The sequence below is a fragment of the Mauremys mutica genome, chromosome 21 (genome assembly GCF_020497125.1).
Source record: "Mauremys mutica isolate MM-2020 ecotype Southern chromosome 21, ASM2049712v1, whole genome shotgun sequence".
NCBI classification, from domain to species: domain Eukaryota; kingdom Metazoa; phylum Chordata; order Testudines; family Geoemydidae; genus Mauremys; species Mauremys mutica.
The window spans coordinates 19,982,395-20,054,048 of record NC_059092.1 but is presented as its reverse complement, the minus strand read 5'-3'; the positions used below and the strand labels follow the sequence as shown (position 1 = coordinate 20,054,048).

Sequence of the window (71,654 nt, the reverse complement as noted above, 5' to 3'; positions counted from 1 at the left end):
GGCAATGAGCTGCTGCTGTGTAGCAATGGACTACCATGTCTGGCAGCATCCAGGAGACATACGGTGACGGTGAGCTGAGCGGGCTCCATGCTTGCTGTGGTATGTCGTCTACATGGGTAATCCAGGAAAAAAAACAAGAAACGATTTTTTACTGTTGCTTTCACGGAGGGAGGGAGGAGGGCCTGACAACATTTACCCAGAACCACCCGCAACAATGTTTTTGCCCCATCAGGCATTGGGAGCTCAACCCAGTGTTCCAATGGGTCACAGAGACAGCGGGAACTGTGGGATAGCTACCCACAGTGCAATGCTCTGGAAGTTGACGCTAGCCTTGGTACTGTGGACGCACTCCACCAACTTAAGGGTCTTAAAGGTCTTAAGTGAGGACACTCACAATCGACTGTATCAAATCGATTTCTAAAAAAATTGACCTATAAATTCGACCTAATTTCGTAGTGTAGACATAGCCTAATGTCCTTGAGTCTCTCCTTATAAGGCATATATTCAAATACTTTAATTATTCCTGTGGCTCTGAACCCAGTCCAACATCCTTCTTGAAATGTGGATACCAGAACTGGACAGAGGATTCCAGCAGTGGTCACATCAGTGCCAAATACAGAGGTAACATAACCCCTCTACTTCGTATTCCTCCATTTATGCAATGCATTAGACCTTTTGGCCAAAGCATCACACTGTGAGCTCATGTTCAGCTGATTATCCACCATGTCCCCAAAATCTTTTTCAGAGTCGCTGCTTCCCAGGGGAGAGTCCCTCATCCTGCAAGTATGGAGGACATTCCCTGTTCTCGATGTAGATATTTACATTTAACCATATCAAAATGCCTGTTTTCTTGGGCTCAGTTTACCAAGCAATCCAGATTTACCACTTTTCATTATTTACCACTCCCCCAATCTTTGTGTTATCTGCAAACTTCATCAGTGATGATTTGATATTTTATTCCAGGACACTGGCAAAAATATTAAACAGCAGAGGGCCAAGAAACACACCCACGTGATGATTTCCCTTTTACAGTTACATTTTGAGAAGACCAGTTAGCAAGTTTTGAATCCATTTAATGTGTACCATGTTGATTTTGAATCTTTCTACTTATTTAATCAAAACATCATACACTACCAAGTCACTCACCTTATAGAAGTCTAAGTCTATTACATAAACACTATTACCTTTAGCGTCCAAACCTTGTACTCTCAACAACAAAAGACATCAAGTTAGTCTGACAGGAATTATTTTTCATATTTTCTCACACAGTGCCTCATTATCTGGGCATGTTGTTACATTCATGAAACTCATGGGGTACACTATGCGTGTACGCATGCAAACTTTATTTGAAGCAAGAAACTCAGGATGGGCCCTAACAGAAACCATCAATGGACTGACTGCACAATCTGCAAATTCTCACAGCCCTCTAGCGCTATAAACAAGGGAGCAACTTCCTCTAAACACAACACTTACCTCTCCATTCTGGATGGGTCTGTTGAAGGTCAGACTAGGGCTGGGATTTTTAAAGCCACCTGGGGCTTGGATCCATACATCGCTTTCAGTAGGACGTGGGCATCCAAATCCCTTAGGCACATTTGGAAACCTAAAGCCAGGAGTATGAGCCTTAAAGTCTTTAAAATGTGCTAATGGGCCCTGACTGTTCATGCCTCTCATCAGCTGTGGTGTGACCAGGAGTTCACCCTTCCTGGTAGGAAATGGTAACGATTCTGCTAACAGGCAATATTTGCAGATGTCCAAGCTTCTGAAGTCAGTTTGGGTGCTACTTTTGCAATTACTCGCTTCATGAATCATGAGCAAGGTTTGAACCTGGAGCATTCAGTACTACCCCACAGACACCTTGAGCTAGCTGTGTTTCTTTGTCATTTCTAGGGGTGACATTACTTAGTCATGGATTCTGGACCAGACACCAAATCCTATTGGTTTCTCTTCCTAGGTAAAGTGGGCCTTCTGGTAAGGGGACAAGAGGCTGAAGGCATTAGGCCTGACCCCAGAAGGGAAAGGGTTTAGGCCATAATACCACATATGGTACAGCATCATGTCCTGTGACCTCATGTATGGTGACATCACTTCCAGTGATGGCATCAGCCTTATTTTATTTCATGACCAATCTTTTATCTCATCCATCAATCTCATTTCAATACAAGCTATGGGCCACCACTGCATTCTAAGCCTCAATTTGTGGTCACTAACTTTCTTAGTCACTCTTCGGAGTGAGTATGTCTCATGCTTGTTCTCAGGCAAACTGACTTGTTCCAGGAAACTTTGAAGAAAAATCTCTTCAGCCTTTTGAGTTATGTGAGCATAAAAAAAAAATCCATCTCTAAAAGAAATGTTCAGTCTTTGCGCTCGGATATCTCAAAAACAAGTTAGTTTTAACATCCACGTCTTGGCCTGGCATAGCTGTTGGGTGGGATGCCAGCTTTGCTGTGTTTGAAAACATTTTGTCAAGAAATAATGAAGTTAGAATCAATTCAAAATTGCATACCATGACATCAGCAGCACCTCGTATTCCTTAAAGGAAAAGCCCAGGGACAGTGCGAAATGCCAGACCCAGACAATTTTGCATCAACAGCAGGGGAATCAGACATTTGAATGAACATTGTTTAATCAATCCTAAAAAGAATGTGAAACATACTCATCCTATGGACCGTCATCCATCCTGTCTGTCAGGACTAGCTATCTATCTTGACTAGTCTAAAGCACCTGAAGTAAGAGAGTACTACATGTTCATATGGAGAGGATGGGCAGAGATGGAAGACATTTCTCTTTCATTGAGTTCAGTGGGAGGAGCAGCTAGCTCTGAGTGCTGTCTTAAGCTCTTTAACGCTTTTTGAAGGCGGAAATTTATTTTTGTTTACTCTTTAGAGACACCAGGTGGTCGGAAATCTGCACAAGATGAACCCCACGCGATCCAGCAGCCTTCAACTACCTGGAGGGGAGTTCCAAAGAGGCTGGAGCTCGGCTGTTCTCAGTGATGGCAGATGACAGTACAAGGAGCAATGGTCTCAAGTTGCAGTGGGGAAGGTCTAGGTTGGATATTAGGAAACACTATCCTATGTTCCGGCGAGGAAGCTACCTGGATCTAGGAGCGTGTGAACCCATCTTCCCTCCCCTTTCCTTTCTGTGTGGGCTACTGACAGTCTGATCATCTCACTGGACGCAATCAGAGTAAGCGGCGCCGTCTCCCAGAGACTAGCCGACGCTCTTTGCTGAAGGGAGGTGTAGAAGAGTCGTGGTCATCCTCATTAGTCTCTCCTGTGTGAGTACCCTGTAGGGAGAGATCCTTAGTTTATGAGCCGTTAGCGTGGACAGGGCACCCTCTGTGTGTGTAAATGGAAAATGGGTAAGGGACAGTCTAAACATTCTACCTCACCCCCTAAAAATTTTGTCAGTTTAGTGAGCAATTAAGAATGGGGGAGCCCTGCAGAATTTGCACCATCTATCTGTTTTACCCTTGTTATTTTATGTTTGCTTTGTTTGGTACTGTTGGTGTTATATGTTAAGAATTGCATGATTAAAGGTGAACCCTAATAGAATAAGGAAACACTATCTGGTTTTGGTGCACTATCTGGTTCTGGTTCTGTTCTGTTTAACCGGTTACTGTTGTTTTTCTGCTCTGTTCATTTGGGCGTTAGGTGTATGGGCGGAACTGAACTTCTCGTTCGTAATTCCTCAGGGTGGAAGCCATGTGTGCGATGAAGCTCTGAGGTTGTATTGAGATCCTTCTGTACCGTCCCCTGTAATGGACAATGTAATAGAAGTAGGAAAATCGGGCTTAGACTGTAATTCCCTCTGCTCTCTGTGTAATTTTCTTTTCTGTTTAAGTGTCAGCAGACAAATGGGTGGGTCTTTGGGTAAACCCCCTAAAGGGGTTTGGATTATATGTTAAGTAAATGGCCTTTACCCAATGGCCATGTATTTCTGCCCAGGTGGCAAGCCTCACAAGGGAGGACTCGGGTAGTCTTGTGAGTAAAAATGTTTTAGTGAAAAGACCAGAAGGGGGGGGGGCTAGTTAAGAAGCCCACCCTCCTAGCTAAACTGGTAGTGGAACAAGTTGGTGTCCATGGAAGGGACGGTTCAGCAAGAAAAGCAGGATCGGGCCCAGGCGGGCAGGCAACAGACAGAGAGATTGGAAAACAGGTTGGAAACTTTTGAGGAAGGAAGTGGAAGGAAGGAGTAAGTAAGTATAAGCATGAGGATTTCAAATACCCAGGAGGATATTTGGAATGGTGATTTGAATTGGTAAGGGGCTGTTGGAAGACAAGCAAGTGATTTAAGGGAGAGTGAAAAGTTAACTCTGTAGTTGCTGGAGGGAACAGGAGTTGAACTTTGTAAAAATGTTAAAGAGAAAAGTTCTTGGTGTCTTTAAAATGTTTGTAAATAAATTCAGGCAAAGAAATTATTAGATTGCAATCATTTGGCTATGAACAATTTTGTTGAATTAGCTGAAGAATGTATACAGTGCTATGTAATTGAAATTTTATTAGGCTCTAAGGGCACTATTAGTTGTGATGTTTTCTTTCAATGTTTAAAAGCAGGCCAGAAAGCATCTGCATTAATGCAAATTATCTAACTGATAAGGTAGAAGCCACTAAAACCTGGGCTGCCTATGAAACACATACAAGAAAATATGGGGTAATTCCCCTGTTTTGCCTGAAATCAACAAGGGTATTTGTATATTTTAAGCAATGATTGACTGCCCAGAAGGGGTAGACCTCTGTTTTTGTCTTTCAGATAATCAAAGAAAATTAATGCCAGCTGAACAGCATTCAACGTACCATGATTTACTGGCACAGTAAAAATTATGTCTTGTGTTATATGTTCTGTCTTGTGGTGTTTGTCTCGTGGCCAGAATTGTTGTGTTTAATATTTTTATGGGATGGTCTGGTTTAAAATCAAGCGGAAGGGTTGGATTGGAATGCAGATACTTGTTTTGTTCCACCTAGAATACAAAGTGTTTGGATACATCAAAAAAATGTGATATACTAAAGTCTAATACATTTTCTTAAGTAAGAGAAAGAAACTACATTGGCCAAATCTTTTAATTAACAATTGTTATTAAGATTTGCATACCAACAGTCTTTAAAAGCAAGGACATGAAAAGTTAACCCACTCCCCATATTGTACATGGGATCCTTCTGGCTACTTCAGACTTCTAGCCAGAGGGCTGAGGATGGTGGGAAGCTATTGGACTACAGGTTGTATTGAATGAACTCATCAAAGTGGGTGTGCTTGTCCTGGTTTGTTGTTCTAAAGCTCTGTAATAAGGTTATTTTAGTGAAAGGGTATATGTGGCATACATTAGATAAGACTAATGTATTGTATAACAGCAATGTGTATTATGTGTTCATTGTTAACAAAAGGTGTATAAGTAAAAAGTAAAAGTTTCCTTTGTAGGTTAAAAAAAAAAGCCAAAAAGGGGAAAAGGAAAAAGAACGCGTTAACTGAGAAAAAACTTTAACTAGCAAGCTCAGTCCAAAAATGAGACACTGACTCCATTCAAGGACACTGCTCACAGCTAAGACTTGGCTAACAACCAAGAAAAGGGGGGCTTAAATGTGCCCAAGCAGCTGTAAAGTCTGCAAAGACAGGCACTAATAAAATGTGTTAGGTTTCTTTTTTTACAGGTAAAGAAGTGCTACCCAAAGACCCTAGCAGCCCTGCCACTCCTTGGAACCAGGAGACGGGATCAATGTAAAAGTCCACCAACGAAAGACTGCTTTGGCTCCATGCTGGAAAGGCCCTTATTAAGTCCTGCTGACTACCGACACCGCTGTGAAGTGCCAAAGACTGACTGCCTGGACCCATGATTCTCACTGCAAAAAGACCCCTCCACATCAGGAGAATTCTCCTACTGATGATTAGCCTATTTCTCCTTCTAGCTCCACTGTGCCTTCTGGACAGCAGAGAAAAAGGACAAGGTGACGTGCTAGTAACCTCTCCCTTGTCCACTGACAAATCTACTGTGCCTTTAAACTTTTCTAGAAAAAGCAAAACCATTACAGGGTGATGTGCTGGTAATCTCCCCTGTAGGATGCTGAACCACGACTGTTTCGGGAAAGAAGAAGAAACACTCACTCCACTGACATTTCCAAAGTCCAGGAATTCCTGACTAAAAAGGCCATTGAGAACTGACCCTGGTGAAGAAACAAAGAATTATACACTGGCAGGAGAAAATTTTTTTTGTGGGACCCATGCTTGGGAATGTGGTATTAATTGGATTTTGGGGTTTATTCTACAGGCTGCTCCCTGTGTTTTGGATAAATCCTTCAGTATGTATTGCCCTCCCTAATTGGATTTTAAATGACATTGCCCTTATCCAGTTTTCAGATCACTTCTACATACCCAAATTGCTCACAAGGGGCACAACAAGATTAGATTAGCACAACAAAAAGCCTCTGGAAAGAAGGGAAAATTGACCAGATCCCTCTGGGCTAGGGCCAATAGTGCAGCAGCCATTTGAAATATTCTTAAAAGCCAAGAACATGATAAGAAATTGGGCCAACTAGAAAAGGCCCCTAGCCTTATTTTTGAAGCTCAGCTATCTTAAGTACAGGCTGGAGTTGGTGAGTTACATGTCATTTCCACCCTTAGTTCTATGACCCAGAAGTTACTGACAGAGATGGTATTGAATATCACTGAGGCTGGGAAGGCATTGCAGTGGGATCTAGTATGTTTAGAAATCCAGGATTTCCTGAATGACCAGCTGATGGCCATTCCGAGTGATCTTGAGCACCAGACTTGGCCCACTGCCCTTACAGACACATCAGGAGTACCATCTGATCTGTGGTCATGGAAACATACTTGGACACTTTCTGGATGAAAGTGTGGACATTCACAGTGCTCCTTCCAAGCATATGGACTGGTTAGGGTGGGTGTGGGCTCCCACATACCGAATCCTGCCGAATCCATGGGGAGGATGCATATGGGACTAAATTATTCACCAAGACAGCTGGGAAATTAAACCACTTGGTATACTAAGCCTGATTTATAGTCAGTGCCCCGATCCTTTAGTTGTTAAATGAACAAGGTTCCACTCTTTTGTCCATGCATTCATTCCTGGGTTGGGGGTGACTAAGCTCAAAAGAGCAGTTGTACATATTTCTGCAGAGCTTCATTGCTTTTTGTCTTCAAAGTTTGAGAAAACTCAGCCAAAAATTTGTTGAGTATTCTCAAAGCGGGGAATTGTTGGTGTCTCTAGGCCTAAGTAAACCAAAGTTGTGACTTTGGGCCTGAGTGAACCAAAGTTCTTCCATGCTGTAAACTTTAACCAGCCTAAGATGCTAATAAACAGCAAGCAAAATGTGTAACTGTCAGCTGTCTTAGCTTGCAGCTGCAGGACAGCTCGAAACAGCAAAAAATGGCAGTAAGTAAGGGGGAGAAGGGGGAGGAAAATCTGCATGCGTCTGTGCTCTGAAGGCCATAGATAAATGTGCGAATGAGAACAGTTCTAACAAGCTACATTATAGAGTTAAGTGTAACTGTTGCAAGGGGGAGGGAGGAAGGGGGAAAACCAAGGGGGGTATAAATGCTGGGACCCCGCCTGCGTGCGGGGGTGCAGGATTTGAGATGCTTTTTCTCCCTGGCACCCAATTTGAGCTCAAATAAACTTGGTTTGCTTCTCCACCCTGGTGTGTTAATTAGTGCGACGCACTCCGGGCAACGAACCCCCACTGTTGCTCCTCCTCGGGCCCTTTGGGCCGGCAACAGGATCAAACAAAAGAATGTTCAGTGTAAGGTTCAGTAGAAAAAAATGTGCACAGTTACGAGTGGTTCAGTCTTGTTAAAACACTGAACAGGGCTCAGGACACCAGGGTTCCATTCCTGGCTGTGCCACACAGTCTTTGTGTGACCGTGGGCAAGTCACTTAGGATCCATACCATCACACCCCCGCCACATAGTTATCACACTCAGGTTACCATTTAAGGACTCCGGGAGGGGACGTAAAAAGTCAAAAGAAAGCCTGGGGCATGAAGTCTGGGAAGCAGTTCATCTGAGAAAGATCCTGAGGTTGTAGGATGCTAAATATGAGCTTGCTGTGAGATGCTGTTTTTATTGGAGGTGGAGTATGTGTGTGAAATCACACACTCGGAGATGTATCACCATGGTTTGTTAAGAATGGAGGCAAAACTACTGAAAAATTTTGGCCACAGAAATAATTCCAAGTTTGGAGGATAACCATCAGGAAAGGTGCAGGGAACTAAAGGAAAAGCTTCAGAGGAGACATGAGTCAGTGTATGTGGATCGCAGTCTATAAACCATTTGGGAAATAGCATGTATAAAGCCCTCTGGGAGATGAGAAGCAAGAAGAGGAAGAAGGAAAGTTCAAATGTGTTGAACAGTAAGAGCAGCTGAGCCACTGACTAGATTCCAGGGATGGCCAGTGAGGCATCATCACTGCACAGGTTCTACATGTGGCTGGATAAGGATGGAGTTAGGTGAGAGTCCTGCATCTCCTTTAGCCTGGCCGTCTATGGTGTCTGACGTTCCCAGTGATCACATGTGCACAGCGTTCTGCGGCAAACATAAAGGAAGTGACCAGAACTGGAGTCCAGACAGTGAATTCTCAGAATTTTCCGCCCTCTGCCTATCCCAAAGGAGAAAAACCATGTGAGCCACCCTGCTATCTTCCTAATGCAACACAGCCCAGAGCTGTGTAGGTACCACTCCTTTCAGGTGAATTGGACCAGCTCAGTCCAGATCAACAATGGGCACTGTCCTTTTGAGGCTGCACTGTGATGCTCCAGAGCCTCAGCTTTCGTTTTAAAGAGGAGGCCTTCAGCCCTGGTGGTCATAGAGAAACCATTCAAATGTGTTCCCCCAGCCCTGCCCAGTGCACAAGCTACGCCCTGCCACTGGCCCACCTCCTTCAGTTGCAGCTCAGGGGCCAGCAGCTCCCCCGCGCCCCCGTTCAGAACCTCTAGCCTCACCCAATGCAGCAGATGACCCAGCTCTCATCCTTGCTCCCCACACAGAAGGAGCCTAAACTGCCTAACACCCAGGCTACCCAATAAAACAAAAAAGCAGCATTAACCCTCGCAGTCCAGAGAAGGTGCGCACGCGCTCTACAGGCCCTTCCAGTGAACTCCTACGAGATGAGCGGAAATCCTGGCCCTGCTCTCTGGCAGCATTTCTGCAAGAAACACAAAGACCTCTGGAAGCTACCAACGGATTAATGGGAGTAATTGGATGCCTGCTAGACACTGACATTCATTTTTATATTCTCTGGGTCTCTTAAAGTCCAGTTGACTGTATTTTACCCAACCTGCAGGTGACAGGTTGCCCAGATTCTCCCTCTATTATCCTGGGACCATCATGGCTACAAAAAGACTGCAAACAACAACCGAAGGGTAAGTCAGTTCTGTACCTCTGAGAACCCTGTGGGGCTGCTCATCGCAGGTCTTGATCTGAATCCCCCTGGTGATAATTCCAGACTCACTTTGCTCGAGTAGCAAGCAGAAGAGCTCATTGCTATAATGTGATCAGCAATGGGAGTCCTCTCTCTCCAAGAGCACCACACCCTAGCATCCATTACAGTGTGTAATAACTCATTGTAACTGGAAACAAACTCCATGCAAATCTTGTTAATTCAGCAGGCTTCCTTATGATTGAGCTGGCTTGATTTAGGTTTGACTATGAACACTAGAAAGTACTTAACACATGTTTAACTCCCAACTTTAACACAAGTTTAACTCCTTGCTGAGGTGAAGCTGCTGTACATTTTAACCCAACCCCACCAATGTCATTTAAAGCCATGCAAAGACTTAGATATATGGCAAGATTGCCTGAGAGTAACTGACAAAACAGAGGTAAGGGAAGAGGATGGGAGTGCTAATCCAGACTTGTCCCACTGACAGTAATGCTCCCCCTTAGCAGTCAAGAGGAATTTAAGAGGTTACCTTTACTGTGCACAAGTCAGACTCATCCTTGTTGTTTCCTGGAGGAGGGATGGAGGAAATCTCTCAGAAGCCACAGACTAGGGTAAGAAATTTTGTTTCAGAAAGTTGTAAAGGTAAAATGAATTTGATCCAGATGGATCAGTTGGGGGCCTGGAATCACCTGACTGAGTCTGGAGAAAGCAGCGCCCCCCCGGGACTGGCAGCACTCAAAGCCAACACCCGGGTTAGACCATTTTAAGTTTTTCCAAGTCATGTCAGATGTGCTTTGCATTCTAAGATGTGATGTGCAGCCTTGTAATTAAAATGGTAATGGGTCAGAAATCAAGTGCAATGTCCATGTGCCGGTGTCCGCAGGAGCCCGGCTGGTGGTTGTGGGGAGACATCACGCTTGCTAGGTTGGGTAATCTCAGCCCTGTGTTAAAATCAGGGAGTTCTTCGTTTCACCATCATTGCCCTTTATTATTTTTAAGTGCCCCAAAGCGTACTAGATATCGAGATCCAGTGCAAGAGGAAGAAAGACAAGGACACTGGCTTCCAGTCCAGTGTCAGAGATAAGTCAACGTGATATCGGCGGGGTACAGGGGGAGGAAGGCTGAAGATTATAACCATACGAGTTAATGGGGTCTCAGCTGCAGAGTCATAGATTTTAAGACCAGATGGCACCAGCCTGACCTCCTGCGTTGCCCAGCCCAGCCCATGTGGTTGAGGCATGTTCCCATCTTGGGGATTCCATACAGATACTATGTTTATTGTTGTTGTTGTCATCTTGTATCTGAGCATCAGACAAAGACGCAAGCGGGAGGGAGGGTCTGAATTGGGAGAGGTGAGTATCATGCTCTGGATCAGCTACTCTTTCTCCAAATTGTTAGGTGCCAATTGCACAAGTCAACAAGCGTGTGACTCAAAGGGGCACTGTCAGCTCACCTTAGTATTCAAAACCAAAATCTGCATTTTCAAGCCCAATACTGTGCTTCCCTCTCTGTGCTATTTGTGTGGGTCCCCTAATGCCAGGATCTGAGTGCCTGGTCATCGTCCTTATATTTCCCCTCCCAGCGCCCTGCGAAGTAGAGAAGTGCTGTTACCTCATTTACCTATGAGGGACTGAGCAGCTAAGCCTGCCACAGGACAGAGCAGGGAATCAAAGGCTGGGCTCTCTCAAGTCCCAGGCTCATACCCAGCATTTCCCCCAGTTCAGTCATGTTTCCAGGTGTTCTCTTTTGTGGGGAGTGAGGCCAAGAAATGATGTCACACCCCATCTTTGATAGCCTCCCCATATGGCGGGAACCCCTTTGTTCTAAGATAAGTTCCCAGCCCAGTTTGTGGAAAAATACAGGTACCAAAAGGGAGTTCAATACCATGTGGTCTGGTCACCTGCCCTTGCTGAGTCATAGCAGTCACTATCCATAGTCTGTTTGAAGCGTCCCCAGATGTGGACAAACCTTTTCCATGGCCACTGTCTTTGTTGATGGGTTATTAGCACTGTCTAGCTTCTTTATTGTTGGCTGCTGCGGGTGTTACCCAGAGCAAGCACATCTGAAATGAAGATGCACAGTCAATATTCATAACTTCCATAGACACCTCACATGACAGATCTTGTATAAGGTGCATCATAATTATGTCATAATCATACCACTACAATTACTATGGTGTGCAGTGTCACACAGTGTTCCTACTGGTGCCAGTCCCTGAGACCTTCCTGACACGGTTTTGGAAGGCAGCAAGCCGGTCCCTGGTATCTAAACGGCTGAGAAACACTGGAGTAGGTGACTGTAGACAGGCAGACTCACCCCTGCGGCACCTCATGCTGGTGACTCCTGGGAATTAGCTCATTCCAGCTCTGGAGCACCCTCTGCAGACCAGTGATCCATCTGTTCTCTGACCCCTGTGTCCCTCCCAGGACCCCAGGGCCCTGTTTACTTGGGGTGCTGCCCCTGGCAGTAACCCCTTTCTCTCAGGGTCTCTCCTCCCTGGGGACCCCACACCCACTATCCCCACCTCGCCTCAGTATATGGCTACTGCCAGTCATTGTCTAGCCCCACGCCCTGGGGCAGACTGCAGTCTCAGCCTACTCATCACTGGCAAGGAGGGTTTGGACCTAATGCCTTGGCCTACCCCCTGGTCTGCCCTCTGCACCCCCCAGTACCTGTTAGCCCAATGCTAGGCCGCAGCCTGGGGCTTTCCAGGCTGGAGCTCCCCAGCTCCTCTGCCTTTCCCCAGCCCTGCTTCACTCAGGTACCTTGTCTCAGTTCCCTGCAGCCAGACCCTTCTCCCTTTACAGCTAGAGAGAGACTGTTTGCTCCAGGCTTCCATGGCCTTCTCATAAGGCCCTGTTGCTCAGTTTGGGACGTGGCCCCAGCTACAGCCGCTTCCCTCAATCAGCCAAGGTTTTACCTTGCCCAGCCCCAGCCCTCTGCAGGGCTTTTCTAACCCCTTCCAGGCTGGAGCGGGTGGTCACCCTGCTACAGAGACCCTTGCAGTCCCTTCTAGCCCTTTGGTTCTACGAAATAGGTGAGTATGTTGGTATATCAGCCCCATGTGGGTAATGATGTTAAGCTCTCATTAATAAGGGTTGTGGTGAATAATACAAGATTATAATAATGTTGCCCCTTCGCCTGAGCCAATATTTGGGCTTTGCTGGGTTCTGTAAGGAGGAAAAGGAGAAAAAGAGCCAGATATTTCTTTGGTGCAATCTTGTTTATTTACAAAGACTTGAACACAGGAGGACCAAACAACAGAAGGCAGTTTCCTCCCTCACAATTTCTAACCCTGCCTTAAATTCTTTGACTCAGATTCAGTGCCTCCCACTATTCTGCTCCGTGGACTAAATATTCCAGGCTATTCCAAAGGCCAGATAGTGCAATCTTCCCAGCCATGAGGTTTTGACACAGAAGCACCTCTAGTTTTCCAATTACTATTATTATTATTGACCATTTATACGAAGGGCCTCAAAAGGATAGAGAGTCAGCTCTGCATGGTGCTGTACATATTAAGGTAGACACAGCCCTTGCCCTGAACAGCTGACAGTCTAAGGGTTTGTCTACATGTAAAATGAGGTACCTATGTTAATGGGCGAGGTCCTCCTGTCAGCCTACTACTCTACCTCCTCAAGAGGTGGTAGCTATTTTCTAAGGCCTGATCTACACTGGGGGTTAGATTGGTTTAACTGCATCACTTGGGGCAGGTCTACACTATGGGGGAAAATCGATGTAAGATACGCAACTTCAGCTACGTGAATAACGTAGCTGAAGTCGAAGTATCTGATATCGAATTACTTACCATCCTCACTGCGCGGCATCGACGTCCGTGGCTCCCCATGTCGACTCCGCTACCGCCGTTCGTGTTGGTGGAGTTACGGAGTCGACATGAGCGTGTTTGGGGATCAATATATCGCGTCTAGATGAGATGCGATATATCGATCCCCGAGAAATCGATTGCTACCCGCCGACACGGCGGGTAGTGAAGACGTACAGTGTTGATTTTTCATACCCCTGAGTGATGTATTTATAAAATAGTGGCACTTATAAACTAGTGGCAATTTCTTAAATATGTTTTAATTCCTGCACTTGAAAGCTGCCTCATGCACAAGCCAGAGGCAAAATCAACCTGTTTCAGTGTCTGTATGGTGATATGATTTCTCAGGCTAGCAGATGAATACTAGGCAAGTTGACATACTTGACAATTTTTTTTCAAAAGGAGCCATCTCCCAGTCATTAATTTCCACAAATCCTTACTTTGCTTATTCAAAAATTGTCAAGGTGTCACTGAAGAGATTAACCTGAAAAGCAGAAGGCAGCAGGATTTCAATTTTTGGAGGTACAAAGAGGAATGAAATGAGGTCCCCGTGATAAGCAACATGTCTGTAGATGGGGTCCTAAAACCCAGCTCCTCCTTAATACAGAGAAGGGGGTTAAACAGCAGCTCCCTACCATTGCACTGGTGAGTCCAGGATTGGCTACTTACAGAAAAAGCCCACAGTAGCAAGTACATTTTGGACGTACATTTAGCTAAAGTGCACTCTTCATGCACAGTAAGCATGTCCACTCGGGGACCACGGACCAGCTAATGCACCTTAAATTCACACCCTAGCTTCGTGTACATTAACGTTCCCCGTAGACAAGTCCTCATTCTCACTCTCACTCTAGTTAGTTATTTCATACTCAGTGGAACAGATTTCACAGGAGAGATTGCAACCTACACTGGAATATCACAGTGCAGTGATTTGGGTAATCACCTGAGAAGCAGGAAACCTGGATTCAAATCCCTTCTCCATATCAGGCAGAGTGGGGAGTTAAACTGGGCTCTCCTACAGCCTGGGTAAGTGTCCTAACCCTGAGCTAAAGATTATTATTGCAGCGGGGAGGAGTCCTCCTCCTGGCCATTTTGTGTGGCATTAGACAAGCTCTGCAGCTTCTCTTACAAGAAATGGCTTGTGAGGCGAGGGCTCTCAGCTGTGAATCCCAAGTAGAGCAAGGCGCCTCCTTCCAGCCTGGCCTTAGACACCCAACTCCCTGTGAGGGAGGGTGCTCGGGATTCGTCTTTCTCTAGGGCATCTGCTACTGCCTGGCTTAGGCAGCTCCCCACCTAGTATGCTCACTTTTGTGGAGCTCATTCTTTGGCACCTCTCGCTCCCCATCCATTGCATAGGAAGCCTAGTGACTAATTCACAGTTTGTGGAGTCTACTGGCTAGATAGGCACCTAAAAGGGACTCAGTGAATAGAGAATTCCGGGAAGATAATGTAATTAATGCCAATCAACATGGGTTTATGGAAAACAGATCCTGTCAAACTAACCTGATATCTCTTTTTGATGATTACAAACTTGACTGACAAAGGTAATAGCATTGATGAAATATACTCAGGCCTTGTTTACACTACACAGTTTTGTTGACAAAAGTCAGCTTTCATTGACAAATCAGTGGAGGAGTACACACTGCAATGCTCTTTCCGCCAACAAAACTCTCCTGCTTTGCCAACAAAATAAAACCACCTCGACGAGAGACGTAGATATTTTTGCAGCAAAGTTATATCGACAAAGCAACAGTTTTATCTGTGCTTGGTTTTATCACTGTAAATGGCCTCCAGGAGGTGTCCCACAATGCCCATCCTGGCCACTCTGGTCAGCAGTTCGAACTCTGATGCCCTAGGTACACAGGCATCCACCCCTCTCTTTTTAAAGGCCCAGGAATTTTTGAAAATTCACTTCCTGTTTACTCGGCGTGGAGAGCTTATATCACACCTTCCCAGCTGACCATGGTGGCTCCATGCAGCAAACACTCTCCTGCTTGGAGCACACCCGAGTTGTTGGATCTGCTGGCACTGTGGAGAGAGGAGGCTGTGCAGTCCCAGCTCTGCTTCTGCAGTAGGAACTTCGATACCTACAGTCAGATTTCTCGTGGCTTGTTGGAAAAGGACAACGAACAGGACACAGTGCAGGGCCATGCAAAGAGAAAGGAGCTGAGGCAGGTCTACCAGAAGGCAAGGGAGGCAAACGGTCACTGGATGCCATCCACTGCCAAGAGCAGACAGTAGACTCAATCCCAAGGATAAAGTCATGGATAAGGAGGTTGGCGGATGATGTGGAGCAGATGGCAGGGTTATCCAGTGGTGTGGCAAGTCAAGACCTCTTTTCCACTCTGGAAGGGTCTAGCTAGTCCCAACAGTCCATCTCTGGTGTGCATGACACGAAGGATAAGAGCGCCCTGGTAAGTGATGCTGCTCGGTTATATGAGGTAGATCTGGCCTTTGCTCTGTATATTCTAGAAGTGGGTGAAGGGACAGAAATGTACAAGACTAGCTGTATTTGAGTGTGCTCCACATTCCCCTGTGCAGCTACGCAGTGCAGTGGAACAATGTTGATGCACACTGAGATTTCATGGAATCATCAAGAGAGATCTTCTGGATGTACTCACCAGTCCTCTGCTGAAGCTTGCTTGGCAGAACTGCTTTGTTCCTCCCCCCATTGTAGGAAACTTTCCCATGCCAATCAGCAATTGCGTGTGCAGGGACAAAAGTGGTACACAGGCGAGCAGCATAGGGCTGGGGTCTGAAGCCGCACGCATGCAGGAGATGCACCCAGGGCCGGCTCTAGGTTTTTTGCCGCCCCAAACAAAAAAAAAATTGGCTGTCCCCCTTCCCAGTCCTGGGCTCCCCCCCGTACTCCCCTGCTGCCCCAGCCCTGGGCTCTCCCCCCCACCCCGCCGCCCCAGCGCTGGGCTTCCCCCTTTCCCCGTCACCAGTGCCCTCCCCCAACCCCACTGCCATCCCAGCCCTGGGCTCCCCCTTTCCCCCCACCAGTGGCCCCCCCCACACCTCCTGCCACCCCAGCCCTGGGCTCTCCCCCCGCCACCTGCACCCTCCTTCCACCGCAGCCCTGGGTCACTGGTAACTCGCTCCCAGGGCAGGTCATTCAGCAGGAATTTTGGATGTGCACAAAACACAGACAGGATTGGTTCCCATATGGTTACAGAGCTGCAGTAAAGTGGAACAATTTTCAGCTTGTGTGATTGGAAGATATCTGGATGCATATTATAAGACTATCCTCCATAAATGAGGAAAAGTTGAGGTGCCTTTATTATTCTTTTGTTCCACTCTTTCTTTCTATGGGGAATTTGCCAATGCAATATCACTGTCTTCCTTTGGGGGGGTCTCAGGAGGGGGTAGTTGGGGACAAGGAGAAGGAAGACTTAGATAGGGGGTGGGGTCCTGGGGGGCAGTTAGGGGCAGGGGTCCCGGGAGGGGGTGATCAGGAGACAGGGAGCGGGGCGGGATTGGATGGGTTGGGGTTTCTGTGGGGGGCAGTCGGAGGGAGTGGATGATGGCAGGGTGGGGCTTCCCTCCCCATGGAGTGCCCTGTTTTTTTAATGTTAAAATATGGTCTCCCTACCATTCACAGCACTCACAGCACACTGCCGCATGAGGTCCCCCTCCTTCCTTTCCAGTTGGTAGTGGCCAAGGGAATGCTGGGAAATGTAGTTCCCAGGGCTGGCTCTATAGGCAGGGAGCTAACAAAGGAACTACAGCTCCCAGAGCCCCCTGTCGGTTCTCAGCTCCCATGCCGCCCCTGCAAATGGGCTGCCCCAAGCAGGTGCTTGCTTTGCTGGCGCCTAGAGCCGCCCCTGTGCATGATGCACCCTTGCAACCTTGCTTACCCTCAGGAGTGAGATATCGGATTCAAAGACTCCCACCTGTGGAAAATGGGGGCAGAATTTGCAATATTGTCCCTTGTCACCTGCAGTGATCCCCTTAAAAAGCCACATAGACCCTTTGCTACATCTGGAATGCCCAATTCCCCCCACCACAACCACCACCAGTCTGAACTTACCATGTTTAGAGTGCTGGCCGAGATCTGTGCTTGCCAAGGGACAGAGAGAAAGTGATTTGTATGTTAAGAGATATATTTTACTATGATGATTCAAAGCTGTGCGTGAACTAACAATCATGGGAGGGATAGCTCAGTGGTTTGAGCATTGGCCTACTAAAGCCAGGGTTGTGAGTTCAATCCTTGAGGGGGCAATTTGGGGATTGGGTCTGCTTTGAGCAGGGGGTTGGACTAGATGATCTCCTGAGGTCCCTTCCAACCCTAATAATCTATGTTTCTGTGTATTGTTTCTTGTGCTTCTGGAGATGTGGCCTGCAGGGGAACCCCCTACACACTGGTGGAGCGCCTCTGCCAAATAAGGAAGTGACCAAGGAGGACATGTTCTGAGAGGTGCTCCAATATTCATTGGCTGAAAAAAGAGAAACTCAGAGAGTGAAGAGAGACCCCTGAAAGAAGAATTTAAAATAGAAAGGCAGGACAGAAAGGAACATGAGAAGTTCATTTTAAAGGTACAGGAATGGATTATACAAGTGATGGAGGAGCAAACAGATATGTGGAAGTCCCTAATCATACTCGAGGCAGAGGACATGTGTGCCCCCCCTTCTTCCCCCAGCCAATACAGAACTGCAGTCCATGCCCTTTCAAAATTCCTTCCTCTCACACATTCCTTGCAACTTCCTGGAACATCTTGGTACCCCATTCACTTCACCCCTTTGGACAGCTTCCAAAATGATAGCTGGATTTACACACAGGTATGAGAGCCTAAACTGCCTTTCACCCTTATCTCCCTTCCCATCAAGCCTTTTGTGTGTGTTGTTAATTGGCATTTAATAAAAACAAACTCTCTGAAACATAACCTATCTTTATTTTTCTCCTACACATGATGGCTGCTGCTGGTAGTAAAACATAGTATCAGTTCAACCATTTGCTGGCTACCAATCCTGGTCAGGAATCATCACAATTTTCATGCAAGGTGGGAAGTTAACAAAGCATGGAAGAGTGCTATATAGAAAAACACATTACTGGTGCTTATTGTCAAAATGTTGCCTCAAAGCCTCCCTGATTCAAATAGTCCCCCATTGTGCTCCTCTAATTGCCCTGGTATCTGTCTGCTCAAATTCAACAGCAAGGCAGTCTGCATCCGCACTTCACCATGGGGAATTTGCCAATGCAATATCACTGTCTTCCTTTGGGGGGGTCTCAGGTGGGGGCAGTTGGGGACAAGGAGAAGGGAGACTTAGATAGGGGGTAGGGTCCTGGGGGGCAGTTAGGGGCAGGGGTCCCGGGAGGGGGTGATCAGGGGATAGGGAGCGGGGGGGGGGTTGGATGGGTGGGGTTTCTGTGGGGGGCTGTCAGAAAGAGTGGATGGTGGCAGGGTGGGGCTTCCCTCCCCATGGAGTGTCCTGTTTTTTTAATGTTAAAATATGCCATCTATCGCCCCTCTGAAGTTAGGGAATCCCATTGCCGCAAAGCCATCCTCTATTTCACGTACATTGCCAAGAGTCACAATCTTTCATAGCAGAATGTGATAAATGGTCCTGCACACTTGCATTAACACAGCCCCAACAGTCAACTCCCAACTCCAAACTGATTTGCAATGGAGTGTTAGCAGGCTGGAGTCTCCAGATTCCACACAGTGATCTCCACGTGCTTCTCCACTTAAAAGGCAGCTCTCATTTTGGTGTCCTTGCCCCACAGTGCTGGGGTGAACTCCGCATACAGTTCTTGGAAGGTGGCTTTCTGCATCCGAAAGTTTTGCAGCCACTGCTCACCATCCCAGACTTGCATAACAATGTGACCCCGTCACTCAGTGCTTGTTTCACATGCCCAAAAGTGATGGTCCACTGTGTTCAGCTGCTCTGTGAATACCAAAAGTAAACTGGTGTTGTTTCTTTCCATGGCACACGGCAGGTCAGGTTCAGATTGTGCTCATGATATACTGCCTGACCATCTGCGATGTGTTCATAACAGTGACTACAACAGTAGGGAGCAGTGCGTGATCCATCCTTCCAGACAGAGATGGTGGGCAGCCCTCTCTTTCTCTGTGTACCTGAGAAGACAAAAGGAAACAGCTGTTGGCTTTTCAGGGAAGGGGTCCTGACCTGAAGAGTTTGGTCAGTAACCTTGCTGGAAGTATGTGGTGAGAAAACAGCTTCTTTATTTTTCTTGTAACCATTTCTGACTTTTATGCCACATTGCTTGTACTCACTTAAAAACTCCCTCTTTCTAGTTAATAAACTTATACTGTTTTATCTCAACCAATGTGTTTAAACTGAAGTGTCTGGGTAACTCAGAGCTAATAAGCTGGTATATTATTCCCTTAAAGGAATAACTGACAGTAAATTTTACTGCCCAGGAGTGGGCTGGGCCGTACAGGACATACATTTCTGGGGAAAGATCTGGGACTAGGGGTGTGCTGGGGCCACCCTTCAGTATAACCAGGCTGGTGAGAGCCAGGGTGTAGCTGGCAGGCTGCAGTTACACACACATACTCTAGGTGGCGCTGTTTGTGAGCAGCCCAGATGGGAGCTGCTCCAGTAAGGCATTGTAAGGCACCCAACATCGCAGGACAGGGGTTACACAGCTCCCTGCTGATCTGGATTGTGCCCCGATAGGTCATAGTAAGGTAATATATTTTATAACTATGGGAACAGCCATGGGTACTGGGACCGCTCCCCACTATGCCAACCTCTTCATGGGCCACCATGAGGAAGAATTTCTGGACCAATGCACCACAAAAAGTAATATGATTGAGGCACATTGATGATATTTGCATTCTCTGGACAGATGACCTAAATTCCCACATTTTCACCACAATTTCAACAATCACAACCCATCCATTAAACGCTCTCTGGAATACTCCCACACCAGCATCAACTTCTGGGACACCACAATCAACTACAACAAGGGAACCCTACAGACAACTATATACAAGAAACTCACTGATCACCAAACTTACCTCCACAGATCCAGTAACCACCCCAAGCACAACAAGAAATCTGTTATTTACCGCCAGGCACTCAGATACCACAGAATATGCTCTGAGAAGAAAGTCTGGGGTATACACTTAAAACCACCTTCACCAAATGAGGACACTTCACCAGAGAAGTGAATCACATCATGGCATCCGCCACCCAAATACCCTGAGAGAACCTGCTTCAATAGAGAAAAAAGGGAAAACCTCTGACTGCGCACCCCTTCTTGTCGCCACCCACACCAAACGAGAACCCATATGGAGGATTGTTAAACAGTTATAACCCTTACTCAGTGGGGAACCACATCCTGAAAGAAATCTTTCCTGAACCCGCTTCTGGCCTTCAAGCAACCCCTGAGTCTAACCAAGCTCATCATTAGAAGCAGGTTCCCCACAAACTAGGACTCACTAACTCAAAGCAGCCCCAGGCCCTGCCATAACAACAGATGCAAAACCTGCAGACATATCTCTACTGCTGTGACAATCAATACTCCCCACAACACATTGCTCAAGATCCAGGGGTCCGACATATGCCTATGACAACATGTGGTGAACCTCATCCTGTGCACTAAATACCCGAATAACAACTATGTGGGTGAAACCAGACAATCACTACACTCTCAAATGAACTCACACAGGAAAATGATAAAAGACAAAAATACCATATCACCCATAGGAAAACACTTTTCACAGAATGATCAGTCCATATCTGACCTCTCTCTGTCCTCATCCTCAAATGAAACCTGCACAACACTCAAAAGATGAGCCTGGGAGCGTAAACCTGTCATGTACCAGTTAAAATGCTGTACACAAATTCTCAGTAAGGAAATAGTTTTATAATATTTTAGCGGATGTCTGGAAGAAAGTAATAGCTGATCTTTATTATGACAGTTTGAAGATAAATCACATGAAAAATGCTACATGACCATTGACCCCCCCTGGTTTAGTCTCCTTGAGGTGTGAAAGTTAAAAGTTGACCTCCAGATTGCCATTGCTCTTTATAGTACTGATAATTCCCCCCCACTGTGAGCTAAACAGGAAAGCAGCTCTTCTTTCCCAAAATTCCATTGGTTTGTAAGGACAGAATGAAAAAAATTGAGCGCTCCGTTTACACAGCATTTTAGTTTAATGCAGAGCATAGAGGAGAGATTATTATTTATTGATTCCTGGAAGTGAAATACAGTGACAAAAGTCAGATGTTTAACGGGGATGGTTGTCTAATGAAGGCGGTGCCAGAAGAGTTCTTAGTACATGTTGGGGATTCTTTGAAGAGGTTTCAGGAGAGGAAGTTGATGAACAAGGGTGTATGCATTTTTTTTTTGGTAATGGAAAAGGAAGGTTAGTGGTTTGTTCCAGAATGTGATTGTGAGATACCACCGTGATGAGCGTGAGTAGCTGGATAGCTAGTAAAATTGATTAAAAACCATGTGACTCCAACAGCCCTCTGCTCTATATGAAGTTTTACAGTAGAAGAAGTGTCTAGAAAATGAATACTCCCAGCCAAGGCACAGCATCCTGAACTCAGTTTTATTGTGACTAGGGCTAACACCTTGAGGTTGGTGGCACCTACAGCTAGCTGATATATTTTAGCAGAACATTGTTTCCTGCTGGATAAGGGTTTTCATCGCAAACAAAATTCTTCATGGGAAAATGTGACTTTGTACTAAATTTTTCAATTTTTGATGGGCAATTTCTAAACAAAATATTTTGTTTTAGTTTTTCGAAAACCAATTCTGGAAAAAAAGTAATCGTGAAACTTTAGATTTTTTGCTTTTTCCTCTTGTCTCACTTTTTGTTTGTTTGTTTGTTTGTTGTTGCCCTTGAATGTAATATAATTAATCATATTTGGAGGTATTTTTCTCCAGTTTTTTTTCTTATTTCCTCTCTGCCTTTTTAAAACTTCCCCACCTTTGAAAAAGGTGCAGAGTAACAAAAGGAAAAACAAAACTTTCTGCCATGCAGCAACTTTTCCAAAGTTGGACAAGTTGTGAAAAATTAGAATTAGAAATTGGAAAAAAAAAGTGCCAGAACTCACCCCCCAAGCCCAGACATCATTCATTCTATTGGATTCATTAACAATGACAAAAACAAAAACAATGGAAAGTGCAATGGGGGCAGAGTACAAAAAATCCAAAAATTTAGATTTTTTTCCATTTTCAAAAATTGAAATGAAAAACGTGATACAAAATGAAATTTTAATGTTGTTTTCTTTCAACATTTCATGGGGGGGAAAAACAGGTTCTTCCACCAGTTCTTGTGGCTTCTTTGACACTGGAGTTGCAGCTAGCAGGGGATATGAAGGGTTTCTACAGGTATGTTAGCAACAAGAAAAAGGTCAGGGAAAGTGTGGGACCCTTAATGAATGTGGGTGACAGATGATGTGGAAAAAGCTGAAGTACTCCATGCTTTTTTGCGTTGGTCTTCACAGACAAGGTCAGCTCCCACACTTCTGTCCTGGGCGACACAGTATGGGGAGGAGGTGAGCAGCACTCAGTGGTGAAAGAACAGGTTAAGGACTATTTAGAAAAGCTGGACATGCACAAGTCCATGGATCCAGATCTAATGCATCTGAGGGTGCTGAGGGAATTGGCTGATGTGATTGCAGAGCCATTGGCCATTATCTTTGAAAACTCATGATGATCAGGGGAGATCCCGGACGATTGGAAAAAGGCAAATATAGTGCCCATCTTTAAAAAAGGGAAGAAGGAGAACCTGAGAAACTATAGACCTCACCTCAGTCCCTGGAAAAATCATGGACCACTTGGAGGAGAGGAAGGTGATCAGGAACAGTCAACATGGATTCCCCAAGGGCAAGTCACGCCTGACCAACCCGATTGCCTTCTATGATGAGCACTGGCTCTGTGCATATGGGGAAAGCAGTGGACGTGATACCTGGACTTTAGTAAAGTTTTTGATGTGGCCTCCCACAGTATTCTTGCCAGCAAGTTAAAAAAGTCTGGTTTGGATGAATGGACTGTAAGGTGGATAGAAAGCTGGCTAGATTGTCAGGCTCAATGGTTAGTGATCAACGGCTTGATGTTTAGTTGGCAGCCGGTATCAAGCGGAGTGCCCCAGGGATCAGTCCTGGGGCCGGTTTTGTTCAATATCTTTATTAATGATCTGGATGATGGGATGTATTGCACCCTCAGCAACTTTACAGATGACACTAAGCTGGGGGAGTGGCTGCGAAGCTGGGTATGAGTGAGCAGTGTGCCCTTGTTGCCAAGAAGGCTAACGGCATATCAGGGTGTATTAGTAGGACATTGCCAGCAGATCAAGGGAAGTGATTATTCCCCTCTATTTGGCACTGGTGAGGCCACACCTGTCCAGTTTTGGGCCCCCCACTACAGAAAGGATGTGGACAAATTGGAGAGAGTCCAGCGGAGGGCAACGAAAATGATTGGGGGTTGGGGCACATGACTTACGAGGAGTGACTGAGGGAACTGGGCTTGTTTAGTCTGCAGAAGAGAAGAGTGAGGGGGGATTTGATAGCAGCCTTCAACTACCTGAAGGGGAGTTCCAAAGAGGATGGAGCTCAGCTATTCTCAGTGGTGGCAGATGCCAGAACAAGGAGCAATGGTCTCAAGTTGCAATGGGGGAGGTCTAGGTTGGATATTAGGAAATATTATTTCACTAGGAGGGTGGTTAAGCGCTGGAATGGGTTACCGAGGGAGGTGGTGGAATCTCCATCCTTAGAGGGTTTTAAGGCCCGGCTTGACAAAGCCCTGGCTGGGATGATTTAGTTGGGGATTGGTCCTGCTTTGAGCAGGGGATTGGACTAGATGACCTCTTGAGGTCTCTTCCAACCGTAATCTTCTATGATTCTATGAATCAAGGCAGTTGCATCCACCTGCTGTGGGGATTGTACCTGCAACCTGTGATGGGCATCAATGGTCATTCATAGTGGCAATTCATAGTAATAGATAAGGATAACAAATAATCATTGCGGGAGGCAAAAAACATTAGACAGATGCTATATCCTGGTGGGTAGGGCCCTCGCCTAGAGTATAGGGGACCTGGTTCAAGCCCCTCCTCCTGTGACTGTGTACTTGTTTATGCAAAGTGGAACAGCTGCAACAGCCTTCAGTGGTTATGGCACTCACTTAAGAGAGAGAAAATGTAAGGTCAAATACCTTCTCAGTGGAGGGGGAGGGACTTAAACTGGTGTCTCCAACATCAAAATACCTGAAGGCTAAATGAAAAACTTCACATTACGTCAAAACAAAGGGTTTCATTTCAACCTGACTTGACTTTTTTTTTTTTAACTTTTCAGTTACCCCAAAATTTCAAAAACCTTCAGTTTATGGTTCAACATGAAACAAAACGTCATCTTTGATGTTCCAGAGTTGCCGAGAATTGAAGAATCCCCTATTCAGCCAGCCCAGTGGGAGCCTGCTGTCTAAGCAATTAGATAAGGTGATGCGGTGCCCTTATCAAAGGCAGCTCTGTTCCAGCTCTGGCCACTGGGAAGCCACAAGTGAATTCTGGTTCCCGTATCATCCAGCCTTGTCATGCACAAGCTCCCAGTGAAACTGTCTTAATGGCAATAAAATGTTCATGTTCTGTCAAGTGCTACACAAATATATTATTATCATTCCTTTAACAATCACACCATTTTTAACTCTTGGTAAGGTTCCAGACTCCACAGTGGCTGCTAGATGGCACTGTCAGATATCTTGTTTGCTAAGCTGAGACTTGAACCAGCCCTCTGTTTTACACTTTGATCTTCTTAAGGTGGCTCTCAGCCAGTCAATTCCGAGTCTTGGGGCCGAGTTGCATAGAACACATTGTTGTGGGGACAAAGATCTTAGTGGTGGTTCATCAGCTGAGAGAGAGAGGCCTTTTTCTCAGGATTTCCCTGCAGTACCATTGCTTTTCCAGAGCCTGAGTTCCCAGGGCTATGGGCTATGGGGCACTTCATCACTATAGAACTCATTTATGAAAGCTGACTGAGGAGTTAATACTTGGATGTTTTTCTCTTTTGCTCGGTTGCGATGGGTGCTGAAAAGCTGCAATGTTCACATTTGTAAGTGGATAATAGCTTTTGCCTCAGCCAGAGTAGAATACATATGCCATGCCTGAGGCCTTGGGTCTCTCTCCTATCCCCATGGCCAGTAGATGATCACTGTGGCCCAGAGCCACAAAGGTACCCAGATTTTGGCACTATTGTAATCATTAAAACTCACCCAGGATGTGTGAGACCTTGGTTTGATTCCCATCCCGTCCTGTGGGGAAAAGGGAGAGGGGGCCTGAACCAGGGCCATGGCATATTCTGAGCCCTCAATCTCTCCTGGTGAATCTATTCCATTTTGGATTCAGACTTAAATTGCCAATGGGTGAGAATGACTCTCAAATCTGCTGGCAAGAGGGGGAGACTCAGGTTCGAGTCCCCCTGTTCCAAAGAGAGTTTAACTATTTGTACCCAGTGGAACAGTTTCAACAGAGGACGTGGAGGAAGCCCCAGGGAAATGTTGTCAGACCATAATGTCTGTAGTTTTAAAAAAGTTGTGGGAGTTGTGTGGAGTGAGGCATGTAATAGCTGCCCGCTCTCATCCAGAAATGACTGGTTTCCACTTTTTTAAGGTCTGTTATGGGGCCACTATGACACTAAACATCTTTACAACCGTACGATAAGAGTTGACTGTGCTGTGTTACTCCCTTGTTAGCTATTTGCATACAGAAATGTACCCCAAGAATCTACTGGGTTTGATCTCTTTGATCTCTTGTATGGGAGACAGGTGAGGGGACCCCCTATATTTAATTCAAGGCTCTTAGGAGGGTAGCACTGAGGAGCTCGGTTTGTTTTCCTTAACCAAAAGAAGGATAAGAGGAGATATGATTGCACTCTTTAAATATATCAGAGGGATAAATACCAGGGAAGGAGAGGAATTATTTCAGCTCAGTGCTAATGTGGACACGAGGACAAACGGATATAAATTGTCAGTCAGGAAATTTAGGCTTGAAATTAGACGAAGGTTTCTAACCATCAGAGGAGTGAAATTCTGGAACAGCCTACCGAAGGAAACAGTGGGGGCGAAGGACCTCCATGACTTTAAGATTAAGCTAGATAAGTTTATGGAGGAGATGGTATGATAGGATAACGGGCTTAGTCAATAGGTCAATTAAGTACCACACTGGTAATTAGTACAATGGGTCAATGATAGGATATTGTTAGCCTTTTTCCAGAGGGTATGGCTGGAGAGTCTTGCCCGCATGCTCGGGGTTCAGCTGACCACCATATTTGGGGTCGGGAAGGAATTTTCCTCCAGGGTAGATTGGCAGTGGCCCTGGAGGTTTTTCGCCTTCCTCCGAAGCATGGGGCAGGGGTCGCTTGCTTAAGGAGTGGGTGGATAGGCTTATGTGGCCTGCATCTTGCAGGAGGTCAGACTAGATGATCATAATGGTCCCTTCTGATCTTGAATTCTATGATTCTATGATTCTAGGTAGGACAGCCCGTAGGGGAGCATGTCACTCATTTTAAAGCAAATGTATAAGCTATGATGGAGCTAGTGGAACAGAACCTTGAAAGAAGTCAGGAATCGCAGATGATTGGGCATGACAGGCATGCTGAAGAAAGATGGTTTGATGGGGTGATTTGGTATTATTGCTGATTCCAATGAGGAAAAACAAAATGCAGGATTGTTGGGAGGACCTTTTGAGAAAGAGTGAATCAAAAGCTAGAAAGAGTGAACCAAGTCACTATAGTGTACAGAAGCCCCATGGCAGGGGAGCTGTACAAACTGTACATGTCGACAGATTGAGAGCTTGCCCGGAAAGGGAGATGGGAGTGAATATGATTTGTTGTACTGATAAGGGAACATTTCCTGCCCCTTTAACTATGATCATGGAGAGTAAGGAAAAGATTCCTCTGGAGAGCGCTGAGATGTGGGAGAGTCTGAACCCCACCCAGAAGCAGGCAATGGCAGCCCTTTCAAAGCACCACAAACAGGTTATTCCAACCAGCCAGGTTTAACGGACAGAATTCTACATTCCATTGAAACTAGAGGAACACACACTGCTCCTAGCAAAGCACATTGTGCTAAAGGAGAGATGCAAAAACAAATTCAGGAGGAGGTAGAAAGCCTGCTGGAAATTTGGGTGATTACTACATCAAAAAGCCCCTGGGTGTCTCCTATTGTGATGGTACCTAAAAAGGATAAAACCATGAGGTTTTGTGTGGACTTTATGGAGTTATATTCTATCACCCAACCTGACCCATAGCCCACATCCCAAATTGAGGACCTACTGAATCTCTGTGGGGGTGGTGCAAAGTTCATAAGAACTCTGGACTTAACGTGTGGGTATTAGCAAATTCCCCTAGGGTATGTCTACACTACCAGATTAGTTCGATTTAACTTAATTCGAATTTGTGGAGTCGACCTTACAAAGTCGAATTTGTGTGTCCACACTAAGGACACTAATTCGACTTTGTGAGTCCACACTAACAGGGCAAGCGTTGACATTGGAAGCGGTGCACTGTGGGAAGCTATCCCACAGTTCCCGCAGTCCCCGCTGCCCATTGGAATTCTGGGATTTCCCCACAATGCATGCTGGGGGGGAAAATGTTTCGAGGGTGGTCTTGGGTAACTGTTATCATTCAACGTGCTTTCAGACATCTCAAGGGGAGATGGAGGAGCTTACTGACTTGCTCGGATCTCAGCGAAACCAATATCCCCATTGTTATTGCAGCTTGCTGTGTGCTCCACAATCTCTGTGAGAGCAAGAGGGAGACCTTTATGGTGGGATGGGAGGTTGAGGCAAATCGCCTGGCTGCTGATTACGCTCAGCCAGACAGCCGTGCAATTAGAAGAGCCCAGCGGGAAGTGCTGTGCATCCGGGAGGCTTTGAAAGCTAGGTTCCTCAGCGAGCAGCGTGACCTGTGACTGTTCAGTTTCTTTACAGAGAAGCTGAACCTGCCCCTGCTTCAGTTACTGTTGACGTTCTTCTGCGGTTACATACCCCATTCACCACGTTTCCCCCCTTCCAACACACGTTTAAAAATAAAGTTAATGGAACATTGTTACTTAACAACGTTTTCTTTATTAATGAATTCGTTTTAAAGGGTTGAAACAGGGACACAGACTGTGGTGGGTAGGGTGTGCAGTGATGTTAACACCGCTTCTACACTCGAGGAATGATAGGCTCCTGCTCCTAGAGCGGTCTGCAGTGCCGGATTGGTTGTTTCAACGGAGCCTGCCATCCCTCCTTGTCGGGACTCTGTGTGCGGGGGCTACGTGACCTTGTTGCGGGGGAGGACGGTTACAGATTCCCCTGCTGCGTGGCTCTGTGGTCCTGGAAAAGGACCACTGCATAAGTTCTATAACTGCCCTCCCATGCCACAAAGTCACGTACCCCCCACCCACACAGAACATGGAAAACACCTCTCATACCGACCAGGGTGCCTACTGACTGCACTGTGTGTGTGACCTGCTGTTGATCCTGCCCCCGTGTCTGTACCCTGGTAAAGGTGACTGTCCTGTGCAATTAATAACCCCCTTCCCCCCGCTTCACAGACAGTCTTCTGTAGAAAAACTTGATGGAAATAGTAATTAACAGCAAACTACTTTTAATAATCAACTACACAGATAGGGGATGAAACTGAGATTGGGGCTTCGGTGAGCCCAGGAAGGGAAGGACTTTGTTATATCCTTGGGGCAGCCGGAGTAGGAAGCAATCACTTGAGGCCAGAGAGCAGACAGCTAACCAAAACCTCCATTTTATTTACATATATACAGAGAGTTCCTCAGCCGGTTGAAACCGGTTGAGCTAACCCATAATAATCTAACTCAGTTGCCATAGCAACAAAACCCTGACAACCAAATACACAACATATTCCTCCCCCCCTAATAAGAACATCCCCTAAATAAAACACACACTAGACTAGAGAAGGAGGGTAGACTGCCTCCATTCCCGGCTAAACCCTGGGGATTATTTTGCCCCATAACCGTGGGTTCACCCTAGCTAAAGATCCAGCCGATGAGGAGGCCTTCTGTCTCTAGGTGGATTACGGCGAACTACTGGTGTTATTGCACCCGAAAGCACTAGGGGCTCAGGGTCCGCAGCACGAACAGGTGAGGAGGTGGTATCAGCTCGTGCTGGGCAAAGGGGTATCTCAGCCGCCGGCAGTAATGGAGAACAGTCAGAAACAGGTGACTCGTGATTCGATCCCTCACCAGAAGAGGTGAAGTCAGACCCCTCAACTGCAGATGGGTCCTGAGGACTGGCATGACCTGGCAACAGCTGATCTACATGTCGCCGCCAGGTAAGATTCTCTGCAGTCCGGACTGTGTAGGAAACAGGTCCTGTTTGAGTGATGACTGTGGCCGGAACCCATTTAGCTCTGGAAGTATAATTCCGAGCCAAAACTGGCTGTCCCGGGCTAAAGGTTCGGTCTTTTGCTCTGGGTGCCCGTCTGATGACTTGATATTGCTGCTGATGTTGCACAATTTGTCGGGGTTCAGAAGGTTTCAGCAGATCAAAGCAAGTGTGCAGCTGTCGTCCCATCATTAGAAAGGCCGGAGATGCGTGGGTCGTAGCATGAGGTGTGTTTCTGTAGGAAAGTAAAAAGGTATCCAGACGCTTTTGAATGGAGTGTTGTCCCCTTGCTGATTTCAAAGCGTTTTTCATTGTCTGCACAAATCTTTCAGCTAATCCGTTGGTGGACGGATGATATGGTGCTGACGTGATGTGGTGTATCCCATTTGCTTTCATAAAATTTTGAAACTCCTGAGAAACGAACTGTGGTCCGTTGTCGCTCACAAGTTGTTCTGGCAGACCAAAACGACTAAAGAGTCCTCGTAGTTTTTGGATAGTACTCTCTGCAGAAGTGGACTGCATTATAGAGACTTCTGGCCATTTAGAATGGGCATCTATTGCCACCAAGAACATGCTTCCTTCAAGGGGGCCAGCAAAGTCAACGTGAATACGTTGCCACGGGTTTTCAGGCCAGTCCCATGGGTGTAGGGGTGCCCACTGGGGTGCATTCCTCACACCCTGACATGACATACAAGCTTTTGCCTTCTCTTCAATAGCGCTGTCCAGTCCAGGCCACCAAAAATAGCTTCGTGCAATTTCCTTCATGCGCACTATTCCACAGTGACCGGAATGTAGCTGTTCTAACATCTGTGATCTCAGTGGTGGTGGAATAATGACACGTCTCCCCCACAACAAACAACCAGATTGGACCGATAACTCCGTCCGCTTGGACATGTAGGGAACAAGGTCTGATGAGACCGGAGAGGTTTGTCGAGATGTTCCATGCATCACCAGGTCCATAACGTGGGACAATACTGGGTCAACGCGAGTTGCCTTCTTTATCTGAGTAGCAGTGAAGGGTGTATTCTCTACCTGTTCAAAGTAGAAGATTTCCTTGTGGGCACTATCTTGGTGTTTGACCGGCAAAGGCAACCTTGAGAGGCCATCTGCATTGCCGTGTAGAGTGGATTTCCGATATTTGATTTCATATGTGTGTGCTGAAAGTAACAATGCCCAACGTTGCATACGACTAGCAGCTAATGGGGGAATGCCTGTGTAAGGTCCAAAAATTGATGTCAGAGGTCGATGGTCTGTGAGAAGAGTAAATTTTCGCCCAAACAGGTACTGATGAAACTTCTGAATTCCAAAAACAATTCCTAATGCCTCACGTTCGATTTGGGCGTAGTTAGTTTCTGCTTTGCTTAGAGTGCGTGAAGCAAAAGCAATAGGTCTCTCTTCTCCTGAAGGCATAATATGTGACACGACTGCTCCCACTCCATAAGGGGAGGCATCGCAGGCCAATTGCAGTGGTAAGGATGGATCAAAGTGTGTTAGAACTTCAGAATTTAGCAATGCATCCTTAGCTTTGTTAAATGCAACATCACAGGCTTCAGTCCACTTCCAGGCCTTGTTCTGCCCAAGGAGCTCATGAAGTGGTTTTAGCAGTGTGGCTAACTGTGAGATGAACTTTCCATAATAGTTCAGGAGTCCTAGAAACGAGCGCAGCTGGCTTACATTTCGAGGTGGGGGAGCCTCCACAATAGCTTTAACTTTTGCAGGGGCCTTATGAAGACCTGCAGAATCAATGATGTGACCCAAATATTCAACAGAGGGCTTGAAGAATTCACACTTGTCTTTGCGAACTCGTAGGCCATACTCTTCCAGTCTTTGTAGGGTAGCCTCTAAATTCTTTAAGTGATCCTCTTCATTTCTTCCAGTGACCAGGATATCATCCAGATAGCACTGAACTCCTGACAAGCCACACAAGATCTGGTCCATAGCCCTCTGGAACAGGGCGGGAGCAGATGTTATTCCGAAGGGTAGACGACAGTATCGATAAAGCCCCTTATGAGTCACAATAGTCAACAGCTCTTGGGACTTTTCATCGACGTGCATCTGTAAATATGCTTGACTCAGATCAATCTTACTGAACTTTTGTCCCCCAGCCAGGCCTGCGAAGAGGTCATCGATGCGGGGAAGCGGGTATTGCTCTGCACACAACACTGGGTTGACAGTGACTTTAAAATCACCGCAAATCCGGAGAGAGCCATCTTTCTTCACGATTGGAACGATAGGAGTGGCCCATGAGCTATGGGTAACTGGTATTAGGACTCCATTGGTGACCAGGCGCTCCAGGTCTGCTTCAACTTTTGGCCTGATGGCATATGGCACAGTTCGGGCTTTCAGATATTTTGGTGGACTGCCAGGTTTAATGTTCAATGTCACAGTGATTCCCTTCATACTTCCCAAATCATCTCCAAAAACAGCAGCATGTTTCCTTAGTATAGGGGTTAGACTGGTTTCTTCTTTAGTCATCCGGTGCACTTCTGCCCAGTTCAGTTGAATCTTCCCAAGCCAAGACCTACCCATTAAGGCTGGGTAGTTACCTCTCACCACAAACAGTGGCAATTTAGCCACCTGTCCATTGAGCTCCACCTTAACATCAATAGTGCCCAGCATAGGCACAGCTTCTCCCGTATACGTCTTCAGAACAGTTTTTGTTGCCTTAAGCGGAAGATGCTGTAGCTTTTCTTTATACACAGTCTCGGAGATCAGTGAGACGGCTGCACCGGTGTCCAGTTCCATGCGTATACGTTTGCCATCCAATAACGGGGTTATCCAGTATTCATGTGAGCCCATTGCCAAAGACAAAACATGCAGTGGCACTTCCTCTTTCAATGAGGTGTCACCTTGATCATCCTGGGTCTGCTCTAGGGTATGCAGGGTTCCTCTTTTTGTCGGCCAGACCACAGGCCTCTTTTTCTTTTGTTTACAGGCACACTCAATGTGTCCCTTTTTGCCACAGTGTCGACACACCAGGTCCTTACACCAGCATTCTGATGCCTGGTGACCCGGCTTACCACAGCGGTAACATTCTTGACTCTGCACAGTTTTGTGGGTCGGTTCTTGTGACACTTTTTGCACCCTAGGGGGTGCACCGATGTATTGTGCCTCCCTTGTAGCCAGTTCCATGGAGACAGCAATATCAACAGCCTTCTGTAATGTAAGCTGAGCCTCTGTCAGTAGGCGCTTCCGTATAGCTTCACTGTACAGGGCACACACTAACCTGTCACGCAGGGCATCATTTAACATTTCTTTAAATTCACAGTGTTCTGCTAGCTTTTTTAGAATGGCTACAAATTGTACAACTGTTTCATCTTCCTTTTGGTCTCTTTTGTGGAACCTATATCTTTCAGCAATTACCAGTGGTTTTGGGGAAAAATGGGACCCCAGGATTTCCACAATGTCACTGTAAGACTTAGTTGCTGGCTTAACAGGGTGTAGTAAGCTGTGTAGCAGAGAGTAGGTTTTAGCCCCTACAACACTTAAGAATATTGGCACCTTCTTCGCTTCTGTAATGTCATTTGCAATAAAAAAAAGCTCAAAACGCTCAGTATACACATGCCACTGCTCTGTATTCTCATCAAAAGGCTCCAGGGGCCTGGTCAGAGTAGCCATGATTTTTAGTTTCACTTTCACAGTCAGTGCAAAGAAGCAGCTTTTTTTCTTTGTTTGGTCTTTACCTTGACTTCTACTTCCTTCTGTTACTGGAGCAGCACCAGGATCCCATCCTCGTCGCCAGTGTTATATCCTTGGGGCAGCCGGAGTAGGAAGCAATCACTTGAGGCCAGAGAGCAGACAGCTAACCAAAACCTCCATTTTATTTACATATATACAGAGAGTTCCTCAGCCGGTTGAAACCGGTTGAGCTAACCCATAATAATCTAACTCAGTTGCCATAGCAACAAAACCCTGACAACCAAATACACAACAGATCCTGCCCCCGTGTCTGTACCCTGGTAAAGGTGACTGTCCTGTGCAATTAATAACCCCCTTCCCCCCCCCTTCACAGACAGTCTTCTGTAGAAAAACTTGACGGAAATAGTAATTAACAGCAAACTACTTTTAATAATCAACTACACAGATAGGGGATGAAACTGAGATTGGGGCTTCGGTGAGCCCAGGAAGGGAAGGACTTCTCAACATTTAGGGAATGAGAGCCTTCTTGTATTTGTGCACTCTGCAGGGGTGCAGTGACAGTTTTCACGGCCCCTGTCGCCCCTCCTTCTTGTTACTTTGGGTGATGGGGGGTTGGGACTTTGTGGCGGGGGAGGGTGGTTGCAGATACAGTGCAGGGGGGCTCTGTCCTCCTGCCTGCGGTCCTGCAGAACATCCACAAGGCACCGGAGCGTGTCAAATTTTCCCTGGGCATTTCTTGTGTGGCTGGTCAGAACATCCAAGCTCGGACTGCTGTCCAGAGCGTCAACAGAGTGGTGCACTGTGGGATATCCCGGAGCTACTAAGGTCGATTTCCGTCCACACATAGCCTAATTCGACATAGCCATGTCGAATTTAGCGCTACTCCCCTCGTCGGGGAGGAGTACAGAATTCGAACTAAAGAGCCCTCTATGTCAAATTAAATGGCTTCCTGGTGTGGACGGGTGCACGGTTAATTCGAATTAACGCTGCTAAATTCGAATTAAAGTCCTAGTGTAGACCAGGTGCTGATGACCAAGAAAAATCTGCTTTTATAGTGAAATGTTACTTATTTAAGGTTATGCCCTTTGGATTAATCAATGCAGCCACCTTCCAGAAACTTGTCAAGGAAGTGTTGCAGGGATTAGAAACCTTTGACAAGTCCTAATAGATGCCTTGGGTATTTTCAGTAGCTCATGGTGAGACCACTTGAACCATGTGGAAATTGTGTCACAAAGGCTGAGAGAAGCCAACCTCACTGTCAATGTGTCCAAATGCAAGAGAGGGGCTGCAGCGGTACCTTACCTAGGACACAGTGTGGGCAGTGGGTTTGTTCTCCCAGACCCTTTAAAAGTAGAAGCTATTCAGGGTTGGCCTGCCCCACAAACCCACAAGCAGGCCCAATACTTTATTGGTCTAGCCAACTCTTATCGTAGGTTTTTAAAGATGTTTAATGACATTGTGGCCCCATAACAGACCTTAAAAAAAGTGGAAACCAGAGCCGGTGCTATGGACAGAGGCCTGTGAAAAAGGCTTTTGGAACATAAAAGAGGCTTTGTCTAAAGAGCCTGTTTTGGTCAGCCTTGATTTCAGCAAACCCTTTGTGCTGTGCACTGAGGCTTCTAGGTGTAGTGCTAATGCAGGAAGGCCTGGGAAACAAGTGATATCCCATTATCTGCTTGAGTAAAAAACTGACCCCTGCTGAACAGAACTATGCTGCCATTGAGCAGGAAGGCTACGCCATTGTTTGGGCTGCTAAGCAACTTAAACCTTATTTATATAATAAAAAATATAAGGTTTTGACAGCTCATGCCCCTCTAGTATGGTTACACCGAGGTAAAGGCACCAATTCCAGACTATTAGGGTTCCAGACTATAGTCCATCAGATGAAATTCAGTGTTGATACATGCAAAGTAATGCACATTGGAAAACATCATCCCATACATATAAAATGATGGGGTCTAAACTAGCTGTTATTACTCAAGAAAGAGATCTTGGCATCACTGTGCATAGTTCTCTGAAAACAGCCACTCAGTATGCAGCAGCAGTCAAAAAAGCCAACAGAATGTTGGGGATCATTAAGAAAGGGATAGATAATAAGAGAAAATATGGTATTGCCTATATATAAATCCATGGTACGCCCACATCTTGAATACTGTGTGCAGATGTGGTCGCCCCATCTCAAATAAGATATATTGGAATTGGAAAAGGTTCAGAAAATGACAACAAAAATGATTAGGGGTATGGAACGGCTACTATATGAGGAGAGATTAATAAGACTGGGACTTTTCAGCTTGGAAAAGAGACAACTAAGGGGGGATATGATAGAAGTCTATAAAATCATGACTGGTGTGGCAAACGTAAATAAGGAAGTGCTATTTACTCCTTCGCATAACACAGGAACTAGGGGTCACCAAATAAAATTAATAGACAGCAGGTTTAAAACAAAGAAAAGGAAGGTTTTTTTCACATAACACACAGTCACCCTGTGGAAGTCCTTGACAGAGGATGTTGTGAAGGCCAATTTCTTCAAAAAAGAACTAGATAAGTTCATGGAGGATAGGTCCATAAATGGTAATTAGCCAGGATGGGCAGGGATGATGTCCTTAGCCTCTGTTTGCCAGAAGCTGGGAATGGGTGACAGGGGATGGATCACTTGGTGATTCCCTGTTCTGTTCATTCCGTCTGGGGCACTTGGCATTGGCCACTGTCAGAAGACAGGATACTGGGCTAGATGGGCCCCATCCACCCATGAAGAAGTTGCGTACAGATATGCTTGTCCCATCGGTTTGAACTCGGGGGGGAAGGTCATATAAACACGCTCACAAGAAGAAATAGTTTGCTGTTTGGATTCTCAGAAGGGCTGGAGCTAAGGGACAAAAGCAGAGATCCCCAGGGTCCAACTGGGTTAGCCCTAAAAGACCTTCAGTGCTGAGGGATGACTACATCTCTGTCACCTTTTGGAACCATAGACTGTAACTCATTTGTGCTTATATTGTGCCTGCTTTAACCTGTAAATAACTCTCATTTCTTTTTCCTAGTTTATAAATCCGTAGTTAATTTGACATAGGATTGGTGACTGTCTTTGATGTGAGATCCAAGGTACAAATTAATCTGGGGTAAGTGACTGGTCACAATTTGTCTATTTTGTGATCTTTGGTGTAAGTGAGCATTTATCTAACTCCAGCTTGCCTGGGTGGCAAGATAGACTGGAGTGTCCAAGGGGACTGTCTGTGACTCCAGGATAAGATTATTGTGAGTTCACTTTGGGAGTTCACATTTGTTACTGGGTTGGTGAAATCTAATTATAAAACGTATCACCCGCCTGGGGTGTCTGCCCTGAGGCTGGCACTCATGGTCATGAACCACTCCAGACAGTGTGACACTGGCGCTCTTCAGAGTCTGTCCCATAACTGTCAAAGGGAGCTGAGCACTGAAAATCTGAGCCTTACTGTCCAGCATGGACCAGTGTCTGAGGCCTAGGTCACTGAATACTGAATTGCTATAGTAAGGGAGGACTCCTAAGGATCTAGTCTCTAGCTAATCTGAGCTCCTCCGAGCTCTGATTTACTTTGAAGACGGAATTGCCAAGCGATAAACTGCAGAGAGGCACAAATATCTCACGGCTGTTACTGCAGATGGCTGTTTATTGGTCAAAAACATGTTGCCAATGCAGTCGAGACAAGCAAAGCTGCCTCCTAAACAGCTATTGAAGCAATCCGTAATGTCACCTGACAGGGCTGTGTGTGCCGGCTGCTGAACCTACAGCCCATTTTAAAGCAAAAGTCAGTTTAAATTAGCAAAGCACAAACCATCACACCCAATTAGGCACAATCCAAACTCTGAGTCAACTGAAAAGAGATTATGTTTTTTATTCACAGCATCTTAAACAACTCTGTGCAGGCAGCCTTGGTTAATTAAGGCTTTGTTTAGCCACTGGGCTGAAAAATGTCAGTAAATAGGGAATGAACATTCTGGCTTGGAGAGGCCAATTAAGGGAGTTAGTCCAAGAGTGAGTCCTAAGAACAAAGAGTTTGGGCTGAGCTGAGGGTCGGTGACACGTCAGTGAGCAAAGATGAGAGTGAAAACCAGTACAAGGATCCCAATGTCCGGGCATGGTCAGCTGCAGACTTCTACTGCTCCCACCTCCACAGATCTCCTCTGCCTTCCCTCCTCCCACTAGTGCCAGCTCCCCTTCCCTTCCTTCCCCTACAGCTCCCACAACCCCACTTCTTCCCATTGCCCTCCCCTTTGACTCCTCTCTTGCCTGCACAAATCCAGATTCCAGCACCACGTCCTCCTCCTCCCCGGCAATGTCCGCCCCAACCTGGTGCAGCCTCTGCCCCCTTCCACCACCTCCACCTCTCTGTGCCCTCCCACTATAAGCTCAGACTTCTTCCCACGCTGCCACTCTCCCTTTCTCTGCCCCAAATTGTTCCCATGTGTGCAGATCACCCCAAACTGCACCATCCTCTGTGGTCATGCCAAACCAGCTCCCTCAGGCTCACCCTAAATTGGTCCTTTGTGCAGGGCTGGTGCAACCATTTAGGCGACCTAGGTGGTCGCCTAGAGTGCTAGGATTTGGGGGGCGGCATTTTCTTCAGCAGCGACTGCAGCGGCCGGATCTTCGGCCGCCCCAGTCGCCGCTGGCATTTAGGTGGAGGGAGCTGGGGCAGGGAAGTGTGGGGAGGGCCGCCTGCAGCAAGTAAGGGTGGGGGCGGCACTGTTGCGTTGCATGCGGGCCGGATAAAGCACAACAACCAATATGATTGCAAGCTGAATCATTTATTAAGTACAATGCAATATATTATATAGGCTTCTCCATATTAGCAAACGTCAGACACACCAACATCACATTGCTGCTGATTGGTTCTTTGTCTGATACACACGCTTTTCACACGCATGGCCCTTTGCTTACTGGTTTCCCATTTCCCATGCAATTCATCTGATTTATGAACTTGTTTATCACCTTGAAACCGATCCCAGCTAGGCCACCTGGCGTCTGCCTCCCTCTGGCAGTTCCCTACTTTCTCACAACAACTTTATCTCACCCCACTGTCCTTGATGTCCGCTGCCGTAACTTTCCACCAAGGCAGCATAGGGATGATGCAATCCCACATCTCCCCCTCTTTTCTTAAAGAGACATCCAATAAAACTGCTCCAAACTTCATTGCAAAAGGCATACAAAACAGGGCAAGCAAATAAAAAAACAAAAAACAACTCCCAACGCAATTATTCCCATATGGAGAAGGAAAATAACCCAAGTGGGCCAGCCAAAGCCATTAAGCCAGTCCCACAAAAAATTATAATCATGCATAAGCTTATACATATTATCCTGCAATTGCTAAAGCAACGCATATACAAATGCAAATAATCAAATAAATCTATACAACACATACCTTCAAAATTCTTACAACCATGTCCTTGCTTTTCAAAACTATTGATATGCAAATTTTAATAACCATTTTAAAATAAAAGAGTTGGCCAATAAAAATTTTCTTACTTAAGAAAATGCATTAAACTTTAGCATATTACATTTTTCTTCTGATGTATCCAAACACTTTGTATTCTAAATTAAATAGAACCAGTATCTGCATTACAATCTAACCCTTCAGCTTAATTTTAAATCAGACCATCTCATAAAAATATTAAACACAACAATTTTGGCTACAAGACAAACACCACAAGACAGAACATAGAACACAAAACTTAATTTTAACTTGTTAGTAAATGCATGGTATATTAAATGCTGTGCAGCTGGCATTAATTTTCTTAATTATCTAAAAAACAAAAACAGGTTTACCCCTACTGGGCAATCAATTATTACTTAAAATATACAAATACTCTTATTAATTTTAGGCAAAACAGGGGAACATTAATACAAATGCTTTTTGGCTTGCTCTTTACTTTTAACTTCTGCTTTTAAACACTAAAAGAAAACATCACCACTTACAGTGCCCTTAAAGCCTAATACAATTTTAATTACAGTCCTCACTGAAGGACTGTCTGGATATGTAGACTCTCTACTCAGACCCTATGCTACCAGCACTCCCAGCTATCTCCGTGACACCACTGATTTCCTGAGGAAACTACAATGCATTGGTGACCTTCCAGAAAACACCATCCTGGCCACCATGGATGTAGAGGCTCTCTACACAAACATCCCACATACTGATGGAATACAATCTGTCAGGAATAGTATCCCTGATGATGCCACAGCACACCTGGTTGCTGAGCCCTGTGGCTTTATCCTCACACACAACTATTTCAAATTTGCTGACAATATATATCTCCAGATCAGTGGCACCGCTATGGGCACCCGTATGGCCCCACAATATGCCAATATTTTTATGGCCGACCTGGAACAATGCTTCCTCAGCTCCCGTCCACTCACGCCCCTTCTCTACCTACGCTACATCGATGACATCTTCATCATCTGGACCCATGGGAAGGAGACTCTGGAAAAATTCCACCACGATTTCAACAGCTTCCACCCCTCCATCAACCTCAGCCTGGACCAATCTACACGGGAGGTCCACTTCCTAGACACCACGGTGCAAATAAGTGATGGTCACATCAACACCACCCTATACCGAAAACCTACCGACCGCTATGCCTACCTTCATGCCTCCAGCTTCCATCCCGGACACACCACAAGATCCATTGTCTACAGCCAAGCACTGAGGTACAACCGTATCTGCTCTAACCCCACAGACAGAGACCAACACCTAGAAAATCTCCACCAAGCATTCTCAAGACTACAGTACCCACACGAGGAAATAAGGAAACAGATCAACAGAGCCAGACGTGTACCCAGAAGCCTCCTACTGGAAGACAAACCCAAGAAAGAAACCAACAGGACTCCACTGGCCATCACATACAGTCCCCAGCTAAAACCCCTACAACGCATCATCAGGGATCTACAACCCATCCTGGACAATGATCCCACACTTTCACAGGCCTTGGGTGGCAGACCAGTTCTCGCCCACAGACAACCTGCCAACCTGAAGCATATTCTCACCAGCAACTGCACACCGCACCATAGTAACTCTAGCTCAGGAACCAATCCATGCAACAAACCTCGATGCCAACTCTGCCCACATATCTACACCAGCAACACCATCACAGGACCAAACCAGATCAGCCACAACATCACCGGTTCATTCACCTGCACTTCCACCAATGTAATATATGCCATCATATGCCAGCAATGCCCCTCTGCTATGTACATCGGCCAAACTGGACAGTCTCTAAGGAAAAGGATAAATGGACACAAATCAGACATTAGGAATGGCAATATACAAAAACCTGTAGGAGAACACTTCAACCTCCCTGGCCACACAATAGCAGATCTTAAGGTGGCCATCCTACAGCAAAAAAACTTTAGGACCAGACTTCAAAGAGAAACTGCTGAGCTCCAGTTCATCTGCAAATTTGACACCATCAGTTTAGGACTAAACAAAGACTGTGAATGGCTTGCCAATTACAGAACCAGTTTCTCCTCCCTTGGTTTTCACACCTCAACTGCTAGAACAGGGCCTCATCCACCCTGATTGATCTAACCTCGTTATCTCTAGCTTGCTTCTTGCTTGCTTATATATACCTGCCCCAGGAAATTTCCACCACTTGCATCCGAAGAAGTGGGTATTCACCCACGAAAGCTCATGCTGCAAAACGTCTGTTAGTCTATAAGGTGCCACAGGATTCTTTGCTGCTTCTATAGCACTGTATACATTCTTTAATTAATTTAACAAAATTGTTCATAGCCAAACAATTGCAAACTAATTTCTTTGCCTGAATTTATTTACAAACATTTTAAAGACACCAAAAACTTTTCTCTTTAGCATCTTTACAAAATTCAACAGCTGTTCCCTCCAGCAACTACAAAGTTAACTTTTCACTTTCCCTTAAAAATCACTTGCTTTTCTTCCGACAGCCACTTACTAATCCAAATCACCATTTCAAATATCCTCCTGAATATTTGAAATTCCCATGCTTATGCTTAATTACTTTTCACTCCCGCTACACCCTTAAAAGTTTCCAACCTGTTTTTCAATCTTTCTGACTGTTGTCTGCCCGCCTGGGCCCGATCCTTTTTCTTCTCCAAGTTCTCTGTCTGTTGCCTGCCCGCCTGGGCCCGATCCTTATTTCCTCTTGCTAAACCGTTGCTTCCATGGGTACCAACTTATTTTACTACCAATTTAGCTAGGAGAATGGGCTTTTTAACTAGCCCCAAACCTTCTGATATTCTTCTGTGAACAATTATCTGTACTTTCCCACCGTGGGGGCTACATTCTCATGCATATAACTTTAATACAGCATCTGCATTCCGCCTATCTTATTTAATATAGGCTACATCTAGTATCAAGCAGCCTTACAGTTGCCAATAATCAGCACATAACACAAGACATACAAAAATCTAGTAAGGCTAACAAAAGCACTTTACATAAAGGTACTTTGGGTCACATAGACCCAAAGCCGTCCTCCCGAATTACCTAGATTTATGCCTAGTAACCTACAACTCCCCCCTTTGAGAATACTCAACAAACCTTTTGGCTGAGTTTTCTCAAACTTTGAAAACAAAAAGCAATTAAGCTCTAGGAAGCTGGGGTTAGTAATGAGGGGGTAATTAATTCCACATTCATCCTCCCCATGGACCCGGCAGGATTCGGTATGTAAGAGCCCTTACCCCCCCTTAACCGGTCCCCATGCTGGGGAGGAGCACTGCGAATGTTTACACTTCCACCCAGACAGTGTCCAGGTATGTCTCTACAACCCCAGATCAGATGGTACTCCTGATATATCTGCAAGGGCAGTGGGCCATCCTGGTGCTCAAAATCACTCCGAATGGCCATCAGCTGGTTAATCAGGATATTAAACGTACTAGCTCCCACTGCAATGCATTCTCAGCCTCAGTAATAGCCCATACCATCTCTGCCAGTAGCCTTTGGATCCTAAAACTAATGGCGGAAATGACATGTAACTCACCAACTCCAGCCTGTACTTGGATTAGCGGAGCTCCAACAATAAAAAACTAAATAAGGGCAATATCATTTACAATCCAATTAGGGAGGGCAATACATGCTAAAAAAAATGTCTCCAGAACACAGGGCGCAGCCTGTAAAATAAACCCCAAAATCCAATCAATACCACATTTCTCAGCAGGAGTCCCAAATTTCTTCCTGCCAGTGTACAATTCTTTGTTTCTTCACCAGGGTCAGTTCTCAATGTCCTTTTAGTCAGAAATTCCTGGACTTTGGCAATATTAATGATGTGAGTGTTTTTTCTTCTTTTCCACCACCGTCGTGGTTCAGCTTCTACAGGGGAAATTACCAGGACATCATCCTGTAGTGGTTTTGCTTCTTTCAAAAAAAAATCCAATAACACAATGGGGGCTGCAGCGGACAAGGGAGAGGTTAGCCAGCACGTCACCTTGTCCTTTTTTTCCCCTGCTGTTTAGAAGCACAATGGAGCTAGAAAAAAAAATAGGCCAATCATCAGTAGGAAAATTCTCCTGATGTGAAGGGGTCTTTTTGCAGTGAAAATCATGGGTCCAGGCAGTCAGTCTCCTGGTTCCAAGGAGTGGCAGGGCTGCTAGGATCTTTGGGCAGCTCTTCCATACCTGTGAGAAGAGACAGCTAACACATTCCGTTAGTGCCTGGTAGGGTTTTTCAGCTCTCACAGCTTTTTGGGCCCAGTCAAGCCTCCCTTTTTCTTGGCTGTCCGCCAAGTCTTAGCTATGAGCCGTGTCCTTGACTGGGGCCAGAAAGATTTCTTCGGTTAACTCATTCTGTTCTTTTTCCTTCCCTGCTTGGCTTCTTTTAATCTGTGAATCCTGTGTCAGAACACCCAGCTGTTGCAGCTCATACCGGAGAAGCATAACGATTTTCTCGGCATTGTCCCAGGCTTAGACCAGCCAGGCTCCTGCCAAAACAACTTACTTGCTTGTAGGTCCGAACGACCTCCGGGGCCACGGCACGAGCCTCTGCCTGTGCCGTGCACTCCAACGTCTTCCCGTCCAGGGCTCGCTTCCAGCGGAGCACCTCCTCGTCCTGGGCCCGAAGGGTGGTTAGGAGGAGCCTCCCCAGCTCCCCCTCTTTTCTTAATAAGTGAGTCAGTGCAGCAGGGGAGATTCTTTCCTCCTGTCGGTTCATGATGTGCAATAAAAGCTTCTGTGTTATCTTTTCTTCAGCTGATACAGCGGTACTCATAACTTAGCCAGCCGTTTACTTATGAGCTCAAACGCGCCTCTCTCGGACGCCCAGGAGCCGCTATTCCACGGTACCTCCTGCCGGCTGTAATCCCCGCTTTTTCACTTCCCGGCGAACGATCCAAACTGTGTGAATCGCATCACGTCGGGGTCACCATTTGTTGCGTTGCATGTGGGCCGGATAAAGCACAACAACCAATATGATTGCAAGCTGAATCATTTATTAAGTACAATGCAATATATTATATAGGCTTCTCCATATTAGCAAACGTCAGACACACCAACATCACATTGCTGCTGATTGGTTCTTTGTCTGATTCACACGCTTTTCACACACATGGCCCTTTGCTTACTGGTTTCCCATTTCCCATGCAATTCATCTGATTTATGAACTTGTTTATCACCTTGAAACCGATCCCAGCTAGGCCACCTGGCGTCTGCCTCCCTCTGGCAGTTCCCTACTTTCTCACAACAACTTTATCTCACCCCACTGTCCTTGATGTCCGCTGCCGTAACTTTCCACCAAGGCAGCATAGGGATGATGCAATCCCACACGGCACGCAGGGGAACTCCCTGCCCCAGCTCACCCCTGCCCCGCCTCCTCCCTGAACACACCGTGGCTGCTTCACTTCTCCCACCTCCCAGGCTTGCGGCGCCAATCAGCTTAGACGTCACAAGCCTGGGAGGTGGGAGAAATGAAGCAGTGATGGCGTGCTCGGGGTGGAGGCAGAGCAGGGGTGAGCTGTGGCGGGGGGGGGGCACCTCAGGGCAGAGGGGGGGAGCTACCATGGGGGGGCACCTCAGGGTCGGGGGGGAACTTCTGCGGGGGGGGCCCTCGGGGCAGGGGCTCGGGGACAGGGGGGAGCGCAAGGTGGAAGTTTCACGTAGGGCGCAAAACATCCTTGCACCGGCCCTGCCTTCGTGCATGCTCACTCTTGTGAGATCTTTCCCCAAACCCTCCCCGCCCACATCTTGAATATTGCATGCAGATCTGGTCACCCCATCTCAAAAAAGATATATTGGAATTGGAAAAGGTTTAGAAAAGGGCAACAAAAATGCTTAGAGGTATGGAATGACTGCCATATGAGGGGAGATTAATAAGACTGGGACTTTTCAGCTTGGAAAAGAGACGACTAAGGGGGAATATAATAGAGATCTACAAAATCTTGAATGGTGTGAATAAGGTAGTGTTATTTATTCCTTCTCATAACACAAGAACTAGGGGTCACCAAATGAAATTAATAGGCACCAGGTTTCAAACAAACAAAAGGAAGTGTTTCTTCACACAATGCATATTCAACCTGTAGAACTCTTTGTTCAAGGATGTTGTGAAGGCCAAGACTATAATAGGGTTCAAAAAATAACTAGATGAGTTCATGGAGGATAGGTCTATCAATGGCTATTAGCCAGGATGGGCAGGGATGGTGTCCCTAGCCTCTGTTTGCTGGAAGCTGGAGTGGGCGACAGGGGATGGATCACTTGATGATTATCTGTTCTGTTCATTCACTCTGGGACACCTGGCATTGGACACTGTCAGAAGACGGGATACTGGGCTAGATGGACTTTTGATCTGACCCAGGATGGCCATTCTTATGTAAAAGAACCTCAGAGTGTGCGACCAGCATCAAATAGCAAGAGTTTAAAATGCATAGTGATCCCATTTCACCATGCATTCTTATGAAACAGGTGGCACAAATACTAATTACTGTCTGCATTGGGATACATTTTTTCATTGGAAATGTAGTTGACGGGTATCTTTTTAAAAAAAATAATCGTTTTATGACCGTCATGTTTGTAACTTGTTCTAAAGGCATAAAAACTAGTGGGCAGCTCTGAAACGTATTCACCATCACAGGAAGCGTATTGCAAGGCCCAACTCGCCTGAGCCCTAATTCCATGTCATAGCCAAAGGCGATGGTGTGAAACAAATGCAGCGCATCATGTCATCAGAGACTGTACCATTCACAGGGCTCTGTAGAAGTCTTCCACTCTTACTGGCAGCATAGTCAGGATAGCAAAAATATGAGACTTTGGTTTTCTGGACAGCAATGTGGTTAAGTAAATGAGACTTCTCAGCTGTGATAGAGCCCTGGGATCCTGCATGACCGCTGCCAGTAGGGTTACTGTGCAGGCCTCAGATCTTGATACCTCATCTGTAAAATGGTCCTAGTCCTTGCTTGGTAATAAGGGCTGTGAGCAATTAACATGAACCACTCAGACAGGCGAGACTTGGGTCCCCAGGCAGCCTTGGGTCCTCCGTGCCAGGCTGCAGCGATAGCCGCAGTACATATCCAGATGTGTTTATTTTCTCTCTCATTTTGTGATTTCTCCTCCATTTCTGTTAAACAGCGAATAAAAGAGCGATGACCTGAATTGGCTTTCTGAGGCCTGGTCTACACTAGGACTTTAATTTGAATTTAGCAGCGTTAATTCGAATTAACCGTGCACCCGTCCATACCAGGAAGCCATTTAATTTGACATAGAGGGCTCTTTAGTTTGAATTCTGTACTCCTCCCCGACGAGGGGAGTAGCGCTAAATTCGACATGGCTATGTCGAATTAGGCTATGTGTGGACGGAAATCGACCTTAGTAGCTCCGGGAGCTATCCCACAGTGCACCACTCTGTTGACGCTCTGGACAGCAGTCCGAGCTTGGATGTTCTGACCAGCCACACAGGAAATGCCCAGGGAAAATTTGACACGCTCCGGTGCCTTGTGGATGTTCTGCAGGACCGCAGGCAGGAGGACAGAGCCCCCCTGCACTATATCTACACCAGCCCTCCCCCGCCACAAAGTCCCAACCCCCCCTCACCCAAAGTAACAAGAAGGAGGGGCGACAGGGGCCGTGAAAACTGTCACTGCACCCCTGCAGAGTGCACAAATACAAGAAGGCTCTCATTCCCTAAATGTTGAGAAGTCCTTCCCTTCCTGGGCTCACCGAAGCCCCAATCTCAGTTTCATCCCCTAACTGTGTAGTTGATTATTAAACTGTGAAGTTGATTATTAAAAGTAGTTTGCTGTTAATTACTATTTCCATCAAGTTTTTCTACAGAAGACTGTCTGTGAAGGGAGGGGGGGAAGGGGGTTGTTAATTGCACAGGACAGTCACCTTTACCAGGGTACAGACACGGGGGCAGGATCAACAGCAGGTCACACACACAGTGCAGTCAGTAGGCACCCTGGTCGGTATGAGAGGTGTTTTCCATGTTCTGTGTGGGTGGGGGGTACGTGACTTTGTGGCATGGGAGGGCGGTTACAGAACTTATGCAGCGGTCCTTGTCCCGGACCACAGAGCCACGCAGCAGGGGAATCTGTAACCGTCCTCCCCCGCAACAAGGTCACGTAGCCCCCGCACACAGAGTCCCGACAAGGAGGGATGGCAGGCTCCGTTGAAACAACCAGTCCGGCACTGCAGACCGCTCTAGGAGCAGGAGCCTATCATTCCTCGAGTGTAGAAGCGGTGTTAACATCACTGCACACCCTACCCACCACAGTCTGCGTCCCTGTTTCAACCCTTTAAAACGAATTCATTAATAAAGAAAACGTTGTTTAAGTAACAATGTTCCATTAACTTTATTTTTAAACGTGTGTTGGAAGGGGGGAAACGTGGTGAACGGGGTATGTAACCGCAGAAGAACGTCAACAGTAACTGAAGCAGGGGCAGGTTCAGCTTCTCTGTAAAGAAACTGAACAGTCACAGGTCACGCTGCTCGCTGAGGAACCTAGTTTTCAAAGCCTCCCGGATGCACAGCGCTTCCCGCTAGGCTCTTCTAATTGCACGGCTGTCTGGCTGAGCATAATCAGCAGCCAGGCAATTTGTCTCAACCTCCCATCCCGCCATAAAGGTCTCCCAGAGATTGTGGAGCACACAGCAAGCTGCAATAACAATGGGGATATTGGTTTCGCTGAGATCCGAGCGAGTCAGTAAGCTCCTCCATCTCCCCTTGAGATGTCTGAAAGCACGTTGAATGATGACAGTTACCCAAGACCACCCTCGAAACATTTCCCCCCCCAGCATGCATTGTGGGGAAATCCCAGAATTCCAATGGGCAGCGGGGACTGCGGGAACTGTGGGATAGCTTCCTACAGTGCACCGCTTCCAATGTCGACGCTTGCCCCTTTAGTGTGGACTCACAAAGTCGAATTAGTGTCCTTAGTGTGGACACACAAATTCGACTTTGTAAGGTCGATTCCGCAAATTCGAATTAAGTTAAATCGAACTAATCTGGTAGTATAGATATACCCTGAGCAACAAGCATGGACCTCCCCTTAGACTTTCAGTGAGGCTCCGGGCTTGTCTATATGGTCAATTCTCCAGTGCCAAGCTGGGGTGTGACTCTACAGTCACTAGCCTGACACACACTGTTGGTCTGCAGCCTGTTACCATGCACCAACCCACTCTTGTTCAAAGTGGAGTAGATCGAGCCCTTAGGCTTCCAGTGGCTGAGTCACTTTTGAAAATGGGACTTACGCCTAGCAACGCCTAAATACTGTTAAAAATCTCAACCTTCCTGCCTTGGAGAGAGATTGGACTCTGACCTTGGGAGAGCCAGGGGCAGGGTACTAATTGGGAAGAACGTGTAGGTTGCAATCTTCTTCCTTAAAGAAGATTTGCAAATCACCTGAGAGGTACAGAGTCTGGTTAGAAGAACTTTGGGGGGGGGGGCGTTGTATAAAAGGAGCTGTAGATTTTAAAGAGTAAAAGAGAGACAAGCATTTAGAAAGATGGCAAAGACCAAAAATATTTTATTAACCTTTGAGTTGTGATTTTTAGTATAAACAATCAAAAGACATTTGAAATCCAAAACTGTATAATTCCCCTTGAGTATATTTTGGACCATAGAAAAGTTAATACAATTTTAAATTAAAAGAATAAAAACATTCTTATACGCAGTGCTGTACCCTTGGTATAAAAAGATCTTTCAGAAAATGTATCATAGGTTTCTTTTGAAATCCTTGCTCTAGTAGTTCCATTTACATTTTTTGGACTTTTTTGAAGGAAACACAATAACCTGGGTTCAGACAAACAACCACTTCTCTCCCCTGATGGGTGAAGACAGACTATAAACACTGCTCTCCCCTGATGGGTGAAGACAAACTATAAACACTGCTCTCCCCTGATGGGTGAAGAAGACATTTTTACATTGGGTCTGTAATTCAAAAGAGAGAGAGGGCTGTTAGTGCTGAGTTACGCAGAAAAAACAGCAAATAGGGCAGAAAGACCATACTGCTACCTTCCCTACTGATCTTCCGTGCCCCCATCCACCCAGGTTTCAGCAAAACATCTGATAGTTTGACAAAATTCCGTTTGAAAAATTAGTTTGAATTTGGCATAGATTAAAAAAACTCCACACTCCTGTAGACTAAAAACTGGGAGAATGAGAAGTTAATGATATGAGGGGCTGTGTCTAGCGGCTACGAGGTCTGATGTTACAACCAGTCACTTTAAACAGCTTCATATCATGATCTGGAGAAGGGTGTAAACACTAATTTGATTTGCAGATACCACTAAACTGGGAGGGCTGAACCATGTAAACAGAAATAACCCCAAGGGACCAGTGTGGGCAGGAAGTAACAATAGAGAACGCCACTTCGAAAAATGCAAAGTAGGCATCTGGGGAGTAAATAAATCAAATATTCCATGGGAGCCACTGGCTTCCCTAGCACAGGGAGGCACTGGCCATCTTTAACTTAGGGCCAAAGATGTAGTTAGGCACCTTGGAAAATCCCACTAGTTATCTAACTCCCACTGATGTCAATGGCACTATTCCTGAGGGCACGTACTACCCAGTGCAACTAAGGGGTCCAGAAATGGGCCCTATGTCAGGATCTCACAAGCTGTTTCTCAGAGAAAGGAACATACTGAGATGCCTTAACAGCATTTTTTTTAAAAAGAGTTCTTGTCTGTCTATTTAACAGAGCAACCTTTGTATTTTTCAGGTGACCTGTTCTCAAAGATCAAGTGTTACTTTTCCAGAGTGTTAGATGCACTTTTTAAAAAATAATGTTATGCTGTTTCTGTAGTGAGTGAGAATCAGTACAGAATTGACCTTGTATGTGACCGATTTGGAAGTCACCAATATATTTCTAACTAGGCAGAAAACCGTAAAACTCAGTTTTTTGAGGGCTGGCATAAAAGTATGAGTGTTTCCAGCGGCTAAGCATATTACTGTATTAACTATTAAGCGTATTAACACCAATAGTCATTGAAAAAGTCAGTCTAACCCTAAACGTTTATCTACTTTAGGACATTTTCAATATTACTCTGTTATTAGACAACATGTTACAGCTAAAATAGGGGGTGTCACATATGCAGAGACTGTGGTACACAGGAGTATAAGAGGCTACATGTAAATCTAGGGTTGCAGAAAAGATAGAATATGATATTGTATTTGCAAAATACAGTAGTACTTGATGTGGTTAATGACTGTATCAATGTATATGCACAATGGGAGCAGAGTTAAGGTTGCACAGGCAACTGGCACTTCCTCACTTAAGCGCTTAACTGTGTAACCTTAGTGACATTCTCCTAACATGGGTCCATCTCCAGGATTTTAAAATTCCACTTCCAAAACACCTGTAAGAAACTTGTGTTTGTTCTATAATCCTGAGCTGTTTGGCTGGGTGCCCTCTGAATGCTGACATTCTTCTCTGAAACTACCAGAATCCAGCTGGCTTGACTGAGGGTTGTGAGCTGCTGAGAACACTTAGTCTATATTCCGTCTGACGCTCCTGGTCTAACCTGGGTGTGCCGGGATGCTGGGAGAGTGGGCACTGCCTGAAGATCTACAGGGAGCTTTGGGGCATTTTGCAGGAGAAGGGGCCTACTTAGGGGGACCAGATCTCCTGATTTTATAAGGACAATCCTGATTTTGGGGGCTTTTTCGTATATAGGCACCTTTTACCCCCCACCCCGTCCTAACTTTTTACATTTGCTGTCTGGCCACCCTAGGCCTACTTAGCTGAGTTTCTCACCCGCACTGGAGCAGGGGCCCTGCTGCTGTATCAGAATTCAGGAACTCTACCAGTCAGACACCTTTTCCATTTGTGGCTCCAAAGCCAGTTAGCAGCCAATGAAACATTTCAAAGCCCGCAGGAGACTTTACAGCCACTTGGATTTTCAGGTTCCTAAGCTCTGTCATCGAGCTGTGCTCCCATAGAGTTTAGCAGCACCTCAAGTTTTAAGAACTCACCCTCCTACTGAGCTGATTTTACTAGGCCCTCGGTTCCGGAAACTGATTTGTAGCAGTCACTGGACTAAGATGTTTAGGGGCATTGCTGGCATATGATGGCGTATATTACATTGGTGGACGTGCAGGTGAATGAACCGGTGATGGTGTGGCTGATGGTGTGGCTGATCTGGTTAGGTCCTGTGATGGTGTCGCTGATGGTGTCCTCGCCCACAGACAACCTGCCAACCTGAAGCATATTCTCACCAGTAACTGCACACTGCACCATAGTAACTCTAACTCAGGAACCAATCCATGCAACAAACCTCAATGCCAACTCTGCCCACATATCTACATCAGCGACACCATCACAGGACCTAACCAGATCAGCCTGCACGTCCACCAATGTAATATAAGCCATCATATGCCAGCAATGCCCCTCTGCTATGTACATCGGCCAAACTGGACAGTCTCTACGGAAAAGGATAAATGGACACAAATCAGATATTAGGAATGGCAATATACAAAAACCTGTAGGAGAACACTTCAACATCCTTGGCCACACAATAGCAGATCTTAAGGTGGCCATCCTGCAGCAAAAAAACTTCAGGACCAGACTTCAGAGAGAAACTGCTGAGCTTCAGTTCATCTGCAAATTTGACACCATCAGCTCAGGATTAAACAAAGACTGTGAATGGCTTGCCAACTACAAAACCAGTTTCTCCTCTCTTGGTTTTCACACCTCAGCTGCTAGATGAGGGCCTCATCCTCCCTGATTGAACTAAACTCGTTATCTCTAGCCTGCTTCTTGCTTGCTTATATATACCTGCCCCTGGAAATTTCCACTACTTGCATCCGACGAAGTGGGTATTCACCCACGAAAGCTCATGCTCCAAAACGTCTGTTTGTTTATAAGGTGCCACAAGACTCTTTGCTGCTTTTACAGATCCAGACTAACATGGCTACCCCTCTGATGTTTGTCTATAGTTGACAGTGGATTTTTTCTAATTTTCTGAGTGCTCAGTCTTGCAAAAAACTTGTTTTGGGTATAAACCAAAGCTGCAGAATTTCAGTCTGAAAGGTGAAAGTTTCAGAAACATGGGTGCCTGTGCACATGGGTGTATAAAGGTGCAACCTTATCTTAGTAGACAATGCTGCTACACCTATAATGCCAGTATATAAATCAGGGGTAGACTCTCTCCTGAAATACTGTGTTCAGGTTCAGCCAGGCCATCTGAAGGATAGAGAAGAAAAAGGCCACAGAAGAGCAACAAAAACCTTCAGAGGCCTGGAAGGATTAGGAGGTAAAAAAGAGGTGACATGGTAAAAGTATCTCGAGTGACTAATAGCCCAGAGAACATCAGACCCTCCTATTTACCCTCTCAGAAATACAAGAACCAGGGGAAACCCAAGGAAATTAAAATACAACAAAATTTAGACTAACAAAGACTTGTTTTTACACAACACAAAACCAACCTGTGGGACTCTATGCCACAAGATATCATGGAGATTGAGAATGTATTAGGACTTCTTTTAAAAACAGACATTTATATAGATAATAGCTGCATTTACACTAGTTACACTAAAAGTGTATATGGGATGAATCAACCCGTGTCTGCCAGGAATTAGGAAAACACTTTCCCAGTGAGGAATGATGGTTTTTGGCCATTCCTCTGAAGCATCTGGGACTGGCCTCTGTCACAAACAGGACGGTGGCCTAGATGGGCCCCAAGTCATCGCCAGCCTGGCCATTCCTATGTTTCAGTGGTGTAACTGTGTGGCTGGACAACATGGCAGGGGCCAAGCAATGCTGGAACGGTGATAAACCTGGCCGTGAGGCCAGCATAGCCATAGCTATCAGGGGAAGAACCTGGAGATGGCTGAAGCAAGAGCTACGGCGAGAAGAACATTTTAGATGCTTCTGCTGTAAGTGAAGCATCTAAATGCTCCAGGCTATTGGAGATGCCCTGAAAAGTGTGTGTGTTTTCGGGAAGGCCCACCCAAGACTGCCCGAGCAGCATTGGAGAAGGATCCAGTGTCTCTGTTGCACTGACAAAGTGGTCGGGAACACCACGGTCTCTAGCACATGCTTGAGAAGGAAGGGAAATGTTGGGAGGTGGGTGGGAAGGTGGGGGGTCAGACATACTCCCTAGCTGTTGAAGGCTGTGATTGCCTATAGTGCTGCTGTCCTCTCCTCTCCTCGGTGGGTGTGGGGCAGGAGCAGCACAGGAAGGAGCCTCCCAGCATCGTCAGGCTGCCAGCCGCCCAGCCAACAAACAAGGCGGAACCAAATTCATACCTAGTGTGTGAGAGAAAAGAGACGGTGGAAACAAGGGAGAGGGGGAGGGACTGATGCTCAACCCCTCTGTCGGGGGCTGGGAGGGAAAGGGACCCCATGCCCACACACCGACACATCACCCAGACTCCCCACATGGGCACATATGTAGAATGTGGCCCTCTCTCTATTGGGAGAAACACTTTCATCCCTTGAGGCTGATGGAGCACTGGGCATTACAGAGAGGAAGACAGGCCAGCAGGAGCGCCGCCAGCTTTTTTGCCGCCCTTGGCAGTGGAAGGTCCTGCCCCCGAAATGCTGCCCCCAACAGAGGTGGCGGAAGGTCCTGCCCCCAAAATACCGCTGACGACCGGGGCGGCCGAAGATCTGACCACCGCAGTCGCCACCCCCCAAATGTTAGTGCCCTAGGCAACCACCTAGGTCACCTAATGGGTTGCGCCGGCCCTGCAGGCCAGGCAGATTCCAGAGCCAGCGCCCGGACAGAACTCAGTGGATCACTGATGGACTGATTTCAATAACGTCTGGAGGTGGGGGAGGGAACCGGGCGTATTCAACGTTTTCACACATCACAAATCCCAAGCAATTTGAGGGGGAAGGGGAAGAGACCCGCCTGATCCCCTGCTGTATGATTCCCCAGGCGGGAGTGGTGTTGACAGCACAGGCAGTGACCTGGATGGCAAACTAAGGAAATTCACAGCTGATATTAGATCAGGGAGAGCTGCGAACCCCAGTGAGGACAGAGAGGGAGACGCTGCAGAGAACAGCAACCAAAGATCCCATCCCGGGAAAGACAGCTAACCCATCCAGGGAAATAGCAGCTGAAACTTGGATCCAGTGAGTGACAGAAAAAGGACCATTCATGCTTCCTAGGTCCAAGGGAGAATCAGGGCAGTGGCTCTGGCAGGAGGTTGCTGCTGGTAGAACAGGGGCTTGTTTGACAAAGTGACTGAGTCTCCTCGAGAATGTATGGGGGCATATTGGCAGGGGGCTGGCACTGCTGGGGCATGAACAGAGGGACAATAGCACCAGAGGAAAATGTAGGGTCATGTACGTACCCAGCCACGGGCTGGCTCTGGCAGGAAAGGACAGGGCAATGCAGGGGATGATGCCGTGTGTACTGTTTCTTTAAATTTGCATCAGGAGGCTAGAGAGGCATGGGGCTGAGGCAAATGGGCACCAGATGGCACCACGGGCAGGGGCACCAGGCTCTGAATACAATGCCCGTGGCTGGGTACCTTTGTCACATTGCCACTAATGAGCTAAAACACAAGGAAAATGGCTTCCACCTAAACAGCCCATTTATTTAAAGGCGCTTACCGGGCATTAACTGGAGTGTTGGGGTTGAAGAATTCATAGGTCACCTGTGTTGCATACCATGAAACAGCTGTTAAGGTGCACAGACCTGGGAATATACAACAAGAACCAAAGAATCAGCATCCGGAGGCCTCTTGGGGATGTTTTTCCACCATCGACTTTACAATTTAATACAGTAATTCGCTTTTAAAAGCTATTTGAGCCCTTTAATATTCTATTCTTCATATCCTCTGTGGCTAAGACGTTCCAGTGGTAACACTAAATTGGACTCTTAGGGCTCGTCTATGGACAACCATGACCCAAAATGACAACACTGGTTTCATTCACACCTTTTGTTATTTCGGTGAAAGTTGGTACGTGGACCCATCACTGCACATGGAATATGAGGCAGGCAGGAACTTTCCAATAAAGGGCTAAAACCATCACCAGATTGCTTAGAAACAAGGAAGCAGATTCTAAGAGGCAGCTAGCCAGACAGGAGTAACAGGTAGTTAAACAGGACTAAAATATGCTTTCAGTTTACATACGTGAATAAGAACATAAGAACGGCCATACTGAGTCAGACCAAAGCCCAGTGTCCTGTCTTCCAACAGTGGCCAATGCCAGGTGCTTCAGCAGGAATGAATACAACAGGTGATCATCAAGTGATCCATCCCCTGTCGCCCATTCCCAGTTTCTGGCAAACAGAGGCTAAGGACACCATCCCTGCCCATCCTGGCTAATAGCCATTGATGGACCTGTCCTCCATGAATTTATCTAGTTCTTCTTTGAACTGAAATCAGCTGAGTTACTCCATGTGGAACTGGGACCAGAATTTGGGCTGCCATTTTTAAGAGACAAGATCCCTTTGAAGCAGGAATAAATATAAGGTGCAAAACTGTCAAATTAGTTCTCTTTCCTGTTGCAAAATGGCTCTAAACAAAGAGGATCCCAGACTAGAAGAAGGTGGTTTGTCCTTCCTGTTCTTAGGGACAGCTTTATAACCTTGGGAAAGAAGTGAATCTTTTCCAGACTGGATTCAGAACAGGACTGAGCACAGATTTGGACTCTGCAGGCATGGCAGAATATTCATTCTAAGAACACCTGGACCTTTGCTGAAATTGTTAATGGGAAATCATCAATTATAAGGGATGTTTCTAGTGGGTTCCCACTGGGACCCGTTCTTGGACCAATGCTATTCACTTTCTTTATCAATGATCTGGAAGAAAAATGAGGTTTGCAGATGACACAAAGGTTGGTGGGTTGGTAAATAATAGCAAGAATGGGTCAATGATATAGACCACTCTGATCGCTTGGTAAACTGGGTGCCATTAAACAACAGCATTTAATACAGCCAAAGGCAAAAATCACACATCTGGGAAACAAGAATGTAGGTCAGACTTCTATGGTTGGGGAATTGTGTCCTGGAAAGCAGAGACTCAAAGTGGGTTATGGTGGGTAACTGGAGCTAAAAGGGCTAACATAATCCTTGGATATAGAAACAGAAGAACATAAAGCATGAGTAGGAGGAGTTATTACCACTGTATGGGGCAGGAAAGAGACCATTAATGGGCATTGTCCAGTTCTGGTATCCTGTTGTGATAATTGGGCCTACATATTTACCCTAATTGCGAGTTCAACTGTAAGAAGTGAGTGTAGGTGCGTCAGATGTCACCATAACCTGTAACAACAAATGTTGACGGGAAAAAGTAAGGGAAGTTATTTTCAGTAAAGAATCTTATAAACAGGTGCAAGAAAACCAGACAGAGACTGAATTAATCCAAACAAAAAGGACTCCAGATGTAACCCATTAGTTGAGATCATGCCTGGTAGACAAGAAAATCTGGGTCTGAAAATTAATGAACCAAAATTGGTGTGTCAGAAACCAGATCTGATTGGTGGAAGAAATAATGAGCGGATAGGCTATTCTGCCCACCACTCACATTTTTTTCCTTACAAAGACTTTGCGGGGGATGGGGGGAAAGAACAAGATGGAGCTACTAAAGCAAGCTTCACCATCATGGCTGCCACCCTATCATCTCCTGGGACCTCCGACCTAATCCTGAAAGATGTCCTGACCTGACTGGGCCAGAGAGAGGGACCCAGACAACACTGCCACCTCTACTGGCTCCAGGTGAATCCCAAACACCACCTAGGATGAAATGGGATCAGACTTTAACAACAACAACCCAACACTGGTCCTGCAGCAGCATCCAGCCTGGTCTCAGGTATCATTTCTTATTACCTAGACATGGATGGTTCAATTATTCTAGGTTCTAGGTTCTGTACAAACATATAACAAAGAGGTGGTCCTGCCCCAAAGAACTTTCAATCCAAGTTACACATTCGTAGCCAGGGGCCTCATCCGTACATAAATCGGGGATGGAATTAACTTTACTAATTCTCCATCTTGCACTGAACACTTTCAATCAACAAGCAGGATCACTGGTGGCAGAAGATGCTATTTTCTTGAGGGAGAACCCATGACAAAGCCAAAAGAACCAAGATGAAACATCCCAGCATTGGCTGGCATCAGCCCATTTCAGCGCTGGGCCTCCCCAAGAACACCTTAACTGAGAGGCAGGTCTGATGCACCTGTGCTAAACGGCTGTGGCTAAATGGGTTTTCAGCTGAGCCAGCTTGCCTTGGAGAAGCCAACTGGCTCCATTAGACACAAGTGCCACTTATCTAAACCCCACCCCCTTGTCTTACAGTCTTCCACATCTCCCCGAGTTAAAACAAGAGGCCCCCTTTTAGAACCGCTGGGTGGGCTGAATAGGTGGATTTCAGATCCCTGAGGCCACACTGCTATACCCACCTGTGCTCAGAAGTTGCATCTACAGGCATAGCATCTACTAGAAATAGAGGAAGATGTTTATTAACCCTCTGCCTGCGATCACACTCTCTCTCCCAAGGGAAATAACTCACATCGACTTTGAGGCTACCTGCCCATTCAGAAAGTGTGACAAGTCATCAGATCCCCTGCCCCATGGTAGTGCTAACCAATATTACAGCAGACAAGTTCAGACTATCATCAAATCTGGCAGGAGTTTGTGGGTACAGGGAGCCCTGGACTTTGGCTTACCTGCTATGAGGAAAAGGACGCCACCGGCCACAGCAATCCGGCTTTTGACAACAGGGTTCTCGTCCCCCACTTTGGTACATTTCATTCCCACCACGCTGACAATGACCCCCACAAAGCCCATGAGGATAGAAACCACCATGAGTGCCCGGGAGGTCTGGAGGTGAACTGCAAAGCAAGAAAAGTGCAAGTCACTGGTGCTGCAGAGCAGATTAACCATGCAAAGAACCAGAGCCAGAGAAGAGAAGGAGCATCACTGATCAACAAGACCAGAACCCCAGGGAATAACCGTGCCTCCAATTCTCTCACCTCCTAAGTCCCTGCACTGGTGAGTGCAACTATTTGCGTCCCTAGGTAGCAGTTCTGAGGTGCCCAGCAGTCCTTCCTGGGGCCATATTGCCGTGTGGCATCTAAAGAGCCATCCCCCGATGTAAGCAGAGTAAGGATGGTGACATCTGGTGGTGAAGTATGGGGAGTGTGGAAAGGAATTTGAGGTATTTGCATGGGCACACCCACTCCACCTAGTACAGACCACGGCAGCCTGGGATGGTCATTTTGACGGCTCTGGGATCCCCAATTTCTTTGATTATTGGGGCAGGAGGAATAAAGTGTTGGCACCCTAATTATGTGAATGAGGAACTATGAGACTGCGTTATGACAGAGATGGCTCACTATCCATTAAGTAGCACTTGCTAGACAAGGGACATGGGTGCCAAAAGCCAGTGAATTGAGAGAGGTTGGGGACTGGTGTGTGTACCTGATGGTATGGGTGATCTTTTGAGGGCCTGGAACACCAATTGTACATCCTCCTCTCTCCACTGTTAAAGAGCAGAGCTAATTTTGAATCCTTTAGGAATCCTGCTGCTGACCTGAATTCATGTTGGGCCAATGGTGCACTAGCACCAGGTCTCCCCTACTACAAACTGAAATCACTAAGAGCTGAAATCACTAAAAGAGCTAACTCTTACTGAGCTGAGATCACTGAGTGCTGTGTTAACTAGTGGGGGAGCCTGAAGATCTATTGCTAAGTGGCTGGCAGAGCGGAGCAGTTTGCAGCATGTTAGAGCAGCCCATGGAACAGTGAGCAGTGTGGAGCGGTTTGCAGGGATGGCTGAAGCGGCTCACGGGTTGGCTGGAGGAGCGGCACAGCTGGTGGAGTGGAGCCAGTCGTGGTGAAGGCTGCAGCAGAACGCCACGGAGAGGTGGGGCAGTTGGCCCCGGCCCACGTAAGGTGCCCCTTAACACCCTGTGTGTGGCCCCCTCATTTCCACCCAGGCTGGGGGGGTAAAACACTGCAGATAAACTTTGGAACTCTAGGGTGGCACTGACCAGAGACAGAGACTTTGGGGTTGTTGGACTTTGGGGTGATTGGACTTAAGACCCTAAGGGGGAAAGGACAGTGCCAAACGTACTTGGAGGTGGGTTTTTTGCTTATGGTTTGTGTATAATCCTGTTTGTGGTGTCTCTCCAACGTGATGCTGCATTGTTTCCCTCCTTTATTAAAAGGATTTTGCTACACTCGGACTCTGTGCTTGCGAGTGGGGAAGTATTGCCTCCTAGAGGCGCCCGGGGGTGGTGGTGGTATGTAATTGTCCCAGGTCACTGGGTGGGGGCTTGAGCCAGTTTTGCATTGTGTTATTGAAACGGAACCCCTGGATACTGAACCCGGCCCTTGTTGCTGCCAACTCAGAGGGGCAGAAGGGTTACACCTAGGTTTGCTGCTTTGTGGCACTGAGGAGCCATTCTGCACCAGCGGTAACATCATGGCCCATCCTGGAGCTGTTCTCCGATGATCAGGTCACTTCACAAACACCGGGATCCTCTTCCTTACCAGCCACGCTGCTCTCTGGAGTCCAGAATTCAACCCCTGACTAATCAAGCTCCAAGCCCAAAGGGGGGGCTTTGGAGGCTGAGAGGGAGGATTTAGCCTCAGGCATTGTGACCAGATGCAGTTCCCTCTCCTCTCCTCTCCAAGGGTGGCTCCAGTACTGGAACACTGCAGACAGGCCCCCATCCCACATCAGAGCACAGACACGTCGATCAAACTCCTCAGTCTTCTAAAGACACCTGAGCTGATTTCTTTCACAACAAGTGCAGCCTTCATTGAGAGTGTGTTTCCTCTTTAGTGCAACCTTCATTGGGAGTGTGTTTCCTCTGCCCTCCCTTTCCCCCGCTCTGTGTCGCTGGATGGTTTTCAGGGGGATTTTTCCATTTTATTTGATAATAGTTGGTGTTACAGAGTGTCGGGGACTCAGGGCCCTGCACCCCTCTTCACCGTGACTCTCAGCCAGCCAGTAAAACGGAAGGTTTATTGGACAATAGGAATGCAGTCTACAGCAGAGCTTGTAGGCACAACCAGGACCCCTCAATCAAGTCCTTCTGGGGGTTCAGGGAGCTTAGACCCCAGCTTGGGGTTCCCTGCGTTGCACCACCCAGCCCCAAACTGAAACTAAAAACTCCTCCAGCAGCTTTCTCCCCCCTCCCCTCTCCTCCTCCTCTCCTTTGTTCAGTCTCCCGGGCAGAAGGTGTCACTTCTCCCAACCCCCCTCCTGGCTCAGGTTACAGCTCAGGTAGCTTCCTTCTCAATGCAACTCCCCTGCAACATTCCCAGGTCAAATCCGCCCCGCTCCCTGCTCCGTCACAGTTGAGTATTGGGTGGAGCCCCCATGCAGGAGGAGAAAGACGACTTTCCTAATGTATTATCCCTTATTCCCTTCCATTCTCCCCCTTTCTGTGTCGACAGCCCATTCATTACACTGCCCCGTTACATGCAGGGTGAGGATCAGTGGGACCACTTCTGTCCTAGGAGCATCTGCTAGTCTGGAGTGGTAAATGTTTACTAGAAACCTGCAGTTAGCAAACACACACACACTGGCATGGGGCAGGATTGGGACGCCCACTTCTCAGTAACATTAAAGTCAGTTACGTGTCTAAATCCCCTAAGCAGCTTTGAAAATCTCCGTTAGAAAGGCAGAATTAAGCCTTAGGCTGCAGCCATCTTGGAATACAAAAGCCCCTGAACTTGCGTAGTGTGACCCGACCCCGGCCATCTTCCAGCCCCGTATTCACAAGGGCTTGGCAGGGGCGGAGGTGTAGAAAAGGCTGTTCTCGGACAGGGCAGCAGAAGCCTTGCTCCGGGTTTGTCCAGACACTAACAGTATCCTGCAAGCCCAACACCCATTGCTTTAGCCCCTGTTGATTTTAACACCTATAAAGCGGGATCAATTTTCAACCCTGCCTGAGAAAGGGCAGGAGGGCATCACGAGCCGCAAATGTGTCCTATAAAATAGGTAATGAAGGACAGCGCTGATTGGTGGGGCAGGAACTGAGTTAAGGCTGGAAGGGGGGGACACTCGCTCCAAGTACTTTCTGTCCACTTGTGAACTCAGAAAAGATGGACACAAGAAATGTCTTAAAACAACGAGAAATGCCTAAGTTTGGGGCATGGGCCATGGTCTTCACGGGACATTCTGTGAGACGTGGGCAAGGGGCAGGGCAACAGCTTTGGCTGTAGATTCCGGGACACTCCTAGGCACCAGGTCACCACCACAAGAGCAAGAACATCCGGCAGCTGAACGAGCTCAAGCCGAAGCATGAATGTCTCCCATGGGCTGCTCATTTGCTTGTTGGTTGCAAGGCCCGTTTTCTACGTGCGGGGCGGGGAAAGGAGCCTGGGATGTGATGTGAACCCAAGAATGCAGCACGGAGCTGGGAGACCAAGACCCCCCCGGCCGGGTTTGAAAGAAGAAGGCTGCAGGACATGGTGATGTGATGTGGGGACACAACAAAGTCCTGGTCGCTGTTGCCCGGAGCCCAATGCCCGAGCTGCTCCGGGGCGTTCTTGGAAAGAGGAGCCACTTCCGCTCGCCAGAGCTCAGCCTGGGGTCTAACACTGGCCTGAACCCATCCCGGGGCAGCATCCTATCCTGCAGTCCGAAAACCGGGTTGGAAAATCCCGCTCCGGGGCAAAAGCGAGCGACCAGGTGAACCCTTGTCCGAGGGGGGGAAGCAACATTTTGTGTCCGTTGAGTTCCCATTTGATGAAGTGACCCCTGTGTTCAGTGGCACAATGGACGCTGACAAGCGGGATGTGTGAACCACACCCCGGGGAGAGCTCTGCTGGGCTCTGACTGCAGTTCCCTCCCCTTGGCTGAGTATTAATATGGCTCCTGTAAAGTACAACCTGCCCCCGCCCTTTGTGGCCTGTTTTCACCCACTCACCTTCTGGTCTCGCTTTGTAGCAGGCTGTGGATGCCCTGTACAGACAAAGGAAGGAGACCCCAGGCAAGGGATGCGAGTTACCAGGATACGAAAAGAATGTGCAGCCTCGCTCCTCTCCTGCAAACTAAACTAATCTCACTTCCCAGCTGGCTGCAAATCTCCAGCAGCTCCTATAGCAGGGGCAGGCAGGATTTGTTGGGTATTTTTAAGCCCAGGCTTGTGTTAGGGACTCAGGAATAATTAGTTTCAATTCTTCTCGTTTAAACAAATAGCTCTTTTCCATTTTAAATCTGGCATCTCACTGGCTCCTAGGAGGGTCAGCACTTTCCCCCACTAAGCGACTGCTTTGGCCCAAACGGAGCTGTTCGTTCTGTGCAGAGCCATAACTAGGTATTTTTGCACCCAAGGCAAGAATATAAAATTGTGCTCTCCCCCAGGGCCGGCTCTTCGTGGCAATTCGGCAGCAGGTCCCTCAGTCCCTTTTGGAGGAATGGGCCTGTCGTCGAATTGCCACCGAAGAATGGATGAAGTGGCAGCAGTAGAGCCTGTGATTTTGGGGGGGTCGAACTCATGATTTTTGACTGCTTGGGCTGGTAATGTTGCTTCTAAGATGGTCTTTGGTTCTCATCCAGTTCCAATCCAGAGAGGGACTCACAGGTTAAGAGAGGAGGGAGGTGCTGGATATCAGCAGTGGCCACTAGGGATCAGCATGTGTCCTGAGAATGCTGGGAGTTCAGGTCTGCAGGGCCGGATCAGGGGTGACAGGTTTGTAGAAATTTTGGTGGTGCCCAGAACCCGCCTCCACTCAAACTCCACCTCCCCCACCTGCCCAAGGCTCTGGGAGGGAGTTTGGGTGGGGGAGGAGGTCTGGGGTGCAGGCCCTAGGCTGGGGCAGGGGATTGGGGTGCAGGCTCTGGGAAGGAGTTTGGGGGATGGGAGGAGGTGCAGAGGGAGGGGGTGCAGGTTCTGTGAGGGAGTTTGGGGATGGGAGGGGTGCAGAGAGATGGGGTGCAGGGGTGAGGGCTGTGGGTTGTGGCTGCAGATGAGGGGTTTGGAGTGTGGGAGGGACTCAGGGTGAGAGTAGGGGTGTGAGGGGTGAGGGCTCTGGCTGGGACTCAGGATGAGGTGTTTGGGGTGCTGGAGGGACTCAGGGCTTGGGCAGAGGGTTGAGGGTGTGGTGGGGGAGTGAAAGCTCTGACTGGGCTCTGGGGTGGGGCTGGGGATGAGTTTGGGGTGCAGGCAGGCTGCTCCAGGACAGGGGCCAGAGAGGAGGACTCCTCCCAGCCCTTTCCCTGCTGGCAACAGCAAGCTCTGGGGGAGGATCCCCCCTTTCCTGCCCCCCAGCAGCACACTCACCCCCACCACTGTCACTACATGTGCTCCTAGGGCCCCTCTCAGGTCCAGGAATCTCCCTCACTTCCCCCGTGATGGGTGCCGGGGGGCACTGCGTAAGCCTCCTCCCCTGCTGTTGCCCGACTGTAGTCTCACTGGGGGTGGAGGATGGGGCTGCCTCCTTGCCCAGCATGGGGCAGGAGCGGTGACTGTGGGCGGGGGGGGGGGGCTGTGCTGCTGGAGGGTCCCATTGGAAAATGAAAGGGTCTGAGGGGGAAGGGCAGACTCAGAGTCAGTCTGCTCTGGCAGTGAGATGGGGGGCACTAGGACCTGCAGCAGCAGTTGCTGCAGGAAGGCAGCATGAAGCTGCAGGGGAGAGACAGGGGGACTCTGCTCCGGGGCCAGGAAGGCAGGGGGGGGACAGGGGGGAGGCACAGGGGGGCGGCAGGTGGGGGGGGGAGATCACCCAGGTTATAAATATCTCCGTGCCAGCGGCTTTTTTTTTTCTTTGCCGCTTTCTGCGCCCCTCGGCTTTGTGCACCCGAGGCAAGTGCCTCACTCGCCGCCCTCGTTACGGCGCTGGTTCAGTGAGTAGCAGATTCCCTCCGGGCCTCTGTCTGCCAAAGAGCTCGGGCGCAGGGGGTCAGACGCGGCCTCTGTCTTCTCCAAAAGAGCAAGTGCCTGAACCTGCTGGGACCTGAGAGAGGCTCCCAGGCTCCTCGCCCGCAGCAGCTCCCTTCTAGGGCCACCAAAGGCACTTTCAGCCCAGACACAGCACAGAGGGAGGGGGCAGAGCCCGGGTGCAAAGGGACAGCGAGCAGAGGAGACATGGAGCGTGGAGTGTAAAAGAGGCGCTAGGGCGGGGTAGGAAGGACGTTCCTGTTCACAAGAACTCACTAGTGACATTACAGAGGCAGGGAAGTGTTGAGGGAACCAAAGGAAGCTTTGAAAGGAGTAAAGGGTAACAGTGGATAACTTTTCAGTGTTGTAACGTGTAATTAACTCCCCCCAGAGCACAAGCAACTCCCCCCTTTCCTTGCAGGCTGGGGGCTTGGCTACCCTGAATGCTGCTGCGGCACGCAGAGCTGCAGCTGTGCCGTGTGGACCCTCCCTACACCACCAGGAGGTGCCTCCCGTCAGATGAGCCACCTTCCGCCAGGCGGTGGTGAGGTGGACTGAAGAATTCTTCCTTCGATCTAGCACTGTCTATGGGCTTGGCTACACTTGCAAGTTGCAGCGCTGGTAGAGGCTTTCCAGCGCTGCAATTAGTAACCGTCCACACCTGCAAGGCACATCCAGCGCTGCAACTCCCTGGCTGCAGCGCTGGCTGTACACCTGGCCAGGTTGGGGTGTAGCGATTGCAGCGCTGGTGATCCAGCGCTGCTCATCAAGTGTGGACACACACCAGCGCTTTTATAGGCCTCCAGGGAATAAGGAGATATCCCAGAATGCTTTTAACTAAATTACTCCCTTTGTTTTGTTATGCAGCCTGTCTTTGTTTTGTTGTGAACCTCCGGAGCTCCGTTTCTACCGGAGCTGCTTATCAGCTCCTGTTTGCTGTGATCAATCTGTGAACAATCAAATGAGATCCTCCTCCCTGTTGTGAACAGCTCTGTGGAGCTCCTCGGTTGCCGCTGCTGCTATCTAAAAAACAAACAGAGCTCCTGTTTGCTGTGATCATCTGTCTGGCTGTAAACAATCAAATGAGAGGCAGGCAGGGAAACAGCGGGGAGTCGTGTTGCCTGCAGGCTGTTTGCAATTAAGAGTTAAGACTAAGGAGTCGGAAAAATGTTCTGATTTTTCAAGTCAGGAAGCTAACACACAGTGTTGGCTCCAAAAATCCTCTCTCTCTCTCTCTCCCTGCTCCCTGTCACACTAGACCCCACTCCACCCGCCTCTTTTGAAAAGCACGTTGTGGCCACTTGAATGCTGGGATAGCTGCCCATAATGCATCATTCCCAACAGCGCTGGAAATGCTGCAAATGTGGCCACACACCAGCGCTGGTAGCTGTGAGTGTGGCCACACACCAGCGCTGCTCCTACACAGCTGGATGACCAGTGCTGCAAACTACCAGCGCTGCAAACCGTAAGTGTAGCCAAACCCTATACCACGGTTAGGCCGCCATAGCCACATCTCTGGGGTGTGGCTTTACACAGCCATGCCGTTGTAAATCTCCAGCAGAGACCGGCCGTAGGATGCTGGGGCCGAAGCACAAAACCCAGCCTGTGCCAGAGGCGAGAGGTCAGGTGCTTTCTGGACTAGAACAAAGTCCGGAGCGAGGCCGAGGCACTCAGGGCCGGTGCAGCCATTTAGGCAGTCGCCTACGGTACTGGGATTTGGGCACTGAGATTTGGGGGGTGCCATTTTCTTCAGCAGCGATCGCAGAGGCCGGTCTGTGGCCGCTCCGGTTGCCACCAGCATTTAGGTGGAGGGAGCTGGGGCAGGGGAGCGCGGGGAGGGCCGCCTTCAGCAAGTAAGGGGGGGGGCGGCATGCAGGGGAACTCCCCGCCCCAGCTCAGCTTAGGTGCTGCAAGCCTGGGAGGCTGGAGAAGTGAAGCAGCGACAGCGTGCTCGGGGTGCTCTGTGTGGAGCAGGGGTGAGCTGGGGCGGGGGGGGGGGGATGCCTCAGGGCAGGGGGGGGAGCTGCCACAAGGGGGGCGCCTCAGGGCAGAGGGGGGGAGCTGCCGCGGGGGGGCGCCTCAGGGCAGAGGGGGGGAGCTGCCACGGGGGGGCGCCTCAGGGCAGAGGGGGGGAGCTGCCGCGGGGGGGGGGCGGGGACGGAAGGTGAAAGTTTCGCCTAGGGCGGAAACATCCTTGCACCAGCCCTGGAGGCACGGGAGCTTTTCGCTTCCCTGCTTCAGGGGCTGATCTGCAGGGCCGCCCAGAGGATTCAGGGGGCCTGGGGCAAAGCAATTTTGGGGGCCCCTTCCATAAAAAAAATAGCAATACTATATTCTCGTGGGGGCCCCTACGGGGCCTGGGCAAATTGCCCCACTTGCTCCCCGCCAGGGGTGGCCCTGGGAAAAATAAACCTTCCGCATCTCGGCACAAACCCAGTTTTGAGAAAACTTCTTTACAAAGTATCACTGGTTCTCAGCATCAGCTAGTGCTAAAAAAGGCACTAAAGCTCATTAAAAGGGTTGGACAAATATTTTCCATCAAAACTTTTTTTGGATTGAAAACTAGGGGTTTTTAAAAAGCAGAAAAAAATCATGGACAATGTCTGCTTTCCTTCAAAATTTGTTGTGTTTTTTTTAATTGAAAAGCTGAAATTAGTCTGCCAAAACCTGAATATGGTTTGGGGTTTCAGAAATGTGTGGCCAAATATTTGCTGCTTACTGTGTTTGAGTGTTTAAAGAAACACTAAAAAATTCTGCTTAAAAAAATCCAAAACTTTTGAACCACCTCAGCTTGTGACCAAACGCCTGAGCCCATCCAGTCAGAGATTGTTCCAAGTTTCTGATACTCTGCTGGCTTCCTTGACTCATATGTGTCTCCATAACTTTGGGTTCATTTAGGTTAGAACATAAGAACAGCCATACTGGGTCAAACCAAAGGCCATCCTGCCCAGTATCCTGTCTACTGCCAAGTGCCCCAGAGGGAGTGAACCTAACAGGTAATGATCAAGTGATCTCTCCCCTGCCATCCATCTCCACCCTCTGACAAACAGAGGCTAGGGACACCATTCGTTACCCATTCGTTACCCATCCTGGCTAATAGCCATTAACGGACTTAACCTCCATACATTTATGTTTCCTAGAGACTGGCTCCATGTGGTCCCTCACAAACTGGAGACGGTTACTGTGGGTTTGTCTTTAGTATCACTTATGCACATACTCCATGAACTGAGCATTTGAGCTAGTTCCAGAATCTGGGATGAACCTATGTTGTGAAAACTGACATGCTCAAAATAGCACATGCATGTGAATGGACACAGGGTGCTAAAATTAAATTAACTCAGGGGTTCTCAAACTGGGGGTCGGGACCCCTCAGGGGGTCACAAGGTTATTACTGGGGGTTGCGAGCTGTCAGCCTCCACCTCAAACCCCGCTTTGTCTCCAGTATTTATAATAGTGTTAAATATATAAAAAAGTGTTTTCAATGTATGAGGGAGGTGTGTGTCACACTCAGAGGTTTGCTATGTGAAAGGGGTCACTAGGACAAAAAAGTTTGAGAACCACTGAATTAACCCCTCTGAAGCCTCAGGGAATGCAGGGGAGGGAGGGGGTCTCCCTTGGTAGGGTCGGGAAGGAGGTAGGTGGTGTAGGATATTGCTCTTCTCATGTGATCCCTCCCCCAGTGGCTAATTTTAAATGAAGCTACTACCCTCCCCTGACATGAATCTCCCTGTGGCACTGAAATTAAACATAGACTATAATGTGGCATTTGAGAAGTGAAAGGGATGGTAGCCCTAATGGAAAAGCTAACAGCTTGGCTCTTCTGCAAGCCTCAAACTGCAGAATGAGCTTTAGGGTAGGGAAGGCTGTTCCTCCCAAGCAGCCTGGCCCTGCCCCCTGACTCCCCCACTTCCTGCCCCCCAACTGCACGCCACCCTCAGAATCCTCAACCCATCCTGCTCCTTGTCCCCCCACCGTCCCCCAGAGACCCCACCCCTTCTTCCTGTCCGCCCCAACCCCTATCCACCCCCCTGCTGAGTCCTGACAGACACCCAGCACGCCCACGATCCAACCCTCCATTCCCTGTCCCCTGACCGCCCCCCCCACCTCTGCACCTTCCCTATCCCCTGACTGTCCCCGGGACTTCCTGCCCCTTAGCCAACCCCCCTCCACACCAGCCCCAGCACCCCGCTCACCCGGAGCCTTAGCGCGTCGTATGCAGCAGTGTCCCGGAACAGCAGCGCAGCATGGCTCCGGCAGGGCTCCCGAGCTCCGCCCCGCTCAGAGCCACGTGGTAAGGGGGCGGGGCTGCGAGCTCCAGGCCGAGTGGAGGAAGCCCAGGCCCCCCTGGAGCTCGCAGCCCCGCCCCTTACCACGTGGCTCTGAACGGGGCGGAGCTCGGGAGCCCTGCCGGAGCCATGCCTCACTCATTCTTTTGGGGGCCCCTGCGGAGCCCGGGGCCTGGGGCAAATTGCCCCCTTTGCCCCCCCCCTCTGGGCGGCCCTGCTGATCTGGGCACCAGCTACATTTTGTGTCCGTCAGTCCCAAGATTTCTTCGGGGCCTGCGGTGAGTGCAGATGACAGGGGAGATTTGGCATTTGAGCTCTGCCAGGCAGGTATGACAAGGGGAAGGTTGGGGGGGGGTCCCTGCTCCTGGCTGTGCCATAGGCTCCATGTGTTACCTTGAGCAAGTCCCTTAGGTCCAGGGGGCTCAAAGGTGTTTAGGCACCTAACTCCCCCGGTGGGACTTTTGGGCTCTGGGCCTGTTTCCCGTCTGTACCCTGGGGATAACTGCCCTGCCCCGCCCCCCAGGGGTGTTGTGAGGACAAACCCATTACAGGGGCGGTGCCGGGACGCTGCAGAGATGGGGGCAATACAGGCACATGTCAATCTACCCCCCCCCCCATTCCCTACGCCGCCGGGGGACCTGTCCCCTTGGCTTCCTCCAGCCAGGGCCGGCTTTAGGAAGTGTGGGGCCCAATTCGAACAGTTTCGACGGGGCCCCGGCAGGGATGACTATACATTAAAAAACAAAAACAAAAAAAAACGTAAAACACACGTGGGGCTTGTACTCACCGGGCGGTGCTCCAAGTCTTTGGCGGCACTTCGGCGGTAGGTCCTTCACTCGCTCCAGGTCTTCGGTGGCACTGAAGGACCTGCCGCCGAAGTGCCGCTGAAGACCCAGAGCAAGTGAAGGACCCACCCCTGAAGTGCCACTGAAGACCCAGAGCGCCGCCACGTGAGTAAAAATTAAAAAGGCACCTCTAGCCAGGGAAGAGATTCTCACTGGGCACGGGGCCCTCTTAGGCGCGGGGCCCGATTCAGGGGAATTGGTGGAATTGGCCTAAAGCCGGCCCTGCCTCCAGCTGCTTCAGGGTCAGGCTCCCAGGTGCTGTGCTTCCCCCGGATGACAACCCCTTGCTCGGGGGCTTCTCTCCAGGGCAGGGGGCGCACAGCAGGGACCCGGCACCCAGGGCCAGTCCCGCCCTGGCAGTGAACTGCAGGGGCCTGCCGCAGCCACCGGCCAAGCAACCGAGCTCCCGCCCCGGCCTGGCAGGTCCAGAAAGGGCCCCCGCGCTCCCAGCCGCGCCCCCACCTGCCCGCGGGCTCTGAGCGGCGCTGGCCCGGCCCAGCAGCGCCCCACGGGCAGAGCCAGCAGCGCCCCGCTCCCCGCCGGCAGGACTGTATAGCGCCCGGTCCCGTTCGCCCCGGGGCTCCCGCCGGACCCCTGCCCGCTCCAGCTCGCTGCCCCCGGTGGCCGGAACACGATGTCCCGCGGGAGCGGCCCGACACGGAGCCTGGGCTGCATCGAGCCCCCCTTCTCCCGGAGCGCCCCCAGGCTCCAGCCCCCCTTCCCCGTGCCCCCCGGCTCCCTCCCAACCCTTGTCCCGCTCCCCGGGGCTCCCGCCCCCCTTCCCCCGGCTCCCGCCCGGCCCTTGTCCCGCTCCCCGGCGCTCCCGCCCGGCCCTTGCCCCGCACCCCCCGGTTCCCGCCCCCCTTCCCGCGGCTCCCACCCGGCCCTTGCCCCGCTCCCCCGGGCTCCCGCCTGGCCCTTGCCCGGCCCAGCGGGGACGCACCGTCCAGCGAGAGCAGCGAGTCGTGCAGCTTGCACTGGACCTGGCCGGTGCTCTGCGAGGCGCAGCTCATCCACAGCCCCTCGTACAGCCCCACGGCCGTGATGATCGCGTCCCCCGCGTACGAGCTCTGCTTCCACTGGGGCAGCGCCGCGCTGCAGATGGTGCCGACCCAGCCGCCCAGCGCCAGGAAATAGCCCAGCAGCTGCAAGCCCGCGTTGGCCATGGCGGCTCCCTCGGGCACTGGGCGCCGGAGCCCAGGGGCAGGCGGCTCCGTGCTCCCTGCCCAGCCCCGCGCTGCGCGGAGCCCCCGACCGCCCCGATGGGGGCGGGCAGCAGAGCGACGGTGCCAGGGGGCCGCCCCCGCAGGGCAGGAGCCGGCCGGCGCTGCCCGCACCGCCCCGAACCGGCCGCGGGGCTCTGAGTGGCGGGGGCCCGGCCCGGCCCGGCCCTGGGGCGGTCAGCGGCTCTGCAACCTGGGTGGGAGCTCCCCGGCCCGCCTCCCCGGCTGGGGCGCAGGGGAGGGGGCGCTGGGTCCTTCCTGGACTGTGAAAGGGGGGAACTAAACAGGAGCTGGATGCCGGAGCCACCTGCCCCCGCCCTGGGCCGGGGCTGCCGGGGGACCCCGCGGGAATGGGCCGTGATCGGCCCCTGCCTGCCGGTGCTCCAGGTGCTGGTGCTGCCGGAGCTCAGCCGGCAGCCTGGGGCAGCGGTTCCCTTCCGCACCACAGCCCGGTGTGGGGAGGAGGAGGGAAGGAGCGTGTGTCTCTCCCCCTTCCTACACCTGCGAGCTCCCCTGAAACACGTGAGCGTTCCTCTCTCGAACCCGAACCCTTCCCTCGCTGCGCGGGTCAAAGCCGCTTTCCGCTGACACGCCAGGGTTGCCCGGGACCCCTGAAGGAAAAGCAGGAGCTGCTGCAGGGAGCCGTTAAGACATGGGGCTAGCTAGGCTACCAAGTTCCGGTGTTGTAGGTCAGCTTACAGCCGCTGGGGCTTGTATGTCACTGAGGTGCATGCACACTTCTTGGGTGCGTCCATGAGCACTCCCTGTACTCCCTAGGAATATGTCTACACAGCAAATAGACCCTTGCTGCTGGGCTGTTTCATTGCTGGCTGGGTATCAGGTATCAGGGTAGCTGTGTTAGTCTGTATCCACAAAAACAACGAGGAGTCCAGGGGCACCTTAAAGACTAACAGTTTTATTTGGACATAAGCTTTTGTGGGTAAAACATCTCACTTCTTCAGATGCAGGGAGTGAAAGTTACAGATGGTTGGCAGCTTCCAGGCTCTGACTGCATAGAATCATAGAATCTCAGGATTGGAAGAGACCTCAGGAGGCCATCTAGCCCAACCCCCGGCTCAAAGCAGGACCAACTCCAAGGAAATCAGCCCCAGCTCTGGGGACCTCCCACCACACAGGGCCCTAGAGCCCAGCTGGAAGTCTACACAGCAATGAAACAGCCCCACAGCCCAAGTCAGCTGGCACGGGCTAGGTGCAGCATCTAGTTGTTCTGCAGATATACCCCAAGAGTGCTTGCCTCAATGTACAATATGGCGCACCATGGGTAGCTATCCCAGTATGCCTTGCACCACTGGTTCAATGCCTTGTACCACATCTTTGCAGTGTTTTGTGGGATACCAGTGATGTGCCAAGGGATTTCTGGGAGCTAGGGGTCAAGTTTCCACCATGCCACTTCCTCCAGCCCATAATTTTCATGCCATTTGTTAAAACTTCCACAGTTCTATACAACGCTGTTTGATCTCAGACATCTGCCTGACAGGAGCAGGGACCCTGCCAAGTTCAGTGCACTTCTTACTAGCGTTGCTAATGTGGCCTGCACAATTCTCCAGTACCTGCAGAGCTCTAAGGAGTACGGCTACAACTGGGAGTGTGATAAGAAAGATGTGGAAATGTTTGAGCCCAATACCTGGATGCTACTGGACACTGAAAAAAATGCCAGATTGTAGCTGGCATTCACGGAGCAGCTACACACAGTGGACTGCTGCTTCTGGGCCCAAGAAATGAATGCTGACTGGTGCAGATTTGGGATGATGAGCGGTGGCTGCAGAACCTTTGGATGTGAAAGGCCACGTTCCTGCAGCTGTGTGCTGAGTTCACCCCAGCCCTTCGGGGCAGGGACACCAACATGAGAGCTACAATGACAGTGGAGAGCCCTGGAAGCTATCGGTCAGTTTG

General features: G+C 48.4%; 1 protein-coding gene and 1 long non-coding RNA gene across 2 annotated transcripts in view; both read right to left on the bottom strand.

Annotated features, from left to right (window-relative positions):
* The window catches only part of LOC123354255, a 15,520-nt gene extending 4,047 nt beyond the window's left edge, over positions 1-11,473 (bottom strand). The window contains exons 1-2 of the long non-coding RNA XR_006574690.1: positions 11,360-11,473; positions 9,921-9,997 (exon numbers count right to left, since the gene is read on the bottom strand). This is a non-coding gene — a long non-coding RNA (uncharacterized LOC123354255). The remainder of the gene's footprint in view (positions 1-9,920; positions 9,998-11,359) is intronic.
* A 36,721-nt stretch (positions 11,474-48,194) lies between these two features.
* CLDN19 (claudin 19) lies at positions 48,195-69,697 on the bottom strand. Its single transcript, XM_044995908.1, has 6 exons — positions 69,461-69,697; positions 57,216-57,380; positions 54,155-54,239; positions 52,688-52,840; positions 48,490-48,522; positions 48,195-48,452 (listed from the first exon to the last, which is right to left on the bottom strand). The coding sequence occupies exons 1-6, from the start codon at positions 69,681-69,683 to the stop codon at positions 48,434-48,436; spliced, it is 678 nt and encodes a 225-aa protein (XP_044851843.1). The 5' UTR covers positions 69,684-69,697; the 3' UTR covers positions 48,195-48,433.
* Between the last annotated feature and the right edge of the window lie 1,957 nt (positions 69,698-71,654).

Bases quoted from the DNA above. Each gene is read 5' to 3' on its own strand.
- CLDN19 (XM_044995908.1), bottom strand. From the start codon at position 69,683: ATGGCCAACGCGGGCTTGCAGCTGCTGGGCTATTTCCTGGCGCTGGGC. The intron at 57,381-69,460 runs GTGCGTCCCCGC...CTTGCTTTGCAG, and splicing joins CTCGCTGCTCTCGCTGGACG to TTCACCTCCAGACCTCCCGG. The intron at 54,240-57,215 runs GTAAGCCAAAGT...GTATATTCCCAG, and splicing joins CGTCCTTTTCCTCATAGCAG to GTCTGTGCACCTTAACAGCT.